At 44.7% G+C, this 52,091-nt stretch overlaps 1 protein-coding gene across 1 annotated transcript; it reads left to right on the forward strand.

Moving 5' to 3' along the window:
- The first annotated feature begins 4,332 nt into the window (after window positions 1-4,332).
- Window positions 4,333-47,033, forward strand: BCO1 (beta-carotene oxygenase 1). Its single transcript, XM_030202655.1, has 11 exons — window positions 4,333-4,820; window positions 8,779-8,907; window positions 14,178-14,307; window positions 16,374-16,521; window positions 24,755-24,902; window positions 28,288-28,508; window positions 36,617-36,874; window positions 39,288-39,393; window positions 42,388-42,482; window positions 44,728-44,839; window positions 46,698-47,033. The coding sequence occupies exons 1-11, from the start codon at window positions 4,688-4,690 to the stop codon at window positions 46,868-46,870; spliced, it is 1,653 nt and encodes a 550-aa protein (XP_030058515.1). The 5' UTR covers window positions 4,333-4,687; the 3' UTR covers window positions 46,871-47,033.
- Window positions 47,034-52,091: the final 5,058 nt, after the last annotated feature.

Here is a 52,091-nt window from a genome sequence, read left to right on the forward strand (position 1 = left end):
CCGTAAAAACGGGCTAGTATAGGACGGGGGGGGGATTGAAAGGCCCCCCCCCCGCCTCTGAGCTCGCCGCTGCCACTCCGAGGTCACCGCTACGCCCCCCCCCCCGGAGTCACCGCCACCCCTCCACCCGGGCCGGGCCCTCGAGTCGCTTCGCTATTGAAACAACGCGGGAACGCAGCACACAGCTCAGATGAGCTGCTGTCCCTCTTCTCTGCCTGTGTCCCGCCCTCGTGGGCGAGGGTGGGACAGAGGCAGGGAAGGAAGGCCGACAGCAGGTCAGCTGAGCTGTGTGCTGCGTTCCTGTGCTGTTTCTATAGCAGAGCGAGGGCCCAGCCCGGGTGGAGGGTGGGTGGCGGCGGCGACCTTTGGGGGGGGAAGCGGTAGTGACGGTGGTTTTGTCCCTCCCCCTGCGCAGTAGAGACCCTCTCTGTCCCACCCCCGTCATCACGTATTGACGCGGGAGCGGGACAGAGAGGGTCTTTACTGCGCATTTGCGAGTGAGTTTGGTCACTCGCCGTTTATATGTTTGATACCACTTTCATCTCTCACTCTGGAATGGCGATCGCCTCTACTGCACTATGTAAGCCACATTGAGCCTGCAAATAGGTGGGAAAATGTGGGATACAAATGCAACAAGTAAATAAAATAAAATAGGAGAGAGTAACTCCTTTGTACATCACATTACAATGGCTACCGTTTGAAGCGAGAGGGATTTTTAAACTTTGCACCATGACACACTCATTTTTACATGGCAAAATGCTAGAATATCTAAACCACTGGATAACACTACCCAAAAAGGGACTGAGAAGGATGAAAGGAAATCTTCTGGAACTAGTATTTCCATCAAATAAAGGTGTCAGATTTAAGACAGTACACTCAACAACCTTATCCTATCAGCCAAATGGTGGAACGATATACCAATGACAATAAGATCAATATCAGAGTACGGAATTTTCCGTAAACAGTTGAAAACTCATCTATCTCCCACCTTACCCTCCTCTCTCTATCACCTGTCTCTACCTACCTACCCATCCATTTACTACCCATCCATCCTTCTATTATGTTATACTTAATTTCCTACATTACATAACAAAATTCTGTGTTACCTATTACTATGTAAGCCGCATTGAGCCTGCTTTTAGTGGGAAAGTGCGGGATACAAATATAATAAATAAATAAAATAAAATAAATTCGTATTAGGGAATGAGGGATAATGTGTAAAGCACCCCAATACTCCCCAACTACAGCCGTTAAGACCCTAAAATGTAACAATGTTTTTCTTCTTGAAATGTGTCAAGTCTAAAATGTAGCGATATACTTGGCCCTCTTAATGTAAGTCGCGCTGAGCTCAGTCTGGGAATGCTTACGACTAATAAAAAATAAAGTAAAATGAAGCAAAGTCTACAAAACCCTGAGTGGTGGGGAATGGGTAGAAGCGAATTCATTTTTCACTCTTTCAAGAAGTACAAAGACCAGGGGACACTCAATGAAATTACATGGAAATACTTTTAAAACAAATAGGTGGAAATATTTGTTCACTCAAAGAATAGTTAAGCTCTGGAACTCACTGCTGGGGGATGTGGCAACAGCGGTTAGCGTATCTGGGTTTAAAAAGGTTTGGACGTTCCTGGAGGAAAAGTCCATAGTCTGTTATTGAGATGGGCATGGGGGAACCCACTGCTTGCCCCGGGACTGGTAGCATGGAATGTTGATAATATTTGAGATTCTGAATGGAATCTTGTTACTCTTTAGGATTCCAGAATCTTGCTATTCTTTGGGGTTCTACATGGAATGTTGCTACTAATTGGGTTTCCGCCAGATACTTGTGACCTGGACTGGCCACTGTTGGGAAAAGGATACTGGGCTAGATGGACCATTGGTATGACCCAGTACAGCTATTCTTACATTCTTAGAAATACATTGATGGGGTTGTGGATGTCGCTGTGGCCACGACCATAGGGTCACGGCCTGAAACACTTTAGTAAGCGCCTCATTATGGATATTATGAAAACCTGACCAGTTGGCGGTCCTGGAGGACTTGGGAGTGAAGACCACTGGCATAAGCACCCCCAAAGAATTACAGACAAGAATGATTTTCAGTTGTTTTACTTTGCAGTTTGTATTGAGTTTTAGTACATATAAAAGATGGTAGATTGTCCAGATAATAGCAGTGTAAGCAAGGTTCATACTCTCTGCCCCCCTCTCCATTCACATACAGAGAAGCCGTGGGGGGAGGCGGGGCTGGTGGTTGGGAGGCGGGGCTAGTGCTGAGCAAGACTTCTACAGTCTGTGCCCTGAAAATGGCAGATACAAATCATTCACTCTGCAGCCCCTCACTCAGGGCCGGTCTTAGCAAGTGCGGGGCCCTATGCAGACCAATTTGGTGGGGCCCCATCCTAGCCCCGCCCACCCTAGCCCCACCCCACCCTAGCTCCGCCCCCACCCTAGCTCCGCCTCATTGATGATTATTCCATTTTAGAACATTTTTTTATTTATGAAATTTCAAATAAAGACAAATGAAGTTAAACTTGTACAAAAAAAACGATTGAAATAATAAGCACAATGCTATCATGAAACCTCCCCTCCCCAGAAATTATTCAGTTCAAGTCCACTACAATTAGTAGTTCCAATTCTCATAACAAAGGAGAATAAAGGAAAAATATTAAGAAAAGATCCAGTACTTTCAAATTCCCCTATTACTCTGTAACCCATCAAACCAGAGAGGCAAGTAGCCACATCAGTTACTAAAATAGTTTGAACTATATCAGATTTTGCTACTTCATGATTTCCATGCTCAGATTTTAGCTTAGTAATCTTTTCTTCCTGTGATTGCAGTCTAGCTTCCAAATGATTAATTTGAGGTGTCATATCATTAATTACTGGAAGCAGTGTTTTTGCTAAATCTGCTATTGCCATCCAAATTTTTATCAGGAGAAATATCTGCACATCTATGTGAAAATAACCCAGATATGTTAGAAACAGCCTCTTCCAAGCCAGAAGATCTTACTTGCTCAGCTTCTCCAGCAACTAATGTTGTTGGGCCAAATTCCTCTCAGGGAGGCAGACATTTCCAACCCTTGCACCGTCCGCAAGCGTCCTTAGATGAGAGAGACACTTCTCCTGATCTCCTGCCTGCATGGAATCCGATTTCGATTTGGCATAAGTGCACTACTGTTGGCGTCAGCAACGATGGCTCACCTCACGTCCTCACCACCTCCGACCAAGCTCCAGCTTTTCCCGCTCAGTGACTCCCGCCCTCGCGTCCGGAAACAGGAAATACATCAGAAGGCGGGACATTGAGCAGGAAGCTGGAGCCTGGAGGTGAGCCGTCGCGCTGCAACTGTCTGTCGTCGCCGTCGGGGGCAGGGCCGTCGCTGCCTGGGCTGGCTCGCTGGCATCGCTCAGTTAGTCACCGGGGTCTGGGGACTCGGGAGCTGACGGCGGGCTCAGCGGGCCCAAGCCGGTGGTGGGCGCCGCGCCAGTGGTGATGGGAGCGGAGCGGCCGAGCCGCGGGAATGGGGATCATCTCAGGCGACTAAGGCGAGCAGCGGCGGAGGTTGGAGCGGAGGCACGAGCGAGGCAGAGTTGAGGCGCGCTGCGCGGGGCCCCCTTAGGCACGGGACCCTATGCAGTCGCATTGGTCACCTCTGCCTAAGACTGACCCTGCCCTCACTACCTCTCCACCCTCATCTCTCCCTACACTCCTTCCCTAGAACTCCGTTCACTAGTCAAATCTCTCCTAATTGCACCCTTCTCCTCCATCGCTAACTCCAGACTCCGCTCCTTCTATCTCGCAGCACCTTATGCCTGGAATAGGCTTCCTGAGCCGTTACGTCTAGCTCCATCCCTGGCTGCCTTCAAATCCGGGCTAAAGGACTACCTGTTTGATGCTGCTTTCGACTCCTGACTTGTAACTTTTATCTTATCCTTATGTGTCCTTCTGTCTGTCCTTCCCTTATCCTTATTGGTCCTGTCTGTTTGTCCTGATTTAGATTGTAAGCTCTTTTGAGCAGGGACTGTCTTTCTTCATGTTCAATTGTAAAGCGCTGTGTACGACTGGTAGCGCTATAGAAGTGATTTATAGTAGTAGTAGTAATAGTAAGGTAAGGTATACACAAAAAGAAGCACATATGAGTTTATCTTGTTGGGCAGAGTGGATGGACCGTGCAGGTCTTTTTCTGCCGTCATCTACTATGTTACTATGTTACAAATACAGCAGGGAAACAGTAGATTCGGATTGCTCATCACACTGTCCTGCCAAAGGCTCTGGAGGCAAATTTGATGAGCACCTGTTCGGTTGAAATAGGACGGAGGCAACTAACTCGTTTTACATAATGCTCTTGTCAAGTTGCTCTGCTGGACATGGAGAACTCATTTCTGGATGGCTGATCTCACCGGGGCTAAAATTCGAATCCTCGGCTTGTCTCTAACAATCATTCAGGAAGCAGATCTAGAATTCCAGTTTCGGAAAAAGGGAGGGCAGGAACTGCTGATATGCTGTTATCTTCTTTTTGCCGTCTGCCCAGCAGTGAAATCATAACCCCGGCCAGGTAGGCGTAAGACAGTTCTTGTGCAGTACAAAGCCGAGAGCTGCGCTCTTTGGACTGGGTGGTGGGGGGAGGGGGGGTTGACAATAAATACTACCGAGAACTGCGATCCCCACCCTCCAAGGAAGGCTGAGCAAGGAATGAAAGGGCAAGATCGAAGCACAGAAAGTGCTCAGTCTCCCCCTCCTTCCGAAATGGCCGAGTCCCTGCTGGAAAAGTTATTTGCCAAAAGCAGGCAAGAATGCCCCGAGCCCCGGAAGGCAGCGGTGCAAGGTAAGACAGTCCTCGAGGCTGGGGGGAGGGGAACCTTATTCTGCCCCTTATAGCATTGGTGTGTGTGTGTGTGGGAATCTCCGATCGAATTAGCAGGGATCTGCCCCCTTTGACAGATGGAAATAGCCACTCATCCCCTTCCTAGTCCTGGAGATCATGAGGCTCTTCCCCTCCCCCACCCAAAAAAAAACACCTGTTCTGTGAACTGAGCCGGCACGAACGAGCCAACCTGTGCTATTCCCGGGCAGGTTTACTTGTCACAGAGTCATGCTTCCCCGGCCAAAACCAGCCCCAAAACAGCACAAAGTCATTTGCGTGCAAATGACATCATTAATATTAATGATGTCAATTTGCATACAAATGACATCATTAATAAATATTAATGAGGTCATCTGCGTACAAATGACCTCATTAAGCCCGCCTCCATGGGGCTTCTGTTGGCTGCGGCCATGCGAAAAAACCGCAGCCGGCCAAAAAAAAAAGTCGCCCACAATCCTGCATGCGGCGTAAAAAAGCCGCAGCGGGTCGCGGAAAGGAGCCCAACTGGGCAGGAAACCCGCAGCCCTGGCAACACTCATGGGATCGGTGTGCGGGTGGGAGGTCTCTACCCCCACCCCGGTGCAAGCTGTTTGTTTTCCACGGAGCTCAACTTTCCCTTTTCATAGACAGCCACCGCCAAAGTGGCTGTACTGTCCCATCACCTTTTCTTGCATTCTACCAGTGTCACTGCCTTGCCCTTGGGTTTGTTGTTATTTAGAACTATATACAATTGACATCCTGCTTCCATTCTGGAACCTGTTTCTATTGCAGTTGGAATAGGGTCTCCGCTGACAGGGGCGTAGCCAGACCTCACGGTGGGAGGGGGCCAGAGCCTTAGGTGGGGGGGTCACATTTTAGTCTGCAGTTTCGCCCTCCCCTCACTGCTTTGCCGTTCCCCCTGCTGCACCCCCGCTCCCCCACCACTTCGCCATTCCCCTCGGTGCACTCCAAAGCAGCAAATGCCTTTGCTGGGGGGGGGGTCCCCAATCCCTACCAGGCCAAAGCCTTCTTCAGCGCCAGTCTCCGGCGCCGCGTTCACTGCCCTGCTCTTTCTTCCTCCTGATGTCCTGTGCACACTCCTTTAAGTGAAACTGAGAATGTCAGTTTCACATAAGGCTTCTGCTGGCGAAGATTGGGGACCCCTGCCAGCAAAACCAGGGGCTCGGACAAAATTTTGGGGGGGGGGGCCAGGCCCCACCGAGCTACGCCACTGGTCTCCGGTGCAGATGCTGCTCTGTCTTAGAGCAGTGTCACTAAACACCTAGCTACCTGCCTGGGGTTACACTATGGCCACTTAGAGGGTCTATCCCCAGCACAGCTCAGGTCCACCTGCACCTGCCGCTTGTGTTCAACACTAGCACCCTCCTCCCACCACTGGGTCACAACCGCCTCTGGGCGAGTCTCCTGCTCTCAAATTATCTCCGGTGATTTCTAGGTTACTGGAGGCCACACTCTCAGTGGTCCCTCAGTTCCCAGAAAGCACTCAGACCCCACACACAAACCACCAGGATTCTTTATCAATCCAGACAATAGTGTTTATTCTCAGAACTTGGAACAGTGGGACCAAAACAATGTGCAAATAGCAAACAGTAACAACTAACTGAAAAATGGATAAATTAGAAAACTAACTAAACATCTATATACTGTCTACACAGTACCTGGGAAGGTCAGGATATATAACAGTTCACAGAGCCTCAGCAAAGAGATCTATCCCTCTCTCCCCCCGGGCTGAAACTGAAGCAACAGCCAGCATCTGCTGGGTAATTTCAAACTCCAGGCCAATCAGAGCCCAGAGCAGTCAAATTTCAAATAAAAACTGGTAGAAAACAGAAGTAAAAGGAGTGGGAAAAGTGAACCAGGCTTGTCCAAATAACTGGAACCAAACAAATAATTAATGATAAAATCAACACAGTTTATTAATATTTCCTTAGGAATGACTCGACACAACGCTGTGTTTCGGCCTGATGGCCTGCATCAGGAGTCTTATGTCTTAAGGAAAGACTAATGGTCTAATCTTGCATTTAGGTTGAAAAACAGAAGGCTTGAAATGGCAACATAAAGTTGGTCTTTTAGCTCTCTAAGTCCCGACGGACATCCGTTTCGCCATCGCTTTGTCAAGGGATTGGAGCTTAAAACTGTTTCTGGACGCAGCAGGGGTGGAAACGTTTTCCTCCAGGAGGTTGGGGGTACAGCTGAGGGCTTCGGCCTTGAAGAAATGCCAAGGGGCTATAGGGAAAGGAAAGGAAGATCTCTTTCTAGCTTTGACAGAGCGATAAGCTGGAAAGAGATCTTCCTTTCCTTTCCCTATAGCCCCTTGGCATTTCTTCAAGGCCGAAGCCCTCTGCTGTACCCCCGACCTCCTGGAGGAAACCTTTTCCACCCCTGCTGCATCCAGAAACAGTTTTAAGCTCCAATCCCTTGACAAAGCGATGGCGAAACGGATGTCCGTCGGGACATGCTGGCAGGCCCCCATTCCCCCCTACAGCAAACCTGCCAGCGAGGGCAGTTGAGGACGTCCAAAATTTCGATGTTTCTGCAATGAGCAGTTAAGGATGTCCAAAACTGGATGTTTCTATGAGAAAGACGTCTTTCACATCTGCCTGTGAAGTTGGGAGATAAAGCCACTCCAAATGTGAAGATAACTGGAGTCCTGCGGATAGGAAATCGTTACTTCAAATTGCTGCCAAAAAACGTGTTGGGTTCACCTAATAAAGAGCTTCCTTTGTCCTGTTCTTGAAGGTCCACTTTTGCTTCTTGCTTTGTTTTCACGACCAATGAATAAATCCCAAGGGAGAGACAAACAATGAAAATGCAAAAACAAAAACAGTCAATCCCAAAATAAAACCAAAATAGAGATGTCTAGAGAAATGCACAATCCTGTGGCATAAATATCTTGATTGAAGAAGGGACAAAAGGAGAATTCGGCATAAGATGCGCCCGCAGCTGAGCTTAAATTTGAGTGAGTTTAGCCGTTTGGAGCAGACAGTGAAATAATGAGGAAACATGAGTTAAGATAAGTTTGCTCCTGTCTGCTCATTTACATTCTGGTGTTTTTTTGTATTTTGTATGGACTGAATAATTTGGATTGATTTTTTAGTCAACGGATTTTTTGAGGGGAGAGTGTATAGTATAGCATTTCACATTCCTTTTTTATTCTTTTTTTTTCTTACATTTGTACCCCACTGTTTCCCACTCATAGCAGGTTTAATGCGGCGTACATATTATATACAGGTACTTATTTGTACCTGGGGCAATGGAGGGTTAAGTGACTTGCCCAGAGTCACAAGGAGCTGCCTGTGCCTGCAGTGGGGATCGAACCCAGTTCCCCAGTAAAATAAATAAAATAAAAAAATAAAAATAAATAAATAAATAAATAAAATACAAATTTTGAGGGGAGAGTGTATAGTGTAGCATTTCACATTCCTGTTTGGAATATAACATGCATAATGTTTGGCATATAAAAAATTAAAATTAAGGGATAATATTAAGGAGCATCAATGATGTATAGAGCTTTCAAGTGAGCCGTTTTTCGGCTAAACTCACTGAAATTTAAGCTCAGCTGTGAGTGCAGCCTATATTGAATTCTCTAAGGACAGAAAAATACCTCCTGTACCTGATTGTAACTCACTTTGAACTACTGCTGAAATAAGTGTGAGCTATATCCAAAATCCTTCCTCCATCTGATTTTTGTTAATCTTTATGCCTGAGAACTCCAAAAAAAAAAATCATTTTAGAAATCTCCCTCAGTTCCACGATTCTGATGTCTTTATAAACCAAGTGCCTAATGATTATTACAGTGGCCTGAGAACCAGGGGAACCGGGTTCGATTCCCCCTCCATTACTCCAGGTACAAAATAAGTACCTCCACCCCCTTCCCCTTTAGCGTGAAACTAATGAAGCCATTTTCTTTCTATTGCAGGGCACATACCAACATGGTTCCAGGGAACTCTCCTTCGAAATGGTCCAGGCAGGCATGCGGTAGGGGACACCAGTTACAACCACTGGTTCGATGGCTTGGCTCTGCTGCACAGTTTCACAATTAAGAATGGTAGGTGACTGCTCCATGAGATCTTTAGCTGATGCATCTGAGAAAAGTGGACAGTTATCCTCAAACACTCGTGCCTTAGGAAATTGGTTAGTTTTTTTTTTTTTAGGATGGACCACATTGGAGATTAGGTGTATGGGAGCCACACTAACTGACTGAGAGGGGTCCTCTCAGAACCCACAGCATTGTGCCCCCTGCACTGCCTGTTCAAGGTTTTTTTTTTTTTTTAATATATGCTCCAGACAGCAGACACCAGGTTGGGAAGGGAGGAGCCAGACATAAGTACATAAGTAATGCCATACTGGGAAAAGACCAAAGGTCCATCGAGCCCAGCATCCTGTCCCGGACAGCGGCCAATCCAGGTCAAGGGCCCCTGGCAAGCTACCCAAACGTACAAACATTTTATACAAGTTATTCCCGAAATTGTGGATTTTTCCCAAGTCCATTTAGTAGTGGTCTATGGACTTGTCCTTTAGGAAACCGTCCAACCCCTGCCATGAAGATTTCATTCTGAGGGACAGTGGGACGGACAGAGAAGAGCAGTAGGTGTGGCAGGGCGGCTCCTGCTGTCCTCCAGCCATGATGGTTTCACTCTGGGAGGAAACAGGGAGATGTGGTGGGAATACTTGGTACACTCCTGCTGAAATGATTTCAATCTGAGGAAGGTGGTGCAATGTCTTACGGTGGGATGGATTCAGTTGAAGTGCATTCCACTCCTATGACAAGTCACCAGCATCCCTCTCATTTTACTTTTTTTGAGAAACTCCTTGCCAGAAGGTCTACCGAGGATGCTCAAAGTTAGTGAACACTTCTGACATGAATCTTGTTACAATCAAGTTTTAATGTTTTATAATCATACTACAGACAAAAACGCAGAAGAAGCAACCTCCACAGCTCAAGAAGACACAGGAGACACAGCGAGGGAGAACTAAAATGTCACAAGATGACGTTCTAGGTGGTAGAATCTTTTGTTAATCATCCAAGACTCGACACGGGCCGTGTTTCGGCTACTAAACCTGTATCAGGAATCAAAGGCAACAAAGATGGTCCTGGCCCTCTCCGACTCACAATGGGAGCACAAATAATGTTCTTTCTGTTTATCGTATTAATGGTTTTAAAATAAGTGCACAGAAGATCTATGTTCTCTTTAACGGTGTCGAGTCTCGGATGAATAATAAAAGATTCTACCACATAGAGCATCATCTTGTGCCATTTTTGTCTCCTTCACTGTGTCTCTTGTATCATACTGCAACTTGAGTCATCTTTTAGAACGTATTAGGACTTCCCGATGGGGCAAAGAGCGGAAGGGAGAATGGTGAGGGGCAAAGATCTACCCTGCAAAATAAATCCACAAAATGGCATCTCGCACATAGCCAACACGTCTATCGCTTCCGGCAATTTCACATGATTATCAAGAAACAGATGTAACTCAGATCAAGCACTGTGAGGATGAAAAGCCCTTCGAGGTTTATTTGTTTGAAAAGACTGGTCTTGAAATGCACTTCTTTAAAAAAAATTCTTCAACGAAAAATCGGGGGATCACCAAGTCAGACACATCAACCAGAATGTACCTTGTTAACTTGATACTCGACACCATGAACTCTATCTTTTCCTCCATTGACCGCAAACTCCAACTATATACCTTCTAAAAAAAACCTAGCAATACACAACCATTTCTTATGTACTCGTTAATAATATTCTGAATATCTACCACAGTTCCAGATAATTTCATCAAATACAACAGTGATATTTTGTTTCTAAGCCACACTGAAACAATGTAAATTGGAAAATGTAGGATATAAATGCTAAAATAAATACAAAAAATACTTTTCCCCCCTTAGGTTATAGATTCAAAACCTGTTCGTAGAGACTTAAGAAGGCTGATGTGCATAAAATGAGTTGGTGGTGTCAATCCAGGGGTCGGAGCAAAAGAACTTATATCTCAGCCTTTTTCAGAGTCTTTCATAAATCATTGAATTCTGCTACAGTTCACCTCACTTGACTTATGATAAAGACTAATTCATGCGAGCTCTGGAGGATTCTTGATTCTGGAAAGATACTGCCTAGTCTTGAATTTGCTTTCTCGTTTTCTGGTAGAAAGGAGACCGCTGGCCCACTTAGGTGTTGGTTTCCTTATGACTTAAAATTCTACTAAACTGTCCTGACCCTTTTAAGAATTCATGACCTGCCTTATCTCTCCCACTGTATAATGGGACTCACTTAAAACACTGAAGCAAGCCAGTTGTAATGCTTCTTGAGATATAAAATACCACATGCTCCCCAGTATCTCTCCACACTCGTCCTTCCCTACACCCCTTCCCGTGCACTCCGCTCCATGGATAAATCCTTCTTATCTGTTCCCTTCTCCACTACTGCCAACTCCAGACTTCGCGCCTTCTGTCTCGCTGCACCCTACGCCTGGAATAAACTTCCTGAGCCCCTACGTCTTGCCCCATCCTTGGCCACCTTTAAATCTAGACTGAAAGCCCACCTCTTTAACATTGCTTTTGACTCGTAACCACTTGCCTCCACCTACCCTCCTCTCTTCCTTCCCGTTCACATTAATTGATTTGATTTGCTTACTTTATTTATTTTTTGTCTATTAGATTGTAAGCTCTTTGAGCAGGGACTGTCTTCTATGTTTGTGCAGCGCTGCGTACGCCTTGTAGCGCTATAGAAATGCTAAATAGTAGTAGTAACCTATAAATGTACTCACTCTGCTGCTCCCCAGTATCTCTCCACACTCGTCCTTCCCTACACCCCTTCCCGTGCACTCCGCTCCATGGATAAATCCTTCTTATCTGTTCCCTTCTCCACTACTGCCAACTCCAGACTTCACGCCTTCTGTCTTGCTGCACCCTACGCCTGGAATAAACTTCCTGAGCCCCTACGTCTTGCCCCGTCCTTGGCCACCTTTAAATCTAGACTGAAAGCCCACCTCTTTAACATTGCTTTTGACTCGTAACCACTTGTAACCACTCGCCTCCACCTACCCTCCTCGCCTCCTTCCTGTACACATTAATTGATTTGATTTGCTTACTTTATTTTTTGTCTATTAGATTGTAAGCTCTTTGAGCAGGGACTGTCTTTCTTCTATGTTTGTGCAGCGCTGCGTACGCCTTGTAGCGCTATAGAAATGCTAAATAGTAGTAGTAGTAAATCGTTTTTATGGCTGTGAATTAAAACTGTCTGGAGACAGAACAGATTTGGACATTGCACTTTTAAATCACTGATTTCTATCAGTGTTTCAGAACTTGTTTTGCACAGTTTGGGGAAAATGCAGTATTCTGTAAAGAGCACTCCGCGCAGAGTGACCTCACTCTATTTCAACGTGCATAAATTGTATGAACGCCCCCAACCTGCCCATGCTCCTCCCATGGCCACACCCCCTTTTCAGGTCCACTCAGTAGAATTTATGTGCACCTTTTTATAGAATACACCTAAAAAGATGCGCATGTAAATTCTAATTAGTGCTGATAATTTCTTCTTAGTCCTCAATTATCGGCGCTGATTGGCTCGTTATTCAATTAAGTTGCACACACAACTCAACGCGCCATATATAGAATCCGTGGGGTTTGTGCCTAACTTTGCATATGAGCACGTAAATGCTGGTGCCTAACTGACGGCAGTTGGGTGCGCAAATGCAGGTATTCTGTAATTTGGTGCCTAATTTCTGGGAGCATTCTTGCCCCGTGCATGCCCCTCCCATGGCCTCGCCCCCTTTGGAGCTGTGCACTATGAAATGTATCACACGTGTTATAGAATAGGGTGTAGGCATGTAACCCTGGTCCCCTCCAGAGAGTTCTGGGTCCTTGCTAAGCTATTCGGGTCAGACACCCGGACCAGAGTGTACAAAAGGTAAAGTTCTTTTGAGCTGGTTGCAGGGATGGGGAGGGGGGGGGGGGGGGGGATCGTGGTGTTTTTACCACTACCCTTTTCAGCTTTAACACTGTCCAGGAAAAGAATCCACTCCCGCTCCACAGGTTGTTTTTAATAAACAGTGAACTTTACTAATAGCAAAATCAACAGGAAGTTTCAGCAACAGGTAAAGTTTAAACAGTCATTAGCTCTTATTCCCTCTGGGGCAGCCCAGGCAGTAGACAGATGGTGATCCTTCAGATTCAGTCTCCTTCAATGTCTACTTGGCTCTTAACTCTCTAGCACATCTCCCCCCCCCCCCCCCCCCCCGGGGCAGGATAACCCTGAGCTGCAGCTTGTCCGCTCCCTTGCCAGACAACCATCGCACTAGGCTTTTTGCCAGCTGCTGGATGGTATTCAGGACCGAACCTCTCTGTCCGTCCTTCTTCCCTAGAGGTGTGGTTCCTCTCACCCACCTTCAGGCCCAAACAGGTCTCTCCCTGTTCGTTCACAGGGGAGGTATTCTCTGTCTCCCTCCCCTGAAGCCCTCTTGCTCCAACCTCTGCTTATTGTGCCGGGTATGATACCCTCTCAATCCACAGGTCCTAGCGGGGGTTTGGACAACCAAAGACCTCGTGCAAAAAATAGCAGACACTTTTCTTTCTCTTCACTCCTCCCCTCCCCCCCAATTACGTCTCACTCTTAGTCATTACAGTATCAATTTTCCCCTCACCCATTATAGTACCAGTACTGTATCCTGGCACATAGTAGTAACATAGTAACATAGTAGATGACGGCAGAAAAAGACCTGCACGGTCCATCCAGTCTGCCCAACAAGATAACTCATATTTGCTGCTTTTTGTGTATACCCTACTTTGATTTGTACCTGTGCTCTTCAGGGCACAGACCGTATAAGTCTGCCTAGCACTATCCCCGCCTCCAAACCACCAGCCCCGCTTACCAACCACCGGCTCTGGCACAGGCACAGACCGAATAAGTCTGCCCAGCACTATCCTCACCTCCCCAGCCCTGCCTCCCAACCCCGGCTCTGGGCACCAAATGTTAATCGACTGGGTATACACCTCCCCATCCCAGCCAATAACCACTCCCACTATGCCTCCCAGCCCCTGGCCAGGAGCCAGATATAATTCAGTAATCCCCTGGGGGAACTCACCCAGACCTCACTCCATTACCAATTCTCCCCAGGGAGTTACAGTAATTACTGCCAGTTAAGTGTTTGTTCACGCCACTAATTGATTTAGTGCCTAATTAGCTAATTAGTTTACACACGGCGCTGAGATCCACACCCAAATTTGTGTGCCCACCTTTGGGTAACCTATAAAGAATTCGGCAGTTTGTGATGACTCTGGGCTACCTGCTAGCTACTAAGCAGGCTTTTGTTTGTCGTTTTGCAGGTGAAGTTTTCTATAGAAGTAAATTCCTCCGCAGTGACACTTACAACTCCAACATAGAGGCAAACAGAATTGTGGTGTCAGAGTTTGGGACAATGGCCTATCCGGATCCATGCAAGAATATATTTGCCAAGTAAGGGATGAATGACTTCCCAGCCAGAGCTAGCTTTCACTGTTTCGTCTTCAGCAAATAGACAAAGAACGTCTGAAGAGTGAACGTTCGTTCGTTGCTGTTCTCAGCCTCAAGAAATGTAGAATGAACGAGTCAAAGAGAAACAGCAACAGAAAGCAAAAGGCAGAAGAAATGCAGTGTAGTGGGTCTGGGTGGAAACAAGAAGCGGAGCCTTGGACCGGAGGAAGCTGGACCCGATGCTGTCCATGTTTCGGCTAATCCCCTGCATCAGGGACATGCAATAAAATGTTTCCTTGAACGACTCAAGTCATAAGAATCCAAATAGAAAAACAAGGGCAGTGTTATTTTCTTTTCTCCTTGTGCAGCAGCTGAAACACAAACCATGTCGGGTCCATCATTTGCTTCCTCCGGTCCGAGGCTCTGCTTCTTGTTTCCATCCAGGCCCACTACACTGCATTTCTTCTGTTTTCAGTCTCAGACCTGTAGTGGTTTATTTACTACAGATTGAAACTCACAGAAATTGGGTGTATGTATTGTAACCAGGTTCCCCTTCCAGGTGGGAGCCGGGGTTGACCCTGCTTAGCTTTCACTGGCTTCTGTCTGCTTTCCTAGCCAGCCTCCGCACTTTCACTTGCTCTCCCTCTCCACCTTGCCAGCTGCTGAGAAAATCACTCCCACTCCAGCAGAAAGAGCAATCCAAGTTCTTTATTGTTACAGATGTCAGCCTTGTCTAAACACCTCCAACTATCAGCAAACTTTAATCCATTTTCAATTACAGGCTTTTGTTTTAAATTCTCCCTCCCAAACCTCCAGCCACACTATCTTCACCGCAGATAGTTTTGGAGATTTAGCTGGAACCACCTCCTCTCTCACCTCCTACAGTTTTAAGTTCCCCAAAATGCACATGCCTTTCTGTCTTAAAACCCTTCCCCCCCTTCCACAGCACTACCTCTTGGGAACAGCCAATATGGTAGCAAGTTGTGCTTTCCAGTTGCTCCCCCACTGCTTTGCTCCCAGCTTCCCCCAACTCCACAACCGGGGCAATGCTGAGGCCACAAAAGCTCTCACCCTGTCTGCACGGGTTAGAGCCAAACCACCCACCTCCATACATTCCCCCTTACCTTCTCCTTCTACCTCCTCTTTATTCCACTCCATCTCCTCCTCCTCCCCAAGCTCCACCAGCTGTTCCCCATCTCCAGGATCAGACCTCATCTCCCAATCAGTCATTCCACCCTCCCCCTCCTGAGAGTTCAGCTGACCCTGCACTGGCTTCTGGGAAATGTAGTTTTTCTCCTGCATTACAGCTTTCCCTGGCAGTTTGATCCCTAGAGGGCGCCCTGCTCTCCTAGCTGGGCTGAATGACCGGGGATGATGCCGGCTGAAAGAACCACTATCCCCTCTCCCTCGTACCAGCCCTCCAGAGTGCTCACAGTATATATACTTAAGGACCAAGCTACATGATGTTGACTTCTCTCTGCCCGGCTAATGATTGGTTTCAGAATCAGAAAGTTTACTTAATCTTGCAAGCTATCTTGCCCAAATTTAAACCCTCATTGAAATTACACACAAGTTTAGCTCTCTGCCTCTCAGATTACTTCCACTTTGTAGGGATTTGACTTCTACCTTTGCATAACTGGGATTTGTCCATTTGTTCCTTTCAAAGATTTGGTAAGTGACGTCCTCTGTTATTTGCATTTTCTTTTCAAGTAGATACTGTAATAAAGTTTTGACAGCTTGTAACATGGTAATTGCCACGAAACTTTGCACAAGGCGATAGCACCCATCCCCTCCAGATGAAGCATTTCCACCCAAACTGTCTTCTCTCAAACAACATCTTGAATAGAGTCAGCTGACCTGACAATGCTGCTTAGATAAACCAACACTTCATATTCTGCAATGTTGCAGGCAATGCGGAAGCCATGTTTGCGACTGTGTTACATCTAAGGGTCATTGGTACAGTCTGCTAGGGCATTATTATTAGAAGGATATAGATGGTATACGATTAGCAATCTGAGCAAAACCAGCAAGGAATGGCATTAACACATTGAATGCAATGTATTTTTCAGGGCCATCTCTTACTTGTCTAATATCATCCCCGAGTTCACAGACAACTGCCTAATCAATATCATGAAATGTGGAGAGGATTATTATGCTACAACCGAGATAAACTTCATTAGAAAAATTGACCCGCTGACTCTGGACACACTAGAGAAGGTAGAAGTTCCTTCTGAGCTTGGTTACTTGATGTTCACAACAGTAATTCACCTTATCACTATAAATACTATGTCCCGGGTGATGTCTGTTGTTGGCCAGTGGGATGCATGAGTGAGCATTAACATACATATGTACCCTCCACAAAGACTCAGTCAGCTGTCTGCAGAGTACAGGAGTAAACTACAGATCCACGGGACCAGCTGACCGCATGGAGCACGAGCCACTTGTGGGGGGGGGGGGGGGGGGGAGTAAGAGAGATGGGTAGGAGGTTAGGGGGGCTGATTGGGCCTGGAAAGTGCTGTCTGTTTATCTAGGAACCAAAACGGTAACTGAACACAAAAAAATTCCACAGAGAAACCAACAGAAAAGTCCAGAAGTGGGAGATGAAGGACAGCTAGACAAACCGCTTGTTCAACCAGAGGTTTATCTAGCTGTCTTTCGTTTCCCACTTCTGGACTTTTCTGCATGTTTATCTAGGACAGGGGTGTTGGTAGTTAAACTTCCAAATAAGTCTTCCTCTCAGTACCTAGTGTGCAGGAGTAGCCCTAACATTTAGAGCACGGGTTCTCAATCCAGTCCTTGGGACACACCTAGCCAGTCTGGTTTTCAGGATACCCACATGAATATGCATGAGATAAATTTGCACATGATGGAGGTAATGCATGCAAATTTATCTCATGCATATTCATTGTGGGTATCCTGAAAACCAGACTGGCTAGGTATGTCCCGAGGACTGGGTTGAGAACCCCTAGGTTACAGCCACGGGCAGTGGAATGGGATGGACCACAGGGGCCATAGCCTCCCACCAATATTTTGCCCAAAGCAACATCAGCAGCTAGAGAGCTTGGGGGACAGGGTAGGAGATTAGTTGCCCCTCCAATCAAAATTTGATGTTGTGCTTCCCCTGGTTAGAGAGAACAAGTAATGGCAGGTTTCAAAATCCCACTGCTGCTCCTTCTGATCTTGGGCAAGTCACTTAACAAATAAAGAGATGCCCACAGCACTGAATGTACTACTACTACTACTATTTAGCATTTTTATAGCGCTACAAGGCGTACGCAGCGCTGCACAAACATACAGTGGGGGAAATAAGTATTTGATCCCTTGCTGATTTTGTAAGTTTGCCCACTGACAAAGACATGAGCAGCCCATAATTGAAGGGTAGGTTATTGGTAACAGTGAGAGATAGCACATCACAAATTAAATCCGGAAAATCACATTGTGGAAAGTATATGAATTTATTTGCATTCTGCAGAGGGAAATAAGTATTTGATCCCTCTGGCAAACAAGACCTAATACTTGGTGGCAAAACCCTTGTTGGCAAGCACAGCGGTCAGACGTCTTCTGTAGTTGATGATGAGGTTTGCACACATGTCAGGAGGAAGTTTGGTCCACTCCTCTTTGCAGATCATCTCTAAATCATTAAGAGTTCTGGGCTGTCGCTTGGCAACTCGCAGCTTCAGCTCCCTCCATAAGTTTTCAATGGGATTAAGGTCTGGTGACTGGCTAGGCCACTCCATGACCCTAATGTGCTTCTTCCTGAGCCACTCCTTTGTTGCCTTGGCTGTATGTTTTGGGTCATTGTCGTGCTGGAAGACCCAGCCACGACCCATTTTTAAGGCCCTGGCGGAGGGAAGGAGGTTGTCACTCAGAATTGTACGGTACATGGCCCCATCCATTCTCCCATTGATGCGGTGAAGTAGTCCTGTGCCCTTAGCAGAGAAACACCCCCAAAACATAACATTTCCACCTCCATGCTTGACAGTGGGGACGGTGTTCTTTGGGTCATAGGCAGCATTTCTCTTCCTCCAAACACGGCGAGTTGAGTTCATGCCAAAGAGCTCAATTTTTGTCTCATCTGACCATAGCACCTTCTCCCAATCACTCTCGGCATCATCCAGGTGTTCACTGGCAAACTTCAGACGGGCCGTCACATGTGCCTTCCGGAGCAGGGGGACCTTGCGGGCACTGCAGGATTGCAATCCGTTATGTCGTAATGTGTTACCAATGGTTTTCGTGGTGACAGTGGTCCCAGCTGCCTTGAGATCATTGACAAGTTCCCCCCTTGTAGTTGTAGGCTGATTTCTAACCTTCCTCATGATCAAGGATACCCCACGAGGTGAGATTTTGCGTGGAGCCCCAGATCTTTGTCGATTGACAGTCATTTTGTACTTCTTCCATTTTCTTACTATGGCACCAACAGTTGTCTCCTTCTCGCCCAGCGTCTTACTGATGGTTTTGTAGCCCATTCCAGCCTTGTGCAGGTGTATGATCTTGTCCCTGACATCCTTAGACAGCTCCTTGCTCTTGGCCATTTTGTAGAGGTTAGAGTCTGACTGATTCACTGAGTCTGTGGACAGGTGTCTTTCATACAGGTGACCATTGCCGACAGCTGTCTGTCATGCAGGTAACGAGTTGATTTGGAGCATCTACCTGGTCTGTAGGGGCCAGATCTCTTACTGGTTGGTGGGGGATCAAATACTTATTTCCCTCTGCAGAATGCAAATAAATTCATATACTTTCCACAATGTGATTTTCCGGATTTAATTTGTGATGTGCTATCTCTCACTGTTACCAATAACCTACCCTTCAATTATGGGCTGCTCATGTCTTTGTCAGTGGGCAAACTTACAAAATCAGCAAGGGATCAAATACTTATTTCCCCCACTGTATTTATTTATTTATTTATTTATTGCATTTGTATCCCACATTTTCCCACCTATTTGCGGGTTCAGTGTGGCTTACAATACATTATGAATGATGGAAATACAATTTGTTACAACTCGGTTATGGATTACATTGTGAAGAGTTATGCAAGACAAAGTCAAAATATCGTTAAGGGAGTAAGAACAGAGGAAAAGAACAGTGGAACAGTGGAGAGAGACAACGGGAAACTGATAGGGCAACAAACATTAGCAAGAGAATATTCGGTATACATTTTTTCTGTGAATGAAGGTCTGAGTGAGGTAGAATTACGGGGGATAAGAATTCAGAAGTGAATGTATTGATGCATTCCTGAAATGAGTGTGGACTTCATGTGTTTTGATCCTTCGAGTAAATTTTATCAAAAAGATGAGTCTTCAATAGTTTGCGGAAGTTGGTTAGTTCGTAGATCATTCTCAGGTTGCGTGGCAATGTATTCCAGAATTGCGTGCTCATGTAAGAAAAGGTTGATGCGTGCAGCACTTTGTATTTTATGCCTTTGCAATTAGGGAAGTGGAGGTTGAGGAGTTCGGGATGATCTTTTAGCGTTTCTGGGTGGTAAGTCTATTAAGTCAGACATGTAGGCTGGGGCTTCACTGTGAATGATTTTGTGGACTAATGTGCATACTTTAAAAGTAATGCGTTCTTTGAGTGGGAGCCAGTGTAGCTTCTCTCGTAAGGGTTTTGCACTTTCATATTTTGGTTTTCCGAAGATGAGTCTGGCTGCTGTGTTCTGGGCTGTTTGAAGTTTCCTCAGTATTTGCTCTTTACAACCTGCATATAGTGAGTTGCAGTAATCCAGGTGGCTAAGTACGAGGGATTGCACTAGGCTGCGAAAGACGGATCTTGGGAAGAATGGTCTTATTCTTTTCAGTTTCCACATGCAGTAGAAGAATGTAACTCATTTGAACCAGAGGAGCCAACTTTTCAGAATTATTGGGGGTGCTAAACCCAATCAAAATAACCCCTCCTTTGAAAAATGCAAAGATCTCTCTCAAAATTAGGGGTGCTCACCCACAGCACCCACAAAGTCGGCTCTTATGAGCTCCTACTGAAAAGGCATGCACTAAATACAAAATCCCTAACACTGAGGGGGTCCTTTTACTAACTCATAAAAAAACTCCAGACCGCCCAAAATACAGCAGCCAGGCTGATATTCAGCAAAACACGCTTCAAAAGTGCCAAACCCCTCCGAGAAAAGTTGCATTGGCTCCCAATCAAAGAACGGATCGTCTTCAAAATCTGCACCTTAGTCCACAAAATCATATACGGCGTAGTCCCAGAATACATGACAGACCTCATAGACTTACCAATAAGTCAGATCGTCAAGATCCTACCTAAACCTACACTACCCAAATTGCAAAGGACTGAAATACAAAACAACTTACGCAGCCGGCTTCTCCTACATAAGCGCACAACTATGGAATGGGCTCCCAAAAGCTGTGAAAACAATCCACGACCACTTGAACTTCAGGAAATCACTAAAAACCAACCTCTTCATAAAGGCCTACCCCAACGACCCCATGTAACCCTCTTCACCTACCAACACAGCATGACTATGATCGAACAGGACATCACGCAATCTTCATCCATTCCGACCCTCCACTTATACCTCATACGATCACTATACAACTTTGTATTTGGTATCCACCGACTGGGCAAACGCCTCTGACGGTACTATGTAAGCCACATTGAGCCTGCAAATAGGTGGGAAAATGTGGGGTACAAATGCAACAAATAAATAAGGTGCGCTGAAAAGTGGCCTGCACTGGTGTAAACGCATGTATTGGACGCGCACAGGTCCATTTTTCAGCGGGCCTGCAAAAAAGGCCTTTTGTTTTGGCCGAAAATGGACGTGCAGCAAAATAAAAACTGGCGCGTGTCCATTTTGGACCTGAGACCTTACCGCCACGCATTGACTTCGCAGTAAATTCTCAGGCGTTAACCGGGAGGTAATAGTCTACAAGCATACAATGCCGATTACAGCCCGGTTGGCACACTTAGCGGACACGCATAAAAAAATGAAATTACCGCCCGGGCCACGCGGTAGCTGGGCAATAGTTCAAAATTGACGTGCGTAGGACGCGCATATGTGCCTACGCGGCTTAGTCAAAGGGCCCCTGGTACTTTATTGTTAATGAAGGACGCTCCTCCCCTACTTCTTACAAAGAACTGCACCTTTATTGAGGTACTCGCCCATTCTCCGACGTTCCCTGTATTAAGTCTGAAACGTGCTGCACTTCTAACCATTTTTCTAACTACTTTTCCAATAACTTAATAGAACAGCACTGTAAAGATATAAGCACGGTGTGATTATTAAAACAATATTCTTCTGTTAAACCACTAGTGACTGCTCTCAGATCCTTCAATCCAGGAGCAACTTTGACTTATACAATCATGCAGCCTGGAAACCTTTTACATCCAGAATGGCGTCTTTTTTTTCGTTTGAAATAGTAGCAGCATGTTGCAAGGTAGATGGAAGACATTAACACACTAGGGTGCTCATTTTCAAAGCACATAGACTTACAAAGTTATGTGGAGGGCATTTTCTATACAACATTAAAATCCGACTTTGGGCATCTTGCTCTAAACATCCCAGATTCGAGTAGGAAATATAGCCATTTACAAAACAGAAAAACGTTTATCTTTTTGTGTTGAAAATTGCCACTTGCTAGATGATGTATTTATCTTTTTGGTCCATTTAAATAAAAACCGTACAAGATCAAGCCATTGGGATGTAGGAGGAGACAGCATTCCTAGTAGACTGGCCACAAAGACATCCCAGCAGTGGGGCACCCTAGGGGGCACTACAGTGCAGTGGACTTCACATAAAAGGTCCCAGGTACACATCTCACTGTTACCCCCTTATATTGTATGGTGAGCCCTCCAAAACCCACCAGAATAGTGACGTTCCTAGGGTGGCTGACACCCGGGGTGGATCGCCGATGCCCCCCCCCCCCGGGTGCAGCGCGACCCCCCCCCACCCCTGGCGAAAGGACACCCCCCCCGGGTGCATTTTTACCTGCTGGGGGGGGGGGGGGGTGCTGCGCACCTGTCGGCTTCGCTCGTTCCATGCTCCCTCTGCCCCGGAACAGGAAGTAACCTGTTCCGAGGCAGAGGGAGCACGGAACGAGCGGAGCCGACAGGCGCGCGGCACCCCCCAGCAGCGTGCACCCAGGGCAGACCGCCCCCACCGCCCCCCCTTGGTATGCCACTGCACCAGAAACCTACTGTCCCTAACTGCACACCACTACAATAGCCCTTATGGCTACAGGGGTCACTTATATGTGGGTGCAGTAGGTTTTTGGTGAGTTTTGGAGGGTTCACACTTTCCACCACAAGTGTAAAAGGTAGAGTGGGATATGGGCCTGGATCCTTTTCACTACAGTGCATTGCACTGACTGCTAGCCTACTCTAGGGACCTGCTTGCTGCTGTAATAGGACCAGCTGTAACATCTAAGGCTATCATTGCCGGAGAACGTGGTACGGGCGGTTAGCTTGACGGAGTTTAAAAAGGGGTTAGATAGATTCCTAAAGGACAAGTCCATAGACCGCTATTAAATGGACTTGGAAAAATTCCGCATTTTTAGGTATAACTTGTCTGGAATGTTTTTACGTTTGGGGAGCGTGCCAGGTGCCCTTGACCTGGATTGGCCACTGTCGGTGACAGGATGCTGGGCTAGATGGACCTTTGGTCTTTCCCAGTATGGCACTACTTATGTACTTATGTACTTATGTACTAATGTTGCTACTATTGGAGATTCTACATGGAATGTTGCTATTCCACTAGCAACATTCCATGTAGAAGGCTGCGTAGGCTTCTGTTTCTGTGAGTCTGACGTCCTGCACGTACGTGCAGGACGTCAGACTCACAGAAGCAGAAGCCTGCGCGGCCACATTGGGGTTAGATAGATTCCTAAAGGACAAGTCCATAGACCGCTATTAAATGGACTTGGAAAAATTCCGCATTTTTAGGTATAACTTGTCTGGAATGTTTTTACGTTTGGGGAGCGTGCCAGGTGCCCTTGACCTGGATTGGCCACTGTCGGTGACAGGATGCTGGGCTAGATGGACCTTTGGTCTTTCCCAGTATGGCACTACTTATGTACTTATGTACTTATGTACTAATGTTGCTACTATTGGAGATTCTACATGGAATGTTGCTATTCCACTAGCAACATTCCATGTAGAAGGCTGCGTAGGCTTCTGTTTCTGTGAGTCTGACGTCCTGCACGTACGTGCAGGACGTCAGACTCACAGAAGCAGAAGCCTGCGCGGCCACATTGGGGTTAGATAGATTCCTAAAGGACAAGTCCATAGACCGCTATTAAATGGACTTGGAAAAATTCCGCATTTTTAGGTATAACTTGTCTGGAATGTTTTTACGTTTGGGGAGCGTGCCAGGTGCCCTTGACCTGGATTGGCCACTGTCGGTGACAGGATGCTGGGCTAGATGGACCTTTGGTCTTTCCCAGTATGGCACTACTTATGTACTTATGTACTGTTTCTTTCACATATTCGGGGGTGGGAGGGAGTCAGTGACCACTGGGGGAGTAAGGGGGAGATCATGCCTTAAAAACAGGTCTAGACAAAATGTTTAGATTGTAGCCCCAGACATTTTTTGTTTTATTCCATTATGGCAGAAAAATGGCCAAGTATATCGAATGCTCAGATCCCACCCCCAACACGCCCCCTTGTGATTTGAATGTTCTGCCGAAGAGCTGCATACCAAAACGTTTTAAAAAATGGGTTTGGAAAATAGCAATTTGAACGTTGTGGCAAGAAAAATGTCCAAATGCTGTTTTGTGACACTTTTTGAATTCTGGTCGCCGCATCTCAAGAAAGATATAGTGGAATTGGAAAAAGTGCAGCGAAGGGCGATGAAAATGATAGCGGGGATGGGACGACTTCCCTATGAAGAAAGACTAAGGAGGCTAGGGCTTTTCAGCTTGGAGAAGAGACGGCTGAGGGGAGACATGATAGAGGTATATAAAATAATGAGTGGAGTGGAACAGGTGGATGTGAAGCGTCTGTTCACGCTTTCCAAAAATACTAGGACTAGGGGGCATGCGATGAAACTACAGTGTAGTAAATTTAAAACAAATAGGAGAAAATGTTTCTTCACCCAATGCGTAACTAAACTCTGGAATTCGTTGCTGGAGAACGTGGTGAAGGCGGTTAGCTTGGCAGAGTTTAAAAAGGGTTTGGACGGTTTCCTAAACGACAAGTCTATAGACTGCTACTAAATGGACTTGGGAAAAATCCACAATTTCGGGAATAACATGTATAGAATGTTTGTACATTTGGGTAGCTTTCCAGGTGCCCTTGACCTGGATTGGCCGCTGTCGGGAACAGGATGCTGGGCTTGATGGGCCTTTGGTCTTTTCCCAGTATGGCATTACTTATGTACTTACGTTTTTCTGTTTCAAGAATGAGTCCATAGTAAGCTATGTATCTTTGTCAGTCTACGTGCCTTGAAAATGAGCCCGTACTGCAATAAGCTAACAGTCACTTTCTCTCATTACTGTAGGTTGACTACACTAAGTACGTAGCCGTGAATATAGCAACTTCTCATCCCCACTACGACAAGGAGGGCAACGTATTCAATGTGGGCACCTCCATAGCTGACAAGGGAAAGACAAAATACATAATCTTCAAGATTCCCACGTCTCAACTGGGTAAACTATGGAGCTGCTGTGACTTGTCTGTTCTCTTGCAAGTTGTCTCTTTGCTAAACGGTATCCAGAAAAAATAGGACCCCCCTTACATATTTTCACAATACTTTGCAATTGTTGAACATTTAGGGCCCCTGCTTACTAAGGTGCAGTGACGTTTTTAGTGCACGCTAAAATTAATGCATGCTGAATGCTAGAGTCACCCATATGTTCCTATGGGCGGCTTTACTGCGTGCTAAAAACGCTAACATGTCTTAGTAGCGTACATAGTAACATAGAGGGGGATAATCGAACGGGGGTGCCTATCTCTAAGGGCGGCCCTGTAAAGGGGCGGGGCAACCCGTATTATCAAAACAAGATGGACGTCCATCTTTCGTTTCAATAATATGGCCGGGGACACCCAAATCATGAAATTTAGGTCGACCTTAGAGATGGTCGTCCCCGGTTTTCAGCGATAATGGAAAGCAAGGATGCCCATCTCAGAAATGACCAAATCCAAGCCATTTGGTCGTGGGAGGAGCCAGTATTTGTGGTCTCACTAACTGAATGTGGAGTGGAGGAGTGGCTTAGTGGTTAGGGTGGTGGACTTTGGTCCTGAGGAACTAAGTTCGATTCCCACTTCAGGCACAGGCAGCTCCTTGTGACTCTGGGCAAGTCACTTAACCCTCCATTGCCCCATGTAAGCCGCATTTTCAAGTCCTTACTCAAAGCCCATCTCTTCTCCCTTGCTTTTGGTGCCTAACCACCTTCCCAATTCATGATACCTTCACTGACTACATAGTTTGTAACCTTTAGATTGTAAGCTCTCTTGAGCAGGGACTGTCCTTCCCCATGTTAAACTTGTACAGTGCTGCGTAACCCTGGCAGCGCTATAGAAATGCTAAGTAGTAGTAGTAGTAGTAATTGAGCCTGCCATAAGTGGGAAAGCGCGGGGTACAAATGTAACAAAAAAAAATGGAAAAAGCCCTTCCCTCACTGATCCAGAAAGGAACGGGCATGCATGAAGAAAATTGCATGCAAATGAGCTGCTTGCTGTTAGCTCATTTGCACATGATTTCCTTCCTAAGGAGGGGAAGTGACGGCAGTTGGGGATGTCCAAGATGTGGATGTTTGTGAGAAGGACATCCATGCCTGCTATGCCTCTGACACCCCCTTTATTTATTTGGATTTTGGATCACAAGTAGCAGCAGTAGGATTTGAATCGGCCACCTCTAGATTGCAAGACCAGTGCTCTAACCACTAGGCCACTCTGCTCCACTCTACTCTACTCCCTTGAAATTTGGCCATCCCTGTGGGGGGCAGTTGAGGACGTCCAAAATGTTTGAAAGAAGAACGTCCACGCCTTTGTTATGCCTCCGCTGACAAACACATACCTCCCCCCCCCAGGGACCTGCATACTGCCCCCCCACAGGGATGGCCAAATTTCAAGGGAGTGGAGTGGAGGAGTGGCAGAGTGGCCTGGTGGTTAGAGCACTGGTCTTGCAATCTAGAGGTGGCCAGTTCAAATCCTGCTGCTGCTATTTGTGATCCATGACGGAAAGCAGTTGAGGACGCCCAAAATCGGCTTTCGATTATGCCAATTTGGGCGACCTTAGGAGAAGGACGCCCATCTCCCGATTTGTGTCGGAAGATGGGCACCCTTCTCCTTCAAAAATAAGCAGGATAGTAACATAGTAGGTGATGGCAGAAAAAGACTTGTACGATCCATCCAGTCTGCCCAACAAGATAAACTCATATGCGCTACTTTATATGTATACCTGACCTTGATTTGTACCTACCATTTTCAGGGCACAGACCGTAGAAGTCGGCCCAGCACTAGCCCTGCCTCCCAACCACTAGCCCCACCTCCCACCACCGGCTCTGCCATCCAGTCTCTGCTAAGCTTCTGAGGATCCATTCCTTCTGAACAGGATTCCTTTATGTTTATCCCAAGCATTTTTGAATTCCGTTACCGTTTTCATCTCCACCACCTCCCGCGGGAGGGCATTCCAAGTATCTGTGAAAAAATACTTCCTGACATTTTTCTTGAGTCTGCCCCCCTTCAACCTCATTTCATGTCCTCTAGTTCTACCGCCTTCCCATCTACGGAAAAGGTTCATTTGCGGATTAATACCAGAGCCCTTAGTAAATAACACGCCAGCTACATTGAGAAATGGTGCTTTTGGTAAATATTTTATTACATGGTCCTTTGCTTGTTATATGTCTACATGAACACCCAGGAAAAGCCTATAGCGAGGTGAAAGGTCCAGTCCATTTTGCAGTACTGATGCGGGGTTTGGATTTTAGATTTAAATACTTCCTTTTCTAAATCCAAGCTCAAGGTGAGTTACAGTTCAGGTACTCTGGGGCCCTTTTACTAAGCTGCGTAAGCGCCTACGTGCGTCAATTCCGAGTTACCGCCCGGCTACCACGTGGCCTTTGCGGTAATTTCATTTTTGGCAGGCATCTGCTACGAGCGTCCGAAAAATGTTTTTTTATTATTTGGCGCACGTACGGCATTTAACATGCATAGTTCATTACCGCCTGGTTACCGCTTGAGACTTTACTGCTAGGGTCATAGGCGCCCCGTATAAGAGGCTTGGGGAGGCTAAGAGGCATATTTTCAAAGCACTTAGCCTCCCAAAGTTCCATAGAAACCTATGGAACTTAGCCTCCCAAAGTGCTTTGAAAATATGCCTCTAAGCCTCCCCAGCCCAATCGTGGCTTGTGATGCAGCCCACCCCCCCCCCCCCCGCCCCGCGCATTTTGATCTTTTATTTCCGTGGCAGCAACGTCAATGAAGAAAAAGACTACAGGCTTGCCGCCAGCTTCTCCCTTCTCTCTGCACACAGTGTCCCGCCTTCTGCGGTGATGCATTTCCTGTTTCCGCGAGAGCAGGACACTGTGTGCAGAGAGAAGGGAGAAGCTGGCGGCGAGCCTGTAGTCTTTTTCTTCATTGACGTCGCTGCCACGGAGCGTATGGAGGTAAGCTCCGCCCCCTTTAGCCTCCCCCAAACAGTTGGGCTACCGACCGTCTATGGCTAGGGTCAATGGCTGACGGTAAGGTCTCAGACCCAAAATGAACGCACGGCAATTTTCATTTTGCCGCCCATTTTCGGCAACAATTTTTTTAAGAGGCCTTTTTTGCAGGTGCGCTGAAAAATGGTTTTGCACGCGCCCAAAACACGCGTCTACACTACCGCAGGCCATTTTTCAGCGCACCTTAGTAAAAGGACCCCTCTATTTCCATGCCCCCAGAAGGTTTACAAGCTAAGTTATACCAGAAGCAATGGACAATGAAGTGACCTGGCCAAGGTCACAAGGAGCATCAGTGCAAAAAATCAAGGTACATGTTGAAAGACCAACCATGTAACAAATACCTCCTCTCTGTCTATATTTGCCATCATAGAAAAAGACAAGACAAATTCCTGCCTGAAGCGCATAGAGGTGGTCTGCACTATTCCATCCCACAGTCGCATCAACCCCAGTTACTACCACAGCTTTGGGGTGTCAGAAAATTACATTATCTTTATAGAGCAGCCCTTCAAACTGGATATTCTGAAGATGGCAACAGCTTACTTCCGAGGTGCCAACTGGGGGTCCTGTCTCGGCTTCCATAAAGATGAAAAGGTACCTGAGCTCTGCCTGAAAAACAGTTGCCTTGCTGTTCGGGGTCTAACTGCTTGTACCAGGGGTGGCCACCCACAGCCCTCAAGGGCCACAACCCAGTCAGCTCTTCAAGATTTCCGCAATGAATATGGATGAGATTGATTTGTATGCGCTGCTTCCACTGTGTGCAAATGGATCTCATGCGTATTCACTGTGGAAATTTTGAAAATCCAACTGGGTTGTGGATGTCGAGGACCATGGTTGCCCACCCCTGGCTTATGCATGGGTTACCAATGGTTATTAGACATGTGGAGGGGCATAATCGAACGGGGACGACCATCTCTAAGGGCGTCCATCTCTAAGGACGTTCTGTCGAAGGGGTGGGGAAACCCGTATTATCGAAACAAGATGGACGTCCATCTTTCGTTTCGATAATATGGTCGGGGACGCCCAAATCTCAACATTTAGGTCGACCTTAGAGGTGGTCGACCTTAGAGATGGTCGTCCCTGGTTTGCGGCCATAATGGAAACCGAGGACGCCCATCTCAAAAACGACCAAATCCAAGCCCTTTGGTCGTGGGAGAAGCCAGCATTCGTAGTGCACTGGTCCCCCTGACATGCCAGGACACCAACCGGGCACCCTAGGGGGCACTGCAGTGGACTCCACAAATTTCTCTCAGGTGCATAGCTCCCTTACCTTCGGTGCTGAGCCCCCCAACCCCCCCCAAAACCCACTCCCCACAACTGTACACCACTACCATAGCCCTTAGGGATTGAATGGGGGCACCTACGTGTGGGTACAGTGGGTTTTGAGTGGGTTTTGGAGGGCTCACATTTACCAGGGGGATGGGCCTGGGTCCGCCTGCCTGAAGTGCACTGCGCCCACTAAAAACTGCTCCAGGGACCTGCATACTGCTGTGATGGAGCTGGGTATGACATTTGAGACTGGCATAGAGGCTGGAAAAAAATGTTTTTTAATTTTTTTTTAGGGTGGGGGGGGGGGGGTTGGTGACCACTGGGGGAGTAAGGGGAGGTCATCCCCGATTCCCTCCGGTGGTCATCTGGTCAGTTCGGCACCTTTTCGAGGCTTGGTCGTGAAAAAAAAGGGACCAAGTAAAGTCGACCAAATGCTCATGAGGGACGCCCTTCTTTTTTCCATTATTGGCTGAGGACGCCCTTCTCTTAACCACGCCCCTGTCCCGCCTTTGGTACACTGCCGATACGCCCCCGTAAACTTTGGTCGTCGACGGATAGCAGTTGAGGACGCAAAAAAATTGGCTTTCGATTATGCCGATTTGGGCGACCTCGGGAGAAGGATGCCCATCTCCCGATTTGTGTCGGAAGATGGGCGTCCTTCTCTTTTGAAAGTAAGCTAGATGGTGAATTAGTAGAACAGCCTCCTGGTGGAGACGGAAACTGTATCTGAATTTACACTTGGGACAGGTTCTTGATATCTCTAAGGGAGTGAAGGGAGAGTAGAGGACATGGACGGGCAAACAGGATAGGCCATATAGGACTGAATTCTATAAATGCTGCCTTAAAAATTGGCGCTAAAAAGAACAGCACTTAAAGTTAGGCGCTGTTTATAGCATAGCGCTTAGCGCCAGGAACTACGACTACATTTAGGCATGACCATTTACACCACTGAAACCTTGGTGTAAATCCCTGCACCTAAATTAGACATGGATCCCCTTTATTCTATAACAATGTTCATAAGTTAAAGGAACGCCCCCGATCCACCCATGACCCTCCGATGGCTATGCCCCCTTTGGACCTGTGCATAAATTTACGTGCATAAATTTTAATTAAATCCAATTAGCACCACTAATTGCTTGTTAAAATCTCTATCAGCGCTAATTGGCTCATTATTCAATTAAATTGCATGCGGAAATTGGGCGCATGCCCCCAAATTTGCACACATAATTTTTTAGCAACTTTTATAGAATTCGGGGGATGGTCTTTATCTGCCTTCATTTTCTATGTTTCAATAGAATAAGAGGTAAATAAACCTTGACAGATTACAGTGCACGATAAAAGTTAAAATCTCACACACAGATCCCAACTATGCATTTTCACACTAGATATCAGGGGGATTATTTTTCTAACTTTTGATGTCACCAGTATGACACATTTCACAAATCACCAAATCTGAAATACTGCTCACCTATCAAGACCGGACCCATATATCTTCCCAATGCATCAGCAAATAATAATTGTCATGAATTTGGGTCCAGGACATGAGTTCTCAATCCACTCCTCAGGACACACCTAGCCACTAAGGTTTTCAGGATATCCACAATGATTATGCATGAAATATATTTGCATACATTTGAGGTAGTGCATGCATATTCATTGTGAGTATCCTGAAAACGTGATTGGCTAGGTGTCCCGAGGACTGGGTCAGAACCCCTGGACCAATCAGAATGTCAGGTATATTCCATTATATTAGAAAATGAGAGTAGCCATACTGGGTCAGACCAAAGGTCCATCTAGCCCAGTATTCTGGTTTCTAATACTGGCCAAGCCAGGTCCACAAATACCTGGTTGACTCCCACAAGGAGCAAGAATGTATGCAACTGACCACAGGAATAAGTTGTGTCTTTCCCATGTGTACCTTAATAACAATGTATTGACTTTTCCTCCAGGAACCTATTTGGTCCAGAATAGTTATAATTTAAAGCTCTTGAGGGCTTCTCAGTGAATATGTTAATGGGGTCATTTGCCTCCCTTTTGTTCAAGGCAGGGATGTATACGATTGGTTCATCTGGACACATTGGATTATAAATAAATAGATAAATCCAAACCGCAGTTCATGTAGGGGGGCAGTGCCCCCCCAAACTAGGTTTCAACCTAATTGAGCCCCTCAAAATGACACACTGATTATGATTTATAACAAATTACTACTTTACCTATGCAAAGTTATTCTGTTATTATATGTCCTCTGTGTACATCCATCTGCTGCTCTAACTTCCTTGTTCCAGACCTGATACAAGAAAGAATCTACAGTTGGTTAAAAAAAAAAAATGCTGGAGAGGGTGGGAAAATAACGGTTGGGGGGAGTTCTTGGTGGGAATTGTCCCCCTGGGCAGACTGGATGGACCAAACAGGTCTTTATCTGCCGTCATTTACTATGTTACTATGTATTATGCTAGCTGATGTTAGTAATGCATAGAAATAAAAGGTCAAAAACCAGTTGTTCACGAAAGTCGATTTTAGACTATTCGTGACAAGCTACCAAGAGCTACATGTCCTTCATCAGCTCAATCTGCAGAAGTGATAAAGGGAGGAGAGCTCCTGAAAGTTAATCAAAGATATATTACGTTAGTCTAATGAAAAATGATCATCTGAACTTTTATGTTGGTCTTCATTCGTACAATAACACAACCACACTAAGCTTGGAAAATTCAAAGGGTGAACCCATGTTAGTCTGCTAAAATAAAAATAAGTCTACTATATATATGCTCAGCTTCAATTTATTTTCTTTACACCAATTTATCTCCAGGATCCCCTGACTCAGGAAGGCATAATATTTTTTTAGGATCAGTCAGATAAGCCTAGCATATATCAATAAGGGGTGTAACGCAATCCTCATCAATCCTTATAGACACTTCCTTTAGTATTTTCATTTATTTAAATATTTTTCTTTTTTCTTTTTCAACACGATTTAACACACATTCAAGCTTAATAATAGCTTCATTCTTTATATATTCTTTATGTATTCAAATACTTAGCTTTTGACTTCAGCTACAGCTTTTAAATTTCTTTATATGTATACAATTGGAGACCAGATGTCAACCGACACAGATCCATGTTTCGCGTTAAGAAACGCTGTTTCAAGGTAGTCTCCTAAAAAAAGAAAATATCATTCAACATATATTAATCTTCTTTCATCCCGATATAAAAAGAGATCTTAACTCACCACAAATATGTTAAACGATCTCCATCAAAGATGGCCGACGTTCTTTTTTCAACAAACTTATATCATGTCACGTATCACGTGACGAATAGCGTCGCTCCCATTTCCATCGGCAGAACAGCTGATCATTATTTAAATCTAGTATATCTCAGGAAAGCACAGCTATTAATCAGCGAAAATCATATTAATGTTTGCCATTCTATTTCAAGATTTAACCCATAAGGTTCTATCGTATTAAGAGAAAATATCCAATATTGCTCTTTAAAATTAAGCAAGCTGTCAATATCTCCACCCTCCCACCCTTCTTTTACGTGATCAATCACACGCCATTGTAAATCCTGTACAGAATGTTGGTGATCTACCCAATGTTGTACTATAGGTGCTTCAAACTTACTATTAAGAATCCTTGATTTATGTTCCGTGAGTCTAGTTTTTATAGCTCTCATACTCCGTCCAATATAGATCTTTTTACAAGGACATTGAATGGCATAAATGATCATCTTGGTATTGCAATCTGATTCAAATCTAGATGATATTTTTCTGCCTGATTGCGGATCAATCCAATCAGGTCCTGTTATAGAAGTATTACACCATTGACAATGTTCACATATATTATGGCTTACTGTAGATACGCTTCTCTTATCTCTATATAATCTTTTCCAAGACAAACTTTCACCAATATTCTTGGATCTTGTAAAGGCAATAATAGGTTTCTCCCCAAAGAGTCCATCCAACTGGATCACATGCCAGTGTGCCATAATAATCTGTACAATATATCTAGTCATAGATGAATATGGTAGAATACAAACCAGGCGATTCTGTTCTTCATTATTCTTATAATCCAAGAAAAGTTCACATTGTGCAAAGCGCGCTCTCAAATATGCTTTAAGTATAATCTTAGCTGGATATCCACGCATAAGAAATTTATTAGTAAGATTCTTTGAATGATATTTAAAGTCTTCTATTGATGAACAGAGTCTTCTTAGGTGTAAAAACTGACTTATAGGTAGATTATTTTTCAAATGAAGTGGATGGAAACTAGTATAGTGAAGATAATTATTACGATCTGTCGGTTTACAGTGGATAGTTGTAATTAATTCTTCACATTGTTTCATCATATGGATATCAAGAAAATCTATATATAATTGATTAAATGTCGCTGTAAATTTAAGATTTTCATTAATTGAATTAATCCAACCGATTAATTCATGAAGGTCATCCTGTGTCCCACGCCAAATAAAAAATATATCATCTAAGAATCTTTTCCAAACCGGGATGTATGATGTAAAAAACTCAGATGTTTCAAATTTATTCATATATAAATTGGCTATAGAAGGAGCTAACGTAGGTCCCATAGCCACACCATGGATTTGTTTAAAATATCCATTATTATACCAAAAATAGTTCGATGTTATCACTAATTTGGCTAACTCCATCAGAAAAGGCGTAGAGATACGTGGGGATGGGACCCGTTCTTCCAGGACCGTTTCAATTACAGATAGCGCTGATTCCTGAGGTATCTTATATAATAATTCTCACCTCCAACAGGATGTGCCTGGGACCGTGCCTGCCAGAAGTGGTCTGCTAGGCAGGCACGCACTGACCTCAGTGACAGACAATTTGGCAAAGCAAAACAATCTGAGTGCTGGCCATTAGGACACAGGGTTGATAGGAGAGTTTTAAAAGACCGAAGGAACCGAACGTGTTAAATGGGGGGAGGGGGGGAAGTTCTGAACCACTGAAAGACATGAACATTTGGGAAAGGAAAACAATCTGAATGCTGGCCATTAGGACACAGGGTAGATAGAAGAATTTTAAAAGACTGAAGGAAACTAAAGTGTTAAACTGGAGAAGGGGGGGGGGGAGTTGTGAATGACTGAAAGACATGCAAATTTGGGACAGGAAAACAATCTCAAAGCTGGCCATTAGCACACAGGGTACATAGGACAGTTTTAAAAGACTGAAGGAACCAAAAGTGTTCGGGGGGGGGGGGGGGGGGGGGTCAAGTTCTGAATGAATGAAAGAAATGAAAATTTACGAGAGGAACACAATCTGAATGCCGGGCATTTGTACACAGGGTAGATAGGACACTTTTTTTTTTTTTTTTAAATAAAGGACGTGAAAGTATTACATCTTGGGGGAGGGGTGAGGAGGAAAGCGGTGGAGTATCCGGATACTGGGCGTTAGGGCCACGGGGGTACATAGACTTTTGAAAGCCTTAAGGAACCCAAAGTGTGGGAAGGAGGAGGAAAAGGAGGGGAGGGAACGGGGTGAGGGGCATTAGGAACAGGGGAGGGGGCCCTGTCACACACTCTCATTCTCACACACACACTGTCACACAGACAGTCTCACTCTGTCACACACCCGCACATTCACTCTGGCTCTCTCTCTCTCTCAAACATACACACTCCCAGGAAAACCTTGCTAGCGCCCGTTTCATTCGTTCCAGAAACGGGCCTTTTTTACTAGTATTAGTATAAAGGGAAGTCACATCCAGTGTGACTAGCCAGGATTCATCTGAAATATGATGTATATCATTCAACAGCTTTAACATATGCGAAGAGTCTTGTACATAGGATGCTATTTTCTTCACTGAATTTCTCAGAAAATAATCTATAAAGCTTGATAGAGGTTCTAAAACTGTATGGAATGTAGAAACGATAGGTCTCCCAGGAGGAACCTCCAGATTTTTATGAATTTTCGGTAACAAATATATATAGGGCTTAGACGGCCTTTTTATACATAAAAAGTCTGATTCTTTTTGAGTTATCATACTGACTTGTACTGCAGGTTTAACCAAGTCCTGAATCTTTTCCATTAATTCGATAGTAGGATCATCTTCCAATTGTCGATAGAATTTATCATTCTTCAGTTGATTATCCATTTCTTTTCGATAATCCGCCATATTTTGAATGACAATGGCACCCCCTTTATCAGCGCGAGAGATATAAATCTCTTCGCGTTTACTTAATCTTTGCAAAGCTTCTTTCTCCACTTTAGACATATTATATCTGATCCTATTCTTAACATTATCAGTCTCGAATTTATCTAGGTCATGTAAAACAAGTTTAGAAAACGTATTAATTACAGGATCAGTAACATTAGGGTACCATTTAGATCTCGGTTTACATATCGAAATATCCACTGTAGAAGGATGATCAGAAAACATTTTTTTGATTTGTAACAGTCTAAAAAACCGATATAAAGCAATCTAGTTCTAAATGGATCATGAGGAACCGCTGGAACGAATGATAAACCTAGATTTAATACATCTAGTTCTAGTGTGTTAAATCGTGTTGAAAAAGAAAAAAGAAAAATATTTAAATAAATGAAAATACTAAAGGAAGTGTCTATAAGGATTGATGAGGATTACGTTACACCCCTTATTGATATATGCTAGGCTTATCTGACTGATCCTAAAAAAATATTATGCCTTCCTGAGTCAGGGGATCCTGGAGATAAATTGGTGTAAAGAAAATAAATTGAAGCTGAGCATATATATATAGTAGATTGATTGTGAGCTCCCTTCTATTTAAGTAAAATTGGTGTATATTAATATTAAAATAAAAATAAGTAGCATAAAGCCTACAGAAATATTGAGTAGAGGCTGCCTTTATTAAGATAAAGAGATTCAAAGGAGCTGCCCTCTCTTTGCATTCTGTGGTTACCTGAAGAACGGACCTTAGTAATCCAGAAATTTGCATCTTTAACCACTCATTTGAGATTTTGAGCAAATGGTCTTCATTTTTTAGGAAACAGGCTTAACATCACAGTATGCCAACTTCCTGCACTATTTCTTCAGGAAAAGGAATGAGCAGTGTGTTTTTTCTAGCAAAAAAGGTGCTGGTACTCAACTGCTAGGCCGCCCTTCAGGAGTGGGGTGATCACTGAGAGACCCACTCCATAATAGCCAGGCCCCCTGCAACCAGTCATAGAATCTATGACAAGACTAAATTGGTGTGTAGAGCCTGAGCGCTGTCATTAAAACAGACAATGGAAAAGGTGCCGGTACTCAGTACCCCCAAGTACCCCCTCAAAAATGCCCTGGGAATGAGTGACAAGGTTGGGGGTGGGGAGAGGTAGAAAAATCAGAGGCTATAATCCAAACCTATATTCCATTGTTAATGTTATTCTTGGTGGAAAAAGTTATCAATGATCTCTTTCAGAACAGCTTACGTCTTAGGTTACCCCCAGCTCTTTTGATATCTTTCAGACATGGATTCATGTGGTGGATAAGAGAACGAAAAAGCCCGTGCTGTCAAAGTTCTACACCAATGCTTTGGTTGTGTTTCATCATGTAAATGCCTACGAAGAGGACGGCCATCTTATCGTTGATGTGATTGCCTACAAAGACAGCAGCTTGTACGATATGTTCTACTTAGCAAACCTGAAAAAAGACTTTGACGCTAGCAGCAATTTTGCTTCCACCCCCATCTGCCAACGATTCGTTATTCCACTGCAGCATGACAAGGTGACCACAAAAAACCCTGTCGTTTTTCTTTCCTTCTCTGTGTTTTAGTACGCAGTGGTGTAGCCACAGGTGGGCCTGGGTGGGCCTGGGCCCATCCACTTAGGGCTCAGGCCCACCCAACAGCAGCACATATTTAGTGCTAGCTAGTGGGGATCCCAAGCTCCGCCAGCTGAAGGCCTCCCCCTGATGGTGCTGAAAACACTGCTCACTTCAGCAGTCTAAGCTTCCTAAGCTGCTGATACTGGCCTCATCACATGGGGGGGAGGGGGAGGAGAACACTTGGTGCCCACCCACTTCTTGACTAGGCCCACCCAAAATCTGCTGTCTGGCTACGCCCCTGTTTAGTAGTCCTTCAAACATAAGTATCAACACTTTATTACAGCATTTTCAGAGTGCACCATTTGTACACAGTTATAACTAATTCCTTACAAACTGAAACAAGATTAGAGCACTTAAAAAAATGATTTAGGGCTAAATTCAGTAAATTGCATCCAAATTTGGGCAATGAAAAAAAACGCACTAAGTGTTATTCCATAAATGGTGCTGTAAGTTGGGCGCCATTTATAGAATGGCGCATAGCGCCGGGATCCGCACTTCATTTTGGGCACAAGGATTTACACCAACTGAAACCTGGTCTAAATCCTTGCACCTACATTAGATGCGGATCCGCCGTATTCTATAACACTGCGCACAAATTCTAGGAATGCCTCTGACTGGCCCATTCTCTTTTCATGTCCATGCCCCATTTTCAGATCCGTGTGCTAAGAATTTATGCACGCATCTTTATAGACTATCAACTAGAAAAATACCTGTGTAAATTAAAATTGTTGCCAATTAGCGCCAATAATTGTTAGCGCCCAATTATTGGTGCTAATCAGTGGCGTAGCTGTGGGGGGCCTGGGCCCCCCCAAATTGGCTCTGGTGCCCCCAGCTCAGCTGGTGGGGGTCCCCGACACCAAACCCCGCCAGCTGAAGCGTTTATCTGTCCCGCGCTGGTCTCGCACGTGCCTCATCTCCTGTTTCCAGTCGCGCCATGCATGCTCTCGTTTTAATGAAACTGAGCATGCTTGCGCATGCTCAGTTTCATTAACAGGAGCGTGCAGTGCTTGGCATGCTGAAAACAGGAGAGGAAGTAAGTACGGGACCAGTGCGGGACAGATAAACGCTTCAGCTGGCGGGGATTAGGGACCCCCACCAGCAAAGGTACCTTGCAGCGGCGGCAGCGGGGGGGGGTCAGAAGCGGTGGGGGAGGTGTGCTAAAATGTGCCCCCCCACACATTGGGCTCTGGACCCCTCTCCCGCCGAGGTCTTGCTACGCCCCTGGTGCCAAATGACTCATTCAGTTAAATTGCACACATTATTTTGAGCACCATATATTGAATTTAGGTGCTAAAGACCTTTAGATTAGAATTTCACTAGCTCATCACTTCATCTATCAAAGAGACTTGAACTGATGAAAACATTTTAACTTTTTTAATTCCTAAATTTCAAATTTTTAAACATGTTTTTGATGTTGGTGCTCAGAAGTCAAGCATACCCAGCAGATGACGAGCTTACGCCTTACAATCATCGCACCTCCTGCATATTTCTGATTGAAAATCTTAAATATGTGAGTCCAGCACAGTGCAATATTTATTGAACATAAAAGACCTTAACTAATGTTTCATCTTAGCTCAATGGTAAACCATTGCACAAATAAATGACTTTTTTTTTTTTACTTATCTTATGCTGGTACTGATTATCATTCAGGAGACAGTATTGCAAGGTCCACTATTAATGAAACTGCCACCCGAAAAAAAAAACTATCACATGTTCAAAATCTTCCACAGTCGTAGCTTGCTTTGCCATTTGAGAAACATATAGAAGTGTGCAAACTGCCACTCTCCACGACAGATCTTCATATACACTGTTTCGAACATATATAAAGTCCAAATTAGTTCTTCAAATTGTTCGCCAAACTATTAAAGGCTCAAATGAATCCTAAATCCCTAGTTCAGCCTCAACAACTTGACAAGAAGAGAAAAAAAAAAAACCTTTGCATTCTCTTTTTCTTTAAAGATATATGTAGTACTTGCGTTACCCATATGTGGTTTTGTTGTGTTTTTGTATTTTATGTGTTGTTTATATTTTTAATTGATGTTTGAGCTGGACCATTATTGTAAACCATTTTGCTTTGTCTTTTTTAACCTAGAAGGGGGGTATATCAAATTTACAAAATAAATAATTCCCCTAGCAAATAATATTTCAGTATATTATAGCAGGAAAGGAATTTCAGGGGTGTCAGACAGGGAAAGGGCTGTGACGGGAGCAGCACAGATCGTAAGGATGAAAATAAAATTTCAGAAAAATGCAATGCGAGACTAAAGAGCATCAACTTTGAAGAGTTTAACTGCTTCCGTGTCTTATTTGTTAGAATGCAGAAGTTGGTGTGAACTTAGTTAGACTTCCACTAGTAACTGCAAAGGCGGTCAAGGAAAAAGAAGGCGTCGTTTACTGTATTCCGGAAGTATTATGTGAAGGTAAGAGTGAAAATGCAAACACAGACAGGCAGATCAGGTAAGTCTCTTCTTTATACATGCAAACATCCTGTACAGCACAGGGTTTCAATATGAATCAGATCATACCAGGGCTTTTTTTGAGGGGGTACTTGGGGTACTGAGTACCGGTACCTTTTCTATTGTCTACTAAAATTGACCCACAGTCCCCAAGTTTTAATGAAAGATCTCAGACTCTACACACCAATTCTGCCTTGTCACAGATTCTGTGACTGGTTGCAGGGGGCCTAGCTATTGTGGGGAGGGTCCCTCAGTGATCACCCCACCCCTGAAGGGTGGCCTTGCATTTGAGTACCGGCACCTTTTTCACTAGAAAAAACGCACTGGATCATACTAACATAACACATAAAGACCTGTTAAGTCCAGTTTTGGATTCTGCCTGCAGTTTTCTACCTCTTTGTGGGGCCGTTTTACGAAGCTGTGCAGGCGCCTATGCGCGCCCAACGCCCGTCAATTTTGAGTTACCACCCAGCTCCCGCGTGGCCCTTTCGGTAATTTCATTTTTGATGCACGTCCGATAGGCGCGCAGGAAAATATTTTTATTTTCTGGTGCATGGACGGTAATCGTCATTCTATGTGCGTAGACTATTACTGCCCAGTTACCGCGTGAGACCTTACCGCTAGGTCAATGGCTGGCGGTAAGGTCTCAGACCCAAAATGGATGTGCAGCAATTTTCATTTTGCCGCGTGTCCATTTTTGGCAAAAATTTTAAAAAGGCATTTTTTTTTACAGGTGCGCTGAAAAATGATTCTGTGCACACCCAAAACGGGCGTCTACTACCGCAGGCCATTTTTCAGTGTACCTTTCTAAAAGGGCCCCTAAGTAAATAAGCAAAGAAATTCCCCAAATCAGCTCCTCTTCAACCCTCCTCCTTCCCACTGGATCAGGTTGCTATCCCTAGGTTACCCACAGATAGGGGACTGATGCCAGCAGGAGCCACTTGGAGAAATGGAGCAGAGACTGGAAACTGACACAAAAGAGGATTTCAGGATTCAAAGCAGAGGTTTTTTTTACACAGTGGGTTCACATTATCTTCAGTAAATCACAAGAACACATAACACAAGCTCCCTCTAAGCTCGAAACCGCAACTGGTTTACTGTCCTCTGCGGTTATTCCAAATACCTCAAACAGGTCAGGTCCCATCCAGGTAAGTATGGGGGAAATTCTATAAATGGTGCTGGGAAGATCCAGGCTAAATTAATATGCTGCAGAGGGCATTCAGCATGGAGCAGGGCCAGCGAGAGGGGGTAACATAGTAGATGACGGCAGAAAAAGACCTGCACGGGGTGGTAGGGGTGGCAAAATTCCCCGGTGCCGGAGTCTCTCTCTCTCTCCTGCTCCTGACGGGACCCAAGTGATCGAGTCCCGACAGGAGCAGAAGAGACAAAACTCTGGCGCTGGGCCCCCCCCTCCTTTGAGGCTGGCGAGGACCTGGAGGAACAGACACAGCAAGCTGCTCTTCTTCACAGTCTGCCGCATTGCCTTTCCCTGCAGGCTGCTTTTCCCCTCAGGCCATACATGCAAGACCTGAGAGAAAAAGCAGCCGCAGGGGAAGGCCATGCGGCACAAGGAAGAAGAGCAACACTGGAGGATGAACTCTTTTGCTGGCGGGGCCTTGGGATCCCTGCCAGCCATGGTTCCTAACAGTTACCGCAGGCAGGCGGCAGCAGCGATCGGAGAAGTTGGGGTGGCGGATCCTGGGGGGGGGCAGTGGCAGCAGCAACGATCCTGTGGGGGGCCAGCGGCTGTGATGATCCTGGAGGGGCCCGGCGGTAGCCTTGCCCTAGGCCCGACTCAGTCTCTCGGCGTCCTTGGCATACTACACTTTACAGAATACTAGTTTAGTGTGAATCTCGTGCCTGAGGGCATGCCACTTATGCCTGCTGAAACCTGGTGTAACTGCTGGCATGCAACTAATGGCAGCTGGGTGTGTAAATGACAGCTCATTAACTAATTAGTTTATGCACATGTCTGGGATCTGCCCCCAAATTTGCATGCCAAACTTTGGGTGCCATTTATAGATTTCTCTCCTATATGCTTATCAAGTTCAGCACACCTTTGAGAAGTTGAGTGTTTGAATCTGTGCTGAACCTGATAAGCATATAGGAGAGAAATCTATAAATGGCACCCAAAGTTTGGCATGCAAATTTGGGGGCAGATCCCAGACCTGTGCATAAAGTAATTAGTTAATGAGCTGTCATTTCACCTTGTAGTAGTGCACAGGCTCCCTTAAAGTTGGGAGCACAGATACTTCTCAGCAATCTAGTCCAATAGGGGAAAGCAAGTTCAGTGCATCACGATACTCATCATCAATCTGGTCCAGGTTAGAATACCAGTTTCAGTAAGGTCACTAGGTTGAGACATGGGTCTCCTGGGTCACCATATGGCTCCAGAAAAAGGAGGACAGAATGAGCCAGTCTGGGTTTTACTTCCATTGCTTTCAATGGAAGCAAACCCTGGACTGGATCAATGTGTCCTCCTTTTTCTGGAGCCACATGGTAACCTCAGGCTCTCATCAAGTTTCCAGGAGCAATGTCTTGTTTCCAGAAACCTCCTTTTAAATCCATGAGAACCGAGCAAAATCCTCAAGTCTGAGCTTGGACCAAGGAGGCTAGATTGAGAACAGGAGACGGCATGACGTCAAAAAGTTGAAGCTGGCTCAGCCCCACCTCCCCCGCGCAGCCGTCATCCCCGTACACCCAAAACAAAGCCAACAAATCAGCTGCTGCATCCACATTGTCGTTCTTTGCTGTTGGTAGCATTTTTATTTGATCTCGTTTATATTTTCAAACATGCTGGCTTGTGCAGCACATGGACGTACACAGAGGAAGTATCGGTTTCATCGGTTAGAGTACTAATTTATTGTAAATCGTAATCTGTGCGTCATTTGGAGGGGCCGGATATAGGGACCAGTTGGTTCACGTTATTGGTGTCTTTTTTTTTTTTTCACTTTATAGGAATTGAGCTACCTCGAATAAACTATGATTACAACGGCAAGAAATACAGCTACATCTACGCAGCCGGCGTACAGTGGAGGCCTGTTCCAACGGAGGTATATTTATTTATTTATTTTATTTATTTATTTGCATTTGTAGCCCACATTTTCCCACCTATTTGCGGGCTCAGTGTGGCTTACAATCCTTTGAGAATGATGGAAGTACAATTGGTTACAGTACGATTATGGATTACGTTATGAGTTATAGAAGACAGAGTAAATACAGGATATCATTTGGGAATAGAACATCAGAGGATAACAGTGGTGAATTGAGAGGGGGACAAACAATATCGAGGGAACATAAAGGTCTAACATTTTTATTTGTGGGTAGGGTTTTAAGGGTGGTGAGGATACGGGAGAAGAGAGTTCAGGATAGAGTGTTTTGGTGCGTATCTATTGGTTTGTATGGACTTCATGTGTTTTGATTCTTGCCGTAGATTTTCTCAAACAGATAGGTTTTCAGTAGTTTGCGGAAGTCGGTCAGTTTATAGATCGTTTTCAGATTGCGTGGTAGTGTATTCCAGACTTGTGTGCTCATGTATGCGAAGGTCGATCCGTGCAATGCTTTGTATTTTATTCCTTTGCACTTGGGGAAATGGAGATTGAGGAAGGTTCGGGAAGATCTTTTTGCGTTTCTGGGTGGTAGGTCTATTAAATCAGACATGTATAGGTGTTTATCTTAGCTCTATTTATGTTTTGGATATCTGAAAACCGGCACTTAGACGTCCAAAGCCCAATTTGAGAAAGCCAAAATATGGATCTCTAAAACTGCAGTACATCCATATGGCAAGGGGTGTGTTTTGGGCAGGACTAGGGAGGGGCCAAAAGATGGACATCCAACTCCGATTGCAGAAGGGAAAGGGAAATCCATAGTTAAACATGGCACATCAAGGTGTAAGAAAGGTGCTCAGATTGAGCAGTTCTCCACTGAATGGAGTAAGGGAAGATACAGTAGGTATTTTCCTGTACCTGGAGGGCTCGCAAAAAAAAAAAAAAATTACAAACAACTGCAGGGGGATTTCAATAGGTAACCTCTAGCTCTATGCCTTGGTTCTCAGCAGGATGCTCTAACGATTAGGCTACTCCTTCCTACTATACTTCACATCTAGTAGCACTATAGAAATGATAAGTAGTAATAGTATCAACCAGAAAATCAGGCCTTTTTTTTCACTGCTCCTCATACTTGGAACTTGTCAAGTGGTCTGGTGGTCCCTGCGCGAAGACTGCAGTATGGGGTCAAACAGATTACTATGTCTCAGCAAGTATTGCATAGGCGAACGTAAAACTTTACCAATGTTCATTGGGGACATGTATGAATGTTCACAGAAAATGTCATTGAAATCTGTGATGGTTGCGCAGGGACCACCAGACCACTTGACATGGAATGACCCTTTGCCCATTTGGGCAGAAATATCATTACCCAAATTCAAAACTGCTATAAAAATCTTGCTTTTTCAACTTGCTTTTGACAGCACCTGCTTCCTGTTTTGACCATCCTTGGTCTTCCTCTCCCTCTCCTGATATAATCGTCTATCCACTGATTTTTAAACCCGGTTTAGCAGTTGTATTTTGCCACATGAAAGCGTGTAGAGATCTTTGGCCGGTTGAAAGATAAACGGCGAAGTCTGAATATTGACTTAGCTGGTTATCTTTAAACCACTCAAAATAAGCTGGATCTTCAATGCCAGTCACTGGCAATGGCCCGGTCTTGAATATCCAGGTTCAGCGTCAACTGCTAGAGTAGCCTCTCTAACTCTCGCGGTCTCAATATCAGCCACCTGAAGTCTATCTAGTTCTGCTATCTTAAGCTGTAGATCATTTTATTTATTTGTTACATTTGTATCCCACATTTCCCCCACCTATTTGCAGGCTCAATGTGGCTTACATAGTACCGTAAAGGTGTTTGCCAATTCCGGTATGAACAAATACAGTTGTGGTAGAATAAGGTTCGTGTGTACAGACACATTAGGGAATCGTAGAGAGGAAGAGTTATTATATATCCATTACGAGCTTTGGTTTCGTTGTGTTGCAGGGTACAGGCATTTAAATTGGATCGGTAGGGTTGGAGGAAAACTCTTCCTAATTTGTATGAAGGCAGGAGCTATTCTGGAAACTGACTATTTTTGAGTGGGCAATTAAGCTGGTCTCAGAAATGGGATCCAGGGGCTACACTCACTGGACATTTTAAAGTGGAAACACCACTGCAATAACTTAGTGTGTGTGGCCATAACTTGGAAGTGGAAATAAGTGATAACATCTCAGCTTGGGCTCTAAATGTCTTCCTTGCGTCCTGATTTTTCAGATTGTGAAGTTCAATATTCACACAGGAGAAAAACTCAGATGGACGGAGGAGCACTGCTGGCCTGCAGAGCCTTTTTTTGTTCCAAGTCCTAATGCCACAGAGGAAGATGAAGGTGAGAAACATTGCAGGTGTATAGGTAGTTTCAGTTCATCTAACACAGATTGACAAGTACAGCAGGATCTACAACACAGAAAAATGAAGACAGATAGAGACCACATGGCCTATCCATGCCATCTACCGTTCCTTCCGCTCCCTTAAGAGATCCCAAGCTTTCTTGAAGTCAGATACAGATCTTTGGATTCAGATATAAGAGTGAGGGATGCGGGTGTCACAAACAGACCCACATTATACTTACAACCAATATTTGGCCAAAGTGATCAGTGTTTTTTTAAAATGCCAGTCACCATGGCTGAATTCAATTTGGATATTCAGTGGCAGTTATTGCCCTGAACATCCAGATTCAGCACTGACCGCCACCAGGATCCAGATATCAGTGGCATTTAGATACCTACCCAAACAGTTTGCAGTCCCAACTTTAACCAGTTATCTGATTAATGCAATGAATATCACCATCGGACCGCCTAGTGATATCTGGAAACAGCCGTGGCCAGATTGTGGTGATGTTCATGACGTTATCTGGATAATCCCATTAAAAATCTGATGACTGAAGTTCTTGCTGAAGATCCAACAGTGGGCACTCATATTCAGTGGAATTTAGGCTAGGAGGAGTGGGGGGAGGTTATGTGGGAGAGGGGTTAATTTAGGCACATTTGTTCACAAGCAGGGAGGTAGTACATAAGTGTTATGATGTTGAAAACATTGTTATTGTGCTTTTCTGTGTTGAAGTGGTTTTATGCTTTAATAAAAATTGATTGATACAAAAATGTAAAAAAAAAAAAAATTTAAATCTGAGGATGTCCATGGTCAGCAGGATTTATCTGTGTAGCAGCTACTGCCACCGGACACTTCCTTTTAGCCTAGTGGTTAGTGCAGTGGACTTTGATCCTGGGGAACTGAGTTCAATTCCCATCGCAGCTCCTTGTGACTCTGGGCAAGTCACTTAACCCTCCATTGCCCCAGGTACAAAATAAGTACCTGAATATATGTAAACCGCTTTGAATGTAGTTGCAAAAAACCTCAGAAAGGTGGTATATCAAGTCCCATTTCCCTATTTGAGATTCTACATGGAATGTTGCTACTATTGGAGATTCTAGATGGAATGTTGCTGCTATTGGAGATTCTACATGGAATGTTGCTGCTATTGGAGATTCTACATGGAATGTTGCTATTCCACTAGCAACATTCCATGTAGAAGGCTGCGCAGGCTTCTGTTTCTGTGAGTCTGACGTCCTGCACTTACGTGCAGGACGTCAGACTCACAGAAGCAGAAGCCTGCGTGGCCACATTGGTGATCTGCAAGGGCCGACTTCTACATGGAACGTTGCTAGTGGAATAGCAACATTCCATGTAGAATCTCAAATAGTAGCAACAGTGGAGGAGTGGCCTAGTGGTTAGGGTGGTGGACTTTGGTCCTGGTGAACTGAAGAACTGAGTTTAATTCCTGGCACAGGCAGCTCCTTGTGACTCTGGGCAAGTCACTTAACCCTCCATTGCCCCTGGTACAAAATAAGTACCTGAATATATGTAAACCGCTTTGAATGTAGTTGCAAAAACCTCAGAAAGGCGGTATATCAAGTCCCATTTCCCTTCCCTTCCCTTTTACATACTGGACACTACAGGTCAAAATCCATTTAAAAGTTTTTAGTATGTTTTGCATTATTTTCACAATCTGTCTGAACACTGGACATGCATTATTGAGAACAGCAGTTACTGCTGACAAAGGGTGTGATGTTACGGGCTTAAGCCTTTCGAAAACAATAACAATAAAGTAAAAAAAAAATAGATACACTATATAGCAAATGAAACTTGGAAGACTGAGCACGCTTCTAATATCGGTATCTCAATTTCAGGTCTAGTTTTGTCAACTGTTGTGACTTCTGACCCTACGAAAGCCCCCTTTCTACTCATGCTAGATGGTAAGACATTTACAGAGGTCGCCCGTGCCTCAGTCGAAGCGGACATGCACCTGGACCTCCATGGAATTTTCATACCTGAAAAGGTTGCAAGCACAGCAAATACATAAAGAATTGTTACGCTGAGAAGATGAACTTTATATGGGCACGTTCACTAGTTAAGCAGTCACTGAAATTAAGGCTTTTTTTTAAACAACAACAATATAATGGTTTTATTATGGCTGCAGCATTGAAACTGAATTCAACAATAACAAAATAAAATGCACAATACAAGAAAGCAACCTAAAACCTATTTTTTGATAACTTCATTTGCAGTGGGATGACCAACCTTAGAGACACACAGGGCATACAATTCTTGACTCTATTCATGAAGCCATTTATTTCAAGCCTTTAATTCTCAACTCCAATTGCTACACTCAATAGGATTCCAGGACAGCAAGGAGCTAGTGTATACTACTACTTATTTCTATAGTGCTACTAGACATATGCAGCGCCAGTGGCATAGCAGGGGGGGCTGCCACCTGGGGCGGGGCGGTTCGCCGTTGCACCCCCCCCCCCCCGGGTGCAGCACGATGACATCCCCCCCCCCCCTCGGCGCATCGACACCCCCCCTCCCCCCCCGACCAGCTCCCGCACCCTACCTTTAAAAAGAATGTCGGAATCCGAGGCGAGGTGCAGCCCCTCGCGCCTGCCCTGCACGTAAAAGAAATGTGGACCGTCGGGCCTTCTCTCGTGCTGTCTGTCCCGCCCTTGCGGAAATAGGAAGTTGCGTCAGCCTTTCAAAAATTGACAAAAACTGCATGTAAACAATAACAAAAACAACAGCTGGATAAGCAGTTAACCACATAATAAAAACAGCTTCATAAGTGTGAACACAAGCCGAACCTACAGCCAAAAAGAAGCAACTTCCCATTAAGGTAAAATGATACAGTAATAATGCTAATCTAAATAACATAGGAGATTCTGACATCAATTCACTATAATAAACTTAAATATTAACTTAAATTAATGAGAGATCATGAAGCAGAAGCAGATTTCCTTGTAGAGATATCCGTTGCAGCAAAACCTTGTTGATCTAAATATTCTATTAGAGCCTCAGGATCTTCAAATGATTTGGTGACATTATTCATTGTTATTTTCATAGTTGCTGGAAAAAATAAACCATATCTGGTTCCAATACTTTTTAGATGTGCACGAATAGCTAAGAACCTTTTCCTTCTGTCAAGTTGTCTGTTGCTCGTGTTTGGTTTATTCTTATTGTGCACCGCCTTGAGGGAATTCCTTCAAGAAATGCAGTAAATACATTTTAATAAATAAAATAAAGGCGGGGATGGTGCTGGGCAGACTTATACGGTCTGTGCCAGAGCCGGTGGTGGGAGGCGGGGCTGGTGGTTGGGAGGCAGGGATAGTGCTGGGCAGACTTCTACGGTCTGTGCCAGAGCCGGTGGTGGGAGGCGGGGCTGGTGGTTGGGAGGCGGGGATAGTGCTGGGCAGACTTCTACGGTCTGTGCCAGAGCTGGTGGTGGGAGGCGGGGATAGTGCTGGGCAGACTTACACAGTCTGTGCCAGAGCCGGTGGTGGGAGGCGGGGCTGGTGGTTGGGAGGCGGGGATAGTGCTGGGCAGACTTCTACGGTCTGTGCCAGAGCTGGTGGTGGGAGGCGGGGATAGTGCTGGGCAGACTTATACGGTCTGTGCCCTGAAAAGGACAGGTACAAATCAAGGTAAGGTATACACAAAAAGTAGCACATATGAGTTTATCTTGTTGGGCAGACTGGATGCACCGTGCAGGTCTTTTTCTGCCGTCATCTACTATGTTAATAGTATTTTTATGAAAATCAGCCATTCCATGTGCAAACTTAAAAGAATTAAGCCTTTCTTCCCAAGAGAAGCATTGTACAGACTGGTGCAATCATTAGTATTATGCCAGCTAGACTACTGTAATGCCATCTATGCTGGGTGCAAAGAACAAATTATTTAAAAACTTCAAACTGCACAGAACACGGCAGCCAGACTCATATTTGGCAAAATGAAATATGAAAATGCTAGTCCCTTACGAGAAAAACTACACTGGCTCCCTTTAAAAGAACGGATCTCTTTTAAGGTTTGCACCCTGGTTCATAAGATAATCCATGGTGAGGCTCCAGGATATATGTCAGACCTTATTGACCTACCAACCAGGAACTCTACCAGCTCATCACGAACATTCCTGAATTTCCACTACCCAAACTGTAAGAGACTGAAATATAAATTAACATATGCATCCAGCTGCTCTTACATATGCACGCAAATTTGGAATGAATTACCAAAATCCATAAAAATAACACACGACATAGTGACCTTCCATAAACTATTGAAAACGTATTTATTTAAGAAAGCATACAATAACAACTCATCATAAATTCAAATTAACAAAACGCAACTATACAACATGTACTCAACTGCTTTTGCTAATTATCTTGATTTCCAGTTTAATGATCCTAATTGTTCAAGCTTTCTTTGTCATGAATGAAATTTAACCTATTACCTTTAGCTCTTATCATAGGACAAACTTTCCTCTTGTAACCTAACCTAATCTGTCCCTTTGCCCCAACTATGTATTTCTCCTATCCGGAACTGGTAATCACCACTTGCGGAATTATGTAAGGCACATTAAGCCTGCAAATAGGTGAGAAAATGTGGGATACAAATGTTATAAATAAATAATAACACAGTGGCCTTCAAATTTCAGAGGAGGTTTAGCTTTTGCTAGTTGTAGTATCTGTAGTGCATGCTGATACCTTAGTAATCTTGCCACTATTGGTCTCGGTTTCTTTGCTCCTTGTATAATAAACGATGGTGTCCTGTGAATTCTTTCAAACTCCAATGGTGGTGTGAAAGAAGTGTGAAGCACCTTTGGGATCCATGTAGAAATAAACTGAAGTAAATCTTGACCTTCACACTTTTCAGGCAATCCCAGTATTTTAATATTATTCCTCCTAGACCTATTGTTAAGATCTTCTAATTCTCTGTCTAGCCGTTGTAGCTTCCTGATTAGCTTAGGAACTTCTGACAGTTGAACGTTGTGTACAATTAAACGAGACTCTGCTCAATACAGGAAGAATGAGACAACTGCTGCTGTTTTAAATTAAGAATTTCTTCTTTGAGCTCTGATAGTGTTTCAGCATTGTCCTTAATTAAGTCTTTAATTTGAAGTAGTTCCGCCAGCATATTCTGAAGAGAAACCTCTTCTCGGTTATCATTTTTATTTTTACCCGGAGAAGGTGGCTCCAGTTTTGATCACTTAAGCCCTATCGCAACTTCTTTTTGAGGTCTTGTGGAAGCCATAAGGAAAGTTTCTCACCAAAGTTTTACGAATTGATGTTATGACAATAAAATAAAAGTATGTCGGGAAGCGGAGCTTAATCTCTATGCGGCCATCTTAATTCGCGCTCGTGCCAGACCCCCTATAAAACTGTATTTCTGAATCAGAAATGCCATAGCTCCATTTTATTATTTTTGCTCTCTGTACTCCAAAACGTTCATGAACTTGGTACACATAAAAATGAGGACCTGTGCCTCCCTGCCCAGCTTCCACAAACATGTAGTCTCTGGGGTCTGTAGCTCACTCTGTGGTCAGACTCTGGGTTCTCACTTCATGGGAGGTAGCACTGTCTATGTAAGTCTATGACCCTTGGGTTTATAGGGTTCTGGAACAGGATGAGCTAAGACTGGGAGGCCACTGGCCCCTGGGACCATTCACGCTGACACCTACTTCCACCTCCACAAACTCTCAGTCCAATCGTTAAGTTCTGAACCAATAATGTTTACCAAGACTTTAGCAATCAAAACAAATATGAAGAAATAAACATGCAGTACCATGAGACTGCTACTACAGTCTGTCGCAGCCATTTTGACCATGGAGCTGGTCTGGGCATCATTCCTGTTCTAAAGATCACTTGACCACCAGGGTCTAGAATAGTAGACCCAGGAAGGCCTACTAGGACTTTGAGGGACTACTGAGGGGGTCCTTGTTGGTCAGGGGGAGGGAGAGAAGCCACTTTTCTTTGGGAGGTTGGGTGAAAAGGCCATAGCGTATCCCCTTATGTTGCATAAATGCTTTATGTGGATTCCGATTGAATATTGGCCAGGACCTGCATGAGTCACGGTGGTATGACGCAGTCTGGTCAGCCCCAAATATTTAATGCTGGTAGCCAGACATTGCTTAGCACTGAATATGAGGACCTAATTCCATCTGTAATGGTCAGAGTTAAAATAAATACTCTCAGCTGCTGGCTGAATATTGACCAGGTAAATTATAAAACAGCAAAACATTAGCGTTCACCTTGCTCTTTCCCCTGTATTATTGGTTATAGAAAAGCTCCTCTTCACTTTTTACTGGTATTCCCCTTAACTGAGGACTCCAGTATTCTCCCTCTGCGCTCTTTACTTCTTATTCAGTGGAGTCAGATCGTCTCCCACCTCCACCCAGTTTGGGGTCAGGTGCTGCCATTTTGCAAGAAGGCAGTGCCAGAGACCATCACGCCTTCTACCTAACATGGGGGTTTAACTTCTGATTTTTTTTCTTGCTAAAAACCTTACTAAATCAGGAAAAGGATAAGCATAGGAAAATCAGGAGTAACCTGTTGAGCAAAAGAATTGTGAAGCTTATTACATCGACCCCTCAGTACCCAACGGACTTCAAACTCCCACAATGCATTTGATGGCATCATGTGACACTGCTGGAACCAGCACAAATGAGAAGTCGGGTAAAAATACAGAAAGAGAGAAAACTAAAGGCAGATAAAGACCATATTGCTTATCCAGTCTGCTCATCCATGCCATATATGCTCCCTTTCACTCCCTTACAGATCCTACATAAGTGTCCCAAGCTTTCTTGAATTCAGATAGTCGTCTTCTTCTCCACCACCAACACTAGGCGATCATTCCATGAAGAAAGTTGCTCCTGAGTCTGTCCCTTTTCACCTTTATGGTGGTATAAAAAAGGGCAGATCACGCAGAAAAGTCTTTAGTAAAATTTATTCATCACAAGCAGCATAAAACTTTAGACACGGCCATGATTTACCCATGCAAGGGCTGCGACAGGAGTTCACAAAAACTGTTAAATAATAAACATAAATGTTAGTAAAAACGGTAAATTATATTAAACTCATTCAACTCAATAAAATCTGGTGAATACATCATCATCAAACATATAAACGGCGAGTGACCGACTCACTCGAAAATGCGCAGTAGAGACTTCCCTCTCTGTCCCGCCCCCGCATCAATACGTGATGACGAGGGCGGGACAGAGAGGGAAACTGTGCCGCCGAGGTTGATACCGCTCCCTCCCC

Source organism: Microcaecilia unicolor, chromosome 5, assembly GCF_901765095.1.
Source record: "Microcaecilia unicolor chromosome 5, aMicUni1.1, whole genome shotgun sequence".
NCBI lineage: Eukaryota > Metazoa > Chordata > Amphibia > Gymnophiona > Siphonopidae > Microcaecilia > Microcaecilia unicolor.

What these genes read in the sequence shown, in the direction of transcription:
- BCO1 (XM_030202655.1), top strand. Translation starts at nt 4,688, where the DNA reads ATGAAAGGGCAAGATCGAAGCACAGAAAGTGCTCAGTCTCCCCCTCCT. An exon ending in CAGTTTCACAATTAAGAATG is followed by an intron (nt 8,908 to 14,177) that starts GTAGGTGACTGC and finishes GTCGTTTTGCAG; the next exon opens with GTGAAGTTTTCTATAGAAGT. An exon ending in GATTCCCACGTCTCAACTGG is followed by an intron (nt 24,903 to 28,287) that starts GTAAACTATGGA and finishes TTGCCATCATAG; the next exon opens with AAAAAGACAAGACAAATTCC.